This window comes from Macrobrachium rosenbergii, chromosome 10 (assembly GCF_040412425.1).
Source record: "Macrobrachium rosenbergii isolate ZJJX-2024 chromosome 10, ASM4041242v1, whole genome shotgun sequence".
Classification (NCBI taxonomy): Eukaryota; Metazoa; Arthropoda; class Malacostraca; order Decapoda; family Palaemonidae; genus Macrobrachium; species Macrobrachium rosenbergii.
The window spans coordinates 59,487,207-59,544,706 of NC_089750.1; the positions used below are offsets into that span (position 1 = coordinate 59,487,207).

At 34.3% G+C, this 57,500-nt stretch overlaps 4 protein-coding genes across 4 annotated transcripts in view; 2 read left to right on the plus strand and 2 right to left on the minus strand.

The window, feature by feature from the left end:
- Window positions 1-9,514: 9,514 nt before the first annotated feature.
- On the minus strand, window positions 9,515-17,480 carry LOC136843014 (uncharacterized). The gene is made up of 5 exons (XM_067111002.1): window positions 17,336-17,480; window positions 16,086-16,198; window positions 15,427-15,582; window positions 12,433-12,638; window positions 9,515-10,073 (listed from the first exon to the last, which is right to left on the minus strand). Exons 1-5 carry the CDS (start codon window positions 17,433-17,435, stop codon window positions 10,067-10,069), a joined length of 582 nt encoding a protein of 193 aa, XP_066967103.1. The 5' UTR covers window positions 17,436-17,480; the 3' UTR covers window positions 9,515-10,066.
- Window positions 17,481-26,152: 8,672 nt separating this feature from the next.
- Window positions 26,153-38,270, plus strand: LOC136842662 (protein Star-like). The gene is made up of 7 exons (XM_067110299.1): window positions 26,153-26,270; window positions 34,235-34,359; window positions 35,007-35,119; window positions 35,417-35,572; window positions 36,693-36,898; window positions 37,096-37,234; window positions 37,841-38,270. Exons 2-7 carry the CDS (start codon window positions 34,254-34,256, stop codon window positions 38,036-38,038), a joined length of 918 nt encoding a protein of 305 aa, XP_066966400.1. The 5' UTR covers window positions 26,153-26,270; window positions 34,235-34,253; the 3' UTR covers window positions 38,039-38,270.
- A 2,055-nt stretch (window positions 38,271-40,325) lies between these two features.
- On the plus strand, window positions 40,326-48,558 carry LOC136842346 (protein Star-like). The gene is made up of 5 exons (XM_067109603.1): window positions 40,326-40,367; window positions 44,256-44,411; window positions 45,457-45,662; window positions 46,695-46,833; window positions 48,364-48,558. The coding sequence occupies exons 1-5, from the start codon at window positions 40,326-40,328 to the stop codon at window positions 48,556-48,558; spliced, it is 738 nt and encodes a 245-aa protein (XP_066965704.1).
- A 1,118-nt stretch (window positions 48,559-49,676) lies between these two features.
- The window catches only part of LOC136843015 (uncharacterized), a 24,376-nt gene continuing 16,552 nt past the window's right edge, over window positions 49,677-57,500 (minus strand). Inside the window, exons 4-7 of the mRNA XM_067111004.1 lie at window positions 56,928-57,124; window positions 55,981-56,130; window positions 52,029-52,157; window positions 49,677-50,725 (exon numbers count right to left, since the gene is read on the minus strand). Of these exons, the coding sequence (XP_066967105.1) occupies window positions 50,693-50,725; window positions 52,029-52,157; window positions 55,981-56,130; window positions 56,928-57,124 (509 nt within the window). The 3' untranslated portion in view covers window positions 49,677-50,692. The remainder of the gene's footprint in view (window positions 50,726-52,028; window positions 52,158-55,980; window positions 56,131-56,927; window positions 57,125-57,500) is intronic.

A 57,500-nucleotide genomic window follows, 5' to 3' on the forward strand; every position in this document is an offset into this window, starting at 1 on the left:
ATTCTTTTAAAGATAGTAAGTCATATGTACACCAAGTTTAGTTGAAATTGCCCAGTGCACTCCAGATTTATGCTGGAACACACACACATACATCTATTTATATATATATATATATATATATATATATATATATATATATATATATATATATATATATATATATATATATATATATATATATATATATATATATATATATATATATATATATATATATATATATATATATATATATATATATATATGTCTGTGTGTGTTTGTTTGTGTGCATGTGCGTGTGTGAATTTACTCCCTTTGAGGGCCTCGTTGTATGTATGTATATATATGTGCATATATACATATTTATACAAAGAAAAATATTTATTATAAAGAAAATATATATATATATATATATATTATATATATATATATATATATATATATATATATATATATATATATATATATTAAGCTATAAACGTCCTTTAATATCCAATTCGCTCTACCTCGGAAATAATATATTGTCATATATGTTACCGAAGGGGAATTTTTTTAGTTGATAATAAGTACACCGTCCCCGTGGGCTCGAACCAACGAAGGACAGGAACTCAGGACTACAGGGACGATAAACCCGCAAGCGGCCACAAGAGAGTATAAGTGGATATCGGCTCCTATGTACAAATCACCCGTCGAACTCAGGTGTTTTGTATTTGGAGACGATATCCACCTACCTCTGCCATGTTGACCGTGTAATCCGTTTGTCGACGCAGCCATATATATATATATATATATATATATATATATATATATATATATATATATATATATATATATATATATATATATATATATATATATATATATATCTATATATGACTTTTATCACATCACCGTGATACATATACAATCAGTAAGCTACGTTTGTAGCTTACTGATTATATATATATATATATATATATATATATATATATATATATATATATATATATATATATATATATATATATATATATATATATATGATAATGATCCAAAAGGATTATTACATATATAAATATATATATATATATATATATATATATATATATATATATATATATATATATATATATATATATATATATAAAACAGAAGTAGTTGGCGCAAGCAGGCCACAGCATATCTCAGGACAGGGTGACAAGGAGATAGTCGGTCATCTGTAGGTGGTATTTATTTGCCGACGCGTTTCGTAACACTTTGTTACATCATCAAGGCTAAAAAAGAAAATTTACAAATTAAAATACATGGAATAAAACTAACGACTTCAAGAGAGTCTCAACATGCTATATAAATATACATTAAAACAAGACAGTTCATAAAAAGCACCTGCTAGACTAAAAGGTTGAAGACTGAATGACTAAAAGGGAAAAGGAAAGCAGCAAAGAAAACTGGCTCAAGCCAGATACAACTGAACAGAGGTGGTGTGTGAGTTCAACTTAGGAACTAGCTGTTTTATGAATAACGATTCCAAAATTAGCAGTTCGTGTGGATGACTTGTTTGGCCCAAAACAGAGAAGTCAGAATAATCAATACTTGTATTACATATATTTGAATGATTTCTGATATTAGAAAATTCTGGATTGGACAATCTGCAACCAGTACGGTGACTAACACCTTTATGTGAATCTGCTCTGACCCTCAGCAATCGTTTAGTCGATCCCACGTAATTGGTTTCCATCTCATGTTTTCTTTAAACACTGCAAGAATTTCTTAAATAAGAAACTATCTCACTCGGCTGTTATAAGTACAGTACCACGGAAGAAACTCTATGCAGCTATCCCATTCGTCCTAGACGATAAATTTAGAAGTAATCTGAAGTCTGCAATAGAAAAACATTTCAACATGTTGCAAGTCATTTTAATACCAAAAAATCCACTTACAATAGGGGCCCTTTTTAAATTTAAGGATAGAATCTGCCCAATAATGCAATCGTCAGTCGTATATAAATATACTTGCCCCAGATGTAATTTGGGGACTTACGTGGGATCGACTAAACGATTGCTGAGGGTCAGAGCAGATTCACATAAAGGTGTTAGTCACCGTACTGGTTGCAGATTGTCAATCCAGAATTTTCTAATATCAGAAATCATTCAAATATATGTAATACAAGTATTGATTATTCTGACTTCTCTGTTTTGGGCCAAACAAGTCATCCACACGAACTGCTAATTTTGGAATCGTTATTCATAAAACAGCTAGTTCCTAAGTTGAACTCACACACCACCTCTGTTCAGTTGTATCTGGCTTGAGCCAGTTTTCTTTGCTCTTTCCTTTTCCCTTTTAATCATTCAGTCTTCAACCTTTTAGTCTAGCAGGTGCTTTTTATGAACTGTCTTGTTTTAATGTATATTTATATAGCATGTTGAGACTCTCTTGAAGTCGTTAGTTTTATTCCATGTATTTTAATTTGTAAATTTTCTTTTTAGCCTTGATGATGTAACAAAGTGTTACGAAAACGCGTCGGCAAATAAATACCACCTACAGATGACCGACTATCTCCTTGTCACCCTGTCCTGAGATATATATATATATATATATATATATATATATATATATATATATATATATATATATATATATATATATATATATATATATATATATATATATATATATATATATATATATATATATATATATATATATATATATATATATATATATATATATATATTAAATTATTCAGTTGATGAAGCTGTTATGTCTAGATGTTTTCTAAGTTTTTAACTCTTTTTTTTTAACCCTTCTTCCTTGTTTGGAATACTGTTTTCCAGTGTGGTCTCCAGGAGCTGACCCTCATCTTAAACTCTTGGGTACTGTTATTTCACCACTCAAGTTTATTTTACCCATTCTTAATGGTGACTTGTGACGTAGACGTAAATTGAATTCATTTTGTAACAACAAACATTCAGTGCATTCTTCTTCAACGAATCTTGTTGGTTGTGGTCGGAAACTTGTGTAGGTCGCCGCTGCAAACAGTGTGTTGTTTTCTCGTATCAGGTTTAATGTTACTCACATCGGTAGTATTTTATCTTGCCTACAACTGAAATGTGGAATAGTTTATCCAGTGCAGTTGTGGAATCTTGTGACATCCAAATGGTTTAGCGAGGAAGAAGTTCATTCGTTCTCTGTGCTAAAGTCTCCTGAATCAGGTGCATCGGTTTTATTTTCTGTTCCTTCATATTCATTTATTTATCACGTTTTCCTATATTTGTCTCTCTGCTGGATGATTTCCCTTTCCGGCCCTGTGTTCATAAGGGTCTTCAGCTGAAGATTTAAAGAAAAAAGAAAGAAAGAAATTGACACTTTAAAACTGAGAGCATCATGAATGACTCAGCTGTGCTGGGCAGAAGGGAAAGTGTGGCTGGTGTGGTCGATGTACTTTTAGAAAGTATCAGATTTAAGGACTATATACGAATTGGCAACTTTTCCTTTTCCGTGTAACTTACAGCACGCCTTATGAACCTTTGCCTTATATAAATAATTAAATGTATCTGTCAGCAGTGGCTGGGAAAATTTACTTCTAAGCCCTATACAATTGGCTGGGAGTTTTCTTTCGATAATGGCATTTCTTTTTGTTTACGTACGAAGGAGCAGTAGAATCACACCACAAGAGTTCAACAGTTCCTAGAAATTACCCCAACCAATTGTTGCATTTCAAGAGAAACGGTATTTGTATTAAAACCAACACAATTATATCGTAGTGAGGACAACGTGATGAGTGGCTCGTTTTTCCATCCACTACGAGTGTAAGCAAAAGTTAGCGCTAGGAAGATGAAACACGAGACTGTCTCCAGTGTTCTGAAACATTGTGATTATGGTTTCGCAACGGTGTCCCAGGCGATATGAAAGCCGCAAGTGCTACCCGAATTTATTTATTGTTTTATGACCTATTGTTTCTGGTTTCCTTCCTGGCGTACAAATTTTAGTCAACAGGATCTCTTACATGATACTTTATAATGCTGTAAATAAGTTTTGTGTATTTTTGTAAATGAAACTCAGTCAAGAATAAAATAGCATCACCATTGTTGTTTTAGATTATGTCAGCTTCGTTAAGCATCTTTAGAAAACCACATGATGAAGCAAAGTAAAAACATTACGGCTATGAAAATAATACAATCACATTAAATTGATGCAAGTGAGAATTCGGCTTACGATGGCCTTTGGTCCAGGCCATATTCTGTCTCTCGGTGTTCCGATAAACTAAAATTGGAGCGGATGCAGAGTAGGGAGACAGGGGTAGGTGTGAGAAATCCAAACCTTTCCTGGAATACCATCTAACTTAGGCGCTTTGCCCAGACCTGGCCGGGGGAGCATCACCCCTCCCTAGACAACCCCCACCTCTAGTAACACTGAATATCCCTGTCTCCCTACTCTGCATACTACCCTCAAAATCTGATATTCATACCTTTGATCACAGACGAAACTTCTCTGTCAAATCATATTAGATTTTAACTCTTCCCTAAATCGAAATTTTTCAGTAAATATGCCTCAATTAATATTTTCTCATGGAAAATGTTGATGGCAGAGTAACTGGGTAAGTATACTGATATCTTTATCTTTGGAGGGAGTCTGAAACCTTTAAATAGAACACCGACCTGTACAAGGACGAGAAATATGTAGGGTAAGTCACTGACATTTGTGGTGATTGGCGTGCAAGTTTTGGAATATATAAAGTATATATATATATATATATATATATATATATATATATATATATATATATATATATATATATATATATATATATATATATATATATATATATATATATATATATATATATATATATATATATATATATATATATAACAATCAAGACACCAAGACAAGAAAAGATGCCGGTATCTCTTAAGGGATTTAGAACTCGCAATAAATCGAAATTTTTATCAATACTTCGCACGATGTGGGTGTGGAGAAATCCCAACTGCTTTTTCCTTGTGCAACCCCAAAATATTACTTCCTGCTGCTTGCCACCGCTTCAGCCATAGATCTTCTACACGTCACTGTTTTTCTTGGGCTCCCCGTGATAAATGCCGCGAGACATAGATCATAACTCTTTTCAATTTCTGGAGGACAAGATGCAATAGATTTTATTTCCTTTACACTCCTATCAATATATATGATAGTTCGGATTCCCGAGTCACGTTTGATATATTCGGCGTAACTTTTCCAGAATCCGGAGGAAAAAGACGGGAAGTTAAACGGTCGAAGATTTCCGAGAAGCACCAAAACATTTTAAGGGAACTTTGCCAAAAAATTGAGGAGAAAAAGGGAGAGAGAAAAAAACTAAAATATGTGCAAAATGGAATAAGAAGGGACGACATATTCTACTCACAGGGATCTGCCAGACTTTTAGTGATATGGGTAGCTCGTTTGTACTAGTTATTAGTTTGAATGTCTGTTAAACGTGTTACCAAACGACAGGGAAATTGTTATTCGGATTTGAACATGACACAACGGTCCCCTCGCCCGCCTCTCTCTCTCTCTCTCTCTCTCTCTCTCTCTCTCTCTCTCTCTCTCTCAGCATTTATGTCAGGTCTTGCAAGGGAATCAAACGGTATTTAACACTACTATTAGTAGCAATAATGACGGTCTTCATTATATAGTACTTCAGGGCATAGAAAAGTTACAGAAAGGCAATGTAAAACAGCACTGAAGAGAATAATGAGAAAACTAACACGTTAGCCCAAAATTAGGCAACCGTTTCATCATTGCCACCAGTTATACTCAGTTCTGTTGTCCTGTCTCTAGAACAGCGTTTCTGCACTGCATTTGGCCGTGGTCGAAGTTATAAGGACTAAAACTAATCGAAACAATTCAACTCAGTGAGAGGATCCAAAATAAATATTTCACAAACGAGCAGAGAATCAGTAAAGGAATCAGAGACAGTGAAAACAGACGGTGGATCCTTATGGCGGCACTTTCCTTGATGTTACCCCTAGCGTGTCTTCATACGGAAGGCTCTCATTATAAGGACTTTCTATCTATTTCTCAGAGAATATCATAACGACGTGGAAGGAGAAATTCAACTGGGTATATTTATCAGCGTTATGTGAACCATGATGACGTTCGTTTATCACGACAACGATTGCTGCAAGTATCCGGGATTTGGAGAAGGGTAATTTACTTCTTATCTCAAGACCGAGAAATTTGTGACGCCTCTGCTTTCTCTTGTGTTTTAATTGAAGCTTAAAACAGACATTAGTACTCTAAGGGTTCTAATGTAAATATTGAATAAAAATGGTTTTCTTTTCATTACAATTCGAACTCAAAAATAACTGAAGAGGTTTTTATAAAACTTTAAGAACTGCACTTGGATTTTGGCGTCTTATATGAGTTGATATAGGATGACTATAGAAAAAGGATGGTTACTATAATTATTCAGTTTATAGTTTCTTTTTCTGGTCAATAATCAGCCATTCTACCGTATTAGGTACTGAACAAAATCTCCCATAAAAAAAATCAAACAAAGAAATAATGTAAAGACATATTTTAGAACTTCGTGCTAATAACGAATTCACCAAAATAAATGTCGAAGTGCATAATAATTTATCAGAGAATTTTCTCAGCGGAATTAATGTTATTCACCTAGCGACAGTGGTAGCTTCTAAAAAAATATGAGGAGAGACAACAAGTGTATACCTTTTCTTTAACTTTTAAAGTTTGAATTGAACCGCACAGCGATGCATGGTAATCTCAAGATTTATTTTGTAAGGTCCCTGATCCTAAGCCACGGAGTAATTTTCTTCAAATAGAGAAGGAATTGAAAAAGTTCACAAGAAGTTTAGGCAAAGTTGGCTGATTCAGTCGCTTTATCCTGGTTAATCCACAAGAAAGAATCAAAATTTTCAACCTTGTTTTCCATTCAACTTTTCACTGCAGTTGACTAAGGTTAATAAAGGCTTCAAACTCTCTATGGTGAGGTCTTGCAGAGCAAATTTTCACCCTGACTTTTCTACTTGTTTGAGAACATGAAAAAGATGAACGAGGCGATGCCTCGGTATAAATCATTACTTTTATCATCCCATTTTCGACTAAGCATAAAAGGCTATTTTACAAATGTGACGTTGGCAATGGTGAAGGTTATTCCCCATTCACGACGTGGATGCAGATATGGCTGCAGCTGCTGGGCAGAATAAATGTTTCTTAACTTTAAGGGCATCTGCTCGTGTACTTAATGGCCACTTTATTAAAGGTAAATAAATTTGGCTGTGTATAGGCAGTAAACTAGTATAATTACCTGTTGTTACATTGCAGCTAATTCCTGCAATCGAATGGAGTTGTCCATATAGAACTATATTGAATGAATGAATTGAGAGAGAGAGAGAGAGAGAGAGAGAGAGAGAGAGAGAGAGAGAGAGAGAGAGAGAGAGAGAGAGAGAGAGAGAGAGAGAGCGGGGGGAGGGGAGGGGGTGGAGGGCGACTTCTCCCACATCTACAAGAAATTGCAACCAAGGCCTGGCGACGTATTCGAACAGAAACTTACCCCTATCGGCTTACATATATATGATGGACAAGTTTTTAGTTTGTAATGCATAGGAGCAGAGTCTATCCACCAACCGTTTCATGCACGTTTGAAAGTCAAGGTTGGGTTGGGAACGTGTAGTTATGATTTTCAGTGGTAACTAGTAGTTGCATCTATGGCCAGGTCAGTCCATGTGTTCTTATGGATACCTACTCTTTCCAGCCTAACTACATCCACACGCTATGGTCAAGTTTGAAGAATGTAGGGACAAAGTCTGGAAAACAACTATTTCTCGTATTTTTTCAAAAGTACCCATTAACGAATAAAGTAAAAAGGTATGTTTTCATTACCTTTTCAGGGATTTTCCACTAACAGAAATTGTTTCCTAACGTCCTACATTAGTACCCAGTTATTTTATCAAATAATATTCGTTTTGCGTTGATTCGTCCAACTTTGTATCCGTGTAAATGTGTTTTCGTGGTTTATGGGCATCTTCGAAGCTTATGGTTTAAAATAATCGATTTTTTTATTAATTACAGTTGCGTATAGTTTAAAGTTTAGATGAACATACCATGGACTATAATAAAGTAAAAATATCTGATAGGTTTGCAGATGATTTTATGAGCTTACTTTGTGGCTAGTTTTCCGCAGGTTCCTAAAGATTGTCAAATCAAGTGTCAGAATCTGATCGCTAACTTCGGTATTAAGATAGTCACCCTACAAAAATAATAGTTTTCTTTGGAGCTCGACATTACCAGATGATAGAAAACGGATAAAGTTGCCATTAATGGAGCATAATCTTGTTTAATTTGACGTGAGTGACTATAATTGCAAACCAAAAATTATTTACAAAAAAAATTCTATATTAGGTTCAAGGCTCACAACACTGTTTTAAAAGTATCATATAGCATTAGACGCATTAATATGCATATGTTTATGCGTAACTGAATAAATATCAGCTCTGAAACCTATGATCAATGCATACTCCATTTTTTATTTATATATAATAAGGGTAAGCTTACTTCGTTGCTTTAGACCGTTACGGAATTTAAAGAGCTATTTCCTAATGTAAAGAGGGACTTAGATAAAATCAACTTCCTTAATGTTGGTTTTGGAGTACCAAGTATTTTTTTTTTTTTTTTTGCTGTTTTCTCAAAACTATTTTGATAAGAAAAAAATTAGGCCTATATGTCAGAGATGAAATACGGGAATTCACAAAAAAAAAGTGGGGTGTGTAAGAAGCACTGATTATGTGGTGACTTATTTCTTAAATTCTGAAATACAAAACAAAATCCTTAGGTAAATAACTTGATCTTAGAGGTCGAGTATTTCTGGTGTTCTCACAATTATGTATTCAACATTAATTGAAAGTATCCAGTAAAAGTTCCAAGAAAATCCGTCAGTTACTGAAAATATACTGAGAATGTACAGAAAATCCCTTTAAATTTAACGGGAGCTGAATGTAAAGGCAATAGTTTAACAATAAAAATTATAACATTCATAGTCCTCTACGAAGCCATAGTTCATAGGTCAGGTACACCATAACTTTTAGCTTACATAACAGATTCATCTCTAGATATATAGCCTACACTAGTATGTGCGTGTTAGAGTGTGTGCGTGTGTATGTTTATTTGCATGAAACGGGATTCACAGTAACTCATGCGCAACCCCGATCAAGGGAACAGGAATATAATATGATATAATATATATATATATATATATATATATATATATATATATATATATATATATATATATATATATATATATATATATATATATATATATATATATATATATATATATATATATATATATATATATATATATATATATATATATATATATATATATATATATATATATATATATATATATATATATATATATATATATATATATATATATATATATATATATATATATATATATATATATATATATATATATATATATATATATATATATATATATATATATATATATATATATATATATATATATATATATATATATATATCTGTGTGTGTGCGTGTGTATACATCATTATACAAATTTTGGTTAGATAATTTATATCAAATAATCGATTTCGGAACGATTCCATTTTTTTTTTTTTATCTCTGTAACCTTTAGAGTTCCGATTACTTCTGATTTTCAGAAGAGAATAGAGGGATGGAAAAGAAACTCTTTTACTGTGAAATAAAAAATGTTATTTGGAGGAATCCTTTTTTCAAAGAATGTTTCCGTCATACGTAAAGAATATTTGAGTCATGCACCTTGAATAAAGAACGTAATCCTTCAAACGAGAATGAAACAAATACACACAAGACAAAAAATGATGAAATTAAATATTAATGAAAAAATTTCAAATAAATATAATGAATGACAAGTTAAATTACCAGGGTTTAACACTTGTGTTTAGGAGCTCTGGAAGTGCATACCAGGCATCGATGGAACCGTATCCTAGGAATTTGTATCCCTTTTCCTGTAGGAATTTCGTCAGGAATTTCTTGCCCTCTGGGATGTGGTTTACTTCGAAACACATGAGCCTAAACTTTATCTTATCCCATGGAATTGTCTTCAGTACCTGGAAAGAAGACAGTAACGAAATTTTTCTTCTTTATATATACTGGTATGGGTGACATCGTTTTCTCTACAATTGAGATCTCTCAAGGAAATGTAACGTAAATCATTAAAGTCAAATTTTGACCATTATCTAATTGCTACACTATCACAGAGTAATTTTGACTCGCACTGTATTTTCTCTTTTTAACTGAAATTACAGCAAGCTTAAAAATAACCCAAGAAAACTAGACCAAAGAAACATCCAGTTTACGGCAGATTTGTATTCTCACAACAGCACCTGGTTTATTAAACTCACCCGGCAAAGATTACCTGAGAGAAAACTGAATTTTCTAAACAGTTGGTGATTAAGATCTCGTGGTTCCAAAATATGTGTGTCTGCTTTATCATTTAGTTTTAAAAAGGCATAAAAAGAACAATTAACCATCAGCTGACGAATATATGTGTCTCACGCCTTAGCCCTTTGTAGGATCATTTCTGTCCAAGATAAAACGGGATCGTGGGATCTGCCCAACTAGTGGCAGGAGGTTTTGGCAAATGCTTCTAGACTCATTACTGGTAACTAACAGCAGTAAATATGGATAGGTTTGATGTAGATATTTAATTTCCATGAAACCTAGAAACCCACCTTTACTTCGAAAGACTCGATATCCAAAGACAAGAAATCAACTATTTTGACGTCCAAGGCTCGAAGAATGGAGAAAAAGGGGAGTCCTTTCACTTTGATACCCTTGTCGGCCAACTGGCCGCCAAAGGGCACATTAGCACTGAAAAATGGACACCCGGTAATTTAGGAGACGGGATAACGAATTGTGTATAAAATAGTGTTGTTCCTTTAAATTGAATGGAATGCTGTTTTTCATGATTTTGGTAGATATTCATTTGATTCATTTTTTCTTTTTACGTTCGGTAAGGCAACATTGTGTTAAAAATACACAGACCGTAAGACCAGCACTCCGAAATATATGTACAAATGAAATATTAAGTAAAATATACGTACTTAATATTTTAATTGCAGATGTGAATATGGCCTATTTACCAAACTATAGTTAAACGATGACTTTTTATCATATTGCTATACACTTAGTTTCTGGTAAATACAACGTAAGAGTGTTTCAGAATGAACGGTGCAGGATATTGTGGCATTTGAATAGGCTGCCATCACAACACAATAAAAAAAAATAAAAAAAAGAAGACTGGAAGTGACGTACGTAAAATTACCAGTAAAAAGCTGAATATAGTACAGATAAAAAAGGACAATGTGTATGTGTGTGTGTGTATGTGGGGAGTGGGGTGCGTGTTTGTCTGTGAGAGAGAGAGAGAGAGAGAGAGAGAGAGAGAGAGAGAGAGAGAGAGAGAGAGAGAGAGAGAGAGACTTTGAAAATACTTTCAAGTATAACAGTGGCACTGTACATTACTGTAAAATTATATTCCTTCTCTAGATTCATTAAGTGCTTGCATGTATGCAGCATGTATAAGCCATGGCAAAGTGAGTGAGAGAAAGAGACTTACATATTCAGCACGTATAATATATACAGTAATAACTTTGTAATGTCTTCAACCAGACAATAATGGCATTGTACACTACCGAAAGACAACAATTCCTAAGTCGTAATCACTTAGCATTCTTGTATGTACAAATAGATTGACAGAGTTTCATTAATTCATAAAACACACACACACACACACACACACACACACACATACACACATATATATATATATATATATATATATATATATATATATATATATATATATATATATATATATATATATATATATATATATATATATATATATATATATATATATATATATGTATAGAGTACACATTAATTAAATTTATTTATAACTTTAGATTCAAGAATTATTCGTAATTGAATGCCATTAATTCCTCGTATTTACGAAATGGCGCGAACTGGTAAGTTTTGTACTGAACTAATTTTTTTTACAAATATTCGTGTGCACTTGCGTGGCCTTCAGATTTGAAAGTGACAATTATAGAGTCGGAATGTTTCATACATAATGATGAGAACGTTTAGAATGCTTCAAAGCTTAATATGATAATAAGAATAAAGAATAATTAGACAAAAGATATTCAAGCATGACGTGCATGAACAGGTATTTTTATTCTTGAGAACAGCTAAAAGAGTATTGATACAAATTTTAGTTCCTTTGCATTTTGGGCAAAAAATTTGTGAAAGGAAATCATTGCATGTAGGAAAATACTACTTTATCGTTCGTCTCAAAAGAAACAAAAGCAAGAAGTATTATTTTGAAGTCTCCCCAAACAAAGGGCTGCCGATGAATTGCCGATGAGTTTTGAGGAACGAGCTTCTTCATGGATTAAATGTACTTACACGAATGACACTTCAGAAGCAAAAGTAGTCACAGCCAGAGCAGCATGGATGGAATAGGCCTTCCTATTTCTTGTCTGCAATGCCTCGAAATCCCCAGGTGTTGCTTCGACCAGTAGTCCACTCCATCCCAGTTCCCTCTCGAAGAAGATGGAGTTGCTTAGGCTCTCTCCATCGACTGCGCCAGCTTCAACAAAGAACCCGTCTCTCTGAATCAAGAACATGTACCATTAAACCTTAACTGTCTACATGAATCACTTTTCATTGCAAGATATCCAATGTTAGCATTGGTAATTCTATATGTTAGCTCCGCGCCTGTTTTTACCTTTTCAACTGGTTTTTTTCTACACTTTTAGGGGTTCTGATACTGGCGGTGCATCTGTTAGTTGTCGGCCAAATGCCGTGTTTAGTACTGGCCCGGCGAGGGCCGGGTTTGGGTACCCATACGTTAACAAGTTATTGCACCTGCCGGACGGGATACGAACCGTTCGAAACAGACGTGCATACCCATGCTCTGTCTTGTGAATATCGCGTATGGAAACCCCTTGTTGGATGGACTTCGGGGGTTAATTACAGGTTAATTAGACTCGAGCGCCAAAAAAGAAAGGTAAATTCATAATTAGCAACCAAAAAACTGTAGAAAAAGTCAAGTTATAGTGCCGTCGGCGACGAGTTGCTACCCTATAGTTCTACCTTAGTATTTTATCTGAAAATAAAAGTTTTATTCCAGAATCAGTATATCACTTAAATCAAAAGAAAACTGTTACGCATGCATTAAGCTACCATGTTAAAAGGCCATTCGGTGATATTTTAGACGGTTAAAAATTAAGCCTAGTTAAAAGTCAGTAGATTCCAACATAGGTTCTTCGACATTACATGATAATAATGTTGACTGACAATATGTTCTTAAAACCATTGGACATTCCACTTTCTGCCCATTTCAAATATTTCCTCTATAAATTCTTCCCCTTAATATAATAACACTTTTCCATTTTAACCATTTCATAATTGAAAAAGCAATACTGTTATACAATATTTTCATTCTTTTGTCTTGACCTTAACTATAAAAGACCAAACTGAAATACACCAAAGTACTACTGTGCATTTTCGGGCCGTGTCTAATTGATTGTCGTCGATAAAATCTCACCAAAGCATCGGATATGGATCGTATTTTGGAAATAGCTATTCGAAGCCACAGCCTAATTGGCAAAAATGTGCAGTGATGTCTAATGTTGATAATTAAGGCACTTATCAGAGTAAATCAAAGAAATTTAAAGGGAAACTTACCTAAATCTAGCAGGCTCGTAGATAGAGGCTAGTAATACGTCATTACTGAAGGCCCTCCCACTCATTGATACTGTGGTACGACGGACTTTACTAGACTCCTCGCCCATACACTTTGTGAATGAAGACTCAGATGTTGGTAGTAGTAACAACAGTACAGTATATGGAATTCTTATATTGTTTCACACACTCAAACACCTATCCTGCATACTCTCTCTCTCTCTCTCTCTCTCTCTCTCTCTCTCTCTCTCTCTCTCTCTCTCTCTCTCTCTCTCTCTCTCTCTCATCTTTTGAGGAGTCATGCGTCTAAGTAGAGTACAATAAGGGAATGTGCATCAAATGGGAATATTAATTGTATAATACAGTTCCATGGCGCAATTCACGTTTCCTTTAACTTGAAATATGCACCAAGTCTTACAGTGACACTGTGAAAACAACCATCGTTACCCTGAAGTTTCTGTTGCTTCGTATTGTTTCCTCAAAAGTTCCGGTTCACGTGTACCTGCTTAGTCCTGCTAAATGAATGTAACATGACGCAAGTGTTCTAACCTTAACTTCCTTAATGCGTGATCAGTCCCATAATGTTTCCACAGTGCTTGGTATAGCACACTATCCCCCCTTCGTTATTTTATTTGTGTGCCTCTGTGTCAGTTTTGTTGTTCCTATACACTTGATTCATTTACTTGGAACTGACACTAATGTTTGATGTAGGGTTGTTGAGTGGTTATCAGCGAGTGTCTATATTCCCGGTTTTTGAAGTTACTCACTCTTTCAATTTTCAGTTATTTTGATTATATATTTCATTTAATCATAACTACGTTTTAGTGCTGAATGAAATTCTTAACTCATAGTTCAAGCGCTTGGGCTATGCCCTAAATTTTATAATCCAGTAATCCATTGATTATACTGAACTTCATTGAACTTGAAGGAAATATGAAATAAAAAAAAAGCAATTATGTAAAAGTATATGCTGTTGTTTGTTTAAGATTAAGCCAGCCCTGTGTGAATCAGGGTCTTGCACTTTGAGTAGACCATAAGTGAAGAACTTTCGGTGGAAATAAAGAAAACAGAATTTCGATAATTATCGCATATCCTACTCAAGGTATTGCTTATTGTACAAGATGGCCAAATATTTGTGTTTCTACAGTCATTAACATACTACTGGGAGCCTGCTATTGCGTCTGATGTCATAATTTACGTCACAACTAGCCTCTCTCTGGGTGCTAACTAAATTTGGCCAAGTTCCGCTTTAAATTTGACTTACTCTGATAGGTGCCTTAATTATCCACATTGGACATCACTGCATATTTTTGCCAATTAGCCTGTGGCCTCAAATAGTTATTTCCAAAATACGGTCCATATCCGATTCTTTGGTAAGATTTTATCGACGAAAATCTATTAGACACGACCCTGAAATGCACTGTAGTAAACCAGTGTCCTTCAGAACCCTTACATTTTAACCCTCCGTCTTTGTACATCTTGAGACTACAGCAGTTCTACCAATTTGGTTGAATGTCAAATGCCCTGAAGTGCATTTAGACACTGGAAATGGGTATGAAAGCACGATGATAAAAGACTATATCCAAAAGGAAGAGGGATTAAACTACTTCCAAGCTCTCATAAGACGAAGGCAAACATCACATCACATTCATGGAGTAGTTCCCATAAAAAAAATCGAAATTGGGCAGCCAAAGAAAATTCATTTATAACTACCATTCCTTTGAGCATTTCATTTGCGATCTTTGACTGGCTGAGCTGAGAAAAGTGAACCCCTTTAGGGTTTGCCAGCTTGTAAGGATGAACAGATGGTGGGACCAACAGCTCACGTCGGATGTATTCGATCAGCTTGGGGTCCTCCTGGTCTGCTCCCTGTAATAAGCATTTAAAAAAATAAAGACATTCCCATTGATATAGTGAAATGGCAACATTCTTTTGTTCTGAAGAGGTTTTCGTTTTCCGAAATTTAGAAAAAATGGCAAAAATGATCATATTACTTCAGTTCTGCCGTATGCTATTTAGGATGTAAAAGTGAACTAGTACTCTCCACATAGCTAGGGGTGCGTCCACACTGCTCGTGAAACATGTAAACACATATGGGCTTCTTATTGCATACATGTCACAAACATGTTGAAAATAAGTGAACAACCGTAAGTGGAAAATGCCGGGTAATCGCCTGAAGCACTGGTCAGGACTACCTATAAGTCGTATGTGAAATACGTTACCGACGTGTGTTCATGACATGTTTTACTGTAGCGTGGACGTACCCTAAAAGAGACGTGGGCTTGGTGACAGGAGCCATCATGGAACCGGTAGGTATGGTAATAAACATAACATCAGCGAATTTTGAAATTTCATATAACTATAATAGTTACCTCGAAATCATATGGAGTTGGGGTGCAAAGGAGGGGTCTTGGGACTGCAGGTCTGGTGGGCGATATCGGTGTTGTATTGACGGACGCTAGATCTTTAATCTGACGATTCCAGTCTGTTATAGGCAGGACACGAAAACATTAATTAGACGATGTAATAATGATGGGCAAGAGCTAATTAGAGAAAGTTAACACACAATTCCAAAGCTAACTTCGTAAGTTGATGATTTGATTTATGAAAATTTAGCTATAAAGCGAAGCGCTGGGGCACTTTCAGCCATTCAGCGCATGCGAAGAGAAATGAAGGAGTTGGAGTTTTTGGACAGCAAGATGGAAGAAAGGAAGTGGGAATGGAGGTAAAGCAAAAGGCTAAAAAGTGGGTACAGCCAGCGGCCGAATGGAAACTTCATTCATCCTTTAGTAATGCCTACAGTGCACCACGGAAAGTGCACTGACGGTACTATCCCCCTACTGGATAATTGTTTATTGACAGAAAAATTATGAAAATTATCATTCTTGTAAACATTTTGTAACCCTACTGAAACTTCTATGGCCTTACGAACAAATATTGTATATTAATATATCGGAAACTGTCATCATTCATAATATATTAATTTTCACATATTATTTATCATTACTCTGTCCTCAAAAAATTCCTGCCTTCCGGACCAAGCAACAAGACATTGTACACCTGCAAGGAAAATCCAAACAAAATTGTGCAATTACCTCAATCTTCTGTTTTGTAGTTTTTAAGAATTTTGGTTACTGATATTTGCGATAACGGTGAAGATAAGTGTACACCCAAAAGTAAAATGTTAACAAAATTGTGTAAATTATCTTAATTTTTCGTTTTGTAGTTTTTGATAGTTATAATACTTGTAATTGCGATAATGCTAAAAATTAATGAAAGGAAGGAACTAAGCTCTCTAAATCCCGTTTATGGTTATCACAATATGGTTCGTAGTTCAATGTCAAGGACTAAGCTTTCGATAATATAATTAAAGACTTTTATCTAATTTCTTTTACGGATCAGTCCTTAATCAATAATGTTCCTTAACCTTTTCTGGACACAAAACAAGGAATATTCAATTTTGTTTTGGTATAGATCTGAGTTATGCACAAATAATCCTTTCAGAACACAATACAAGGAAAATTCTAATTTATTTAGGCATAAAACTGAATTATGGAAAAATATTCTAAATTCCTATTTTAAATACAACAAATATTGTGTATAATTCCAATGAAAAACTCACCTGGCCTAAATGCGCCTTTCCCCATCAGGTAAGAGAGAGCCGACACCATAACCAACATCGCCACGAACACCATTTTCTCTCGAAATGTATTTGGCCACATTTTCTCTTGGTTAGCTGCAATTTGCTGGAGTAGAGGGAAAATAAAGCGGTTAATAGCGAGTGATCATGATGATTATTAATTTTAATAATAAAAAAATGTAAAGGCTCACTACTCAAACTGGCTCCTTCCTCCAAGACAGACTTAGTATGCACTGAGGGTTTACTGCGACGTGTTTACTCTTTGCCACGTATAACAATGTCATGCCTTTATTTCTCTCTCTCTCTCTCTCTCTCTTCCGAATCAATAACCAAGAATATACCTGTCTGTTGTGAGGCTCCCATGTCCACAACTTGTGAGTGAGGGCAATAATCACAAGATTGTCCATAATTGTCGTAATTGACTCTTATCGTTAAGAGAACTACATTTTTTAACCAGTTATTTTAAACAAAATTATTACCCAAAATAAAGTATTTTACATACAACTTAGAGAAATGTGGAGTAAGAGAGTTTCCTTGCCAGTGATGACTGCCCCAAAAATGACATTTTTTGCGAGTTTTCCCTTTCTACAAAGAATCCTCTAACCATTGGTTCATTTTTTACAGTCAAGGATCGTCTCAGCCCCGTCTTCACATCCAATATTGTATATAAATACACTTGTCCGCGATGTAATCACGGAACATACTTGGGATGTACGAGGAGGTTGTTGAGGGAACGAATTGACTCTCAGGATGCAAGTTATCGTCCTCTAGCATCAGAAACCATGCTGCACAATGCAAAAGCAATATCAGAGATGAAGATTCCTCAATAGAAGGGCGGGTCTCCAACCATCACGGTCTAACTATCCTGGAGTCCATTATTATAAAGAGGACTGTTCCCTCGTTAAATACTCAGTTGTCGTCAACTCAGTTGTATGTTGCCTAGCTTTTCCTTCATGCATATTTTTTTCTTTTCTCTTATATTATTCTTTCATTTCGCTTGATGAGTCTGTGTCGTGGTTCCCTGGACCTACTGTATATCTTTTTCGGCCCTTTTTTTTTCTTTTGTTTTATGCTCATTAATATACCTATTTTTAACGCTGCATTGCCATTTTTTGTGAATTTTAAATATTTTATTTCTTTTATTTTTTAACACCGTGACTCTATCTGTAGTGCAAATTCTTTTCTTTTTTAGCCTTGAAAATGTGTCTTGGCCTGAAACCTTGGCATTAAATTTGTAAGAATGGAGGTCATCGTTTCCCTTGTCCCTTGAGAATGTATATATATATATATATATATATATATATATATATATATATATATATATATATATATATATATATATATATATATATATATATATATATATATATATATATATATATATATATATATATATATATATATATATATATATATATTATATATATAAATTTTAAATAGTGTTTATATCCTGATATTTCTGGACGCTCTTTTAAGTGAAAGGCTTGAAATTCTAAATTAAAAAAAGGCTCACACTCAGAACACGTGTGTTGAATTTTCAGTACAATATCATCTCCAGTTGCGTGCTAAAAATAAAACTGACTCACACTAGTTTATACTTCTTTCCGTCGGTTAGCCAAAAATGTTCAAAGGCCATAAAAATATAGAAGGCAATAAAAAGGATCAGATCACATAAAAGCAAATTCCATAAAGTATAAGATAACAGAATATTGTAATTTATTGTATAAAATTATTTTAAAGCTTAAATGATTTTACAATGTATACAAAATAAACAGAAACCAAATCACATAGGAACAAATGTTAAAATATATGTGTAAGTAATATAATGCAGATAGAATAAAATTATTCAAACGCTTGAAACTATAAAGAATATTTTTCGTACTACATGACGTTCGGCTGTAGCCAATTCGAACGTGTGTTTGTGCAACGACTTATTTGGGGTCTTGTTTGTGTTGAATCGGATAGGTTAGGTTAGTCCAATGACGAAGACGAAAGTTCCTATCGCCGGTGCTGTCAAGTGCAATGCTATAAGTACAACTGGAAAGTGAAGTGGCTTTGATGAAACGCTACGAAATTGGTGAGATGATTTGCAATAGCTCGTTCTCTTGGCTTGAGAAGGGAGAAGGTACCATCAATTCTTGACGATGACGCATCCGTCAGGAAGGTGCATACAGCATACATATACAACTTCTTTGTTTTTTGTTTTGTTTTTCTTTATAAATCACACATATATATATATATATATATATATATATATATATATATATATATATATATATATATATATATATATATATATATATATATATATATATATATATATATATATATATATATATATATATATATATATATATATATATATATATATATATATATATATAATTATATATTCTTCAACTCTTGACGATGAAGCATCTGTCAGGAAGGTGCATACAGCATACAATTTCTTTGTTCTTTGTTTTGTTTTCCTTTACATTCTTTATAAATCATATATATATATATATATATATATATATATATATATATATATACAGTATGTGTGTGTATGTATGTATGTACATATATACAGTATATATATATATATATATATATATATATATATATATATATATATATATATATATAGTATGTGTGTGTATGTATGTATGTACATATATACAGTATATATATATATATATATATATATATATATATATATATATATATATATATATAAATATATATATATATATATATAAATATATATATATATATATATATATATATAATATATATATATATATTTATATATATATATGTCAAGAAGGAAGTAAAATGTTTATTTAGGTATCGAACGGCTTATTGTACTGTACATATACTGACACCTTCACGAGTCTTTTAAGTAGAGGTTTGATGGGCGTCCAGGTAGTTTAGCAAAATCTTTATTCCACTTCGTATGTTTGCCGACTTAAGTTGTGGTGCGTGTCTTGAACAATTAACAACGTAGGGCGATATAGCCCTTTTACTGTTGCCTGGAGATAAAAATAGCAACAGAATACAGGGCTTTGATTCAGAAAACAGGTTGAATGTTCATTTCTCACAGGGATTTGTGAACACAAGTTCAAATTACCATAAGGAAAAATAAAACAGAGGATATGGTCCTGACCAGTTTCGTCCATTAAGCCATTTTCCACAGGACCGGTTCATTTGAGGAGAAGTTTATATAATATATTAACATAAAAAAAAACGTGCAAATCTGTAAGGAGGAGCGGAGTTTTTTTAGAGGCAGGACACCTGGTCTGGGTTAATTCGTAATGGAAATTCATGGTAATTGCATCGTTTTTTCGTCGTCTGGACCGGGCTTAACTCCACACTTTTAAATTCTGTATATTTTATATATATATTTTTTTTAATAAATGGGCTCTAAGTGTTTACGGTCTCAAGCAGATATTTATATTCTTAAGAAAAATTTCTTTTATAAAATAGAGGCGACTGTATTTCTTTTGACACCTTGTTAGAATAAATCGGTTTTCTTTATTGTCCACGCTGTTGGATATATATTGAGTATTCGCTAATAGACTTCCCTCCAGGGTTTCGAAGCATGAGTGCAGGAGAAATGGCCCGTGTGCTCCTCATAAACATAGCAAGGATCCGCATAAACATGGCAAAATGTCCCTCGTAAAGAAGCTTAACGACGCGCGCACTGCTTGCAAATTTCTCGAGTGCTGTCCTTCTTAGCAAACCTCTTCTGGCCGCGGGGAGAATTATGGCTCGCCTCTGACGTCATAAACATCAGTGGCTTCATACACTACACACACACACACACCTATGTACTGTATATATATATATATATATATATATATATATATATATATATATATATATATATATATATATATATATATATATATATATATATAGTAGGCAGGAGAAGGGCGCAGGAACACATACAGAACCAGTACATACATTTATTCGTCTACGCGTTTCTTGACCCGTGGTCACAAAATTAAAAAGGGACATTCAGCATAAATAGTTAAAAGTAAATATACACAAAACATAAAAAAACTTAAAATAGAAAATCAGTTGAACATAAACAATCGCACTTAAATACATTTACACATTAAAGAACCAATAAAAGAAAACTTAAAATGTAAACTTAAAATGAACTTAATAAAAAATTGAGCTTAATAAAAGGAACTTAAAATAAACTTAAAAAAGCAGAGCAGAAGGGCACCTCTCAGGATGAAAGAGGAAAACACACTAAAGAAAACAGCATAAAAACAGGAGGAGGAGGCGGACAAATGTAAACAAACAATCGCATCATGCTATGAATAGGGGAACAGCCGATGATTGGCAATTTAGCGCCGGTACAATTCTTTTGATGTTGAGACTCTCCAGAGAAGCAGTTCTCCAGGTTCCTTAGCTTGGCCAATTATTCTAAAGTTGTTGTATTTTATTGGCGTCTTGCAACCTCTAGCGTGGGATCTTATATTCGAAAGTTCGGGATTAGACAATCAGCAACCCGTACGATAACTCACGCCCATGTGAGAATCGGCCCTGACCTTGAGGAGACGCCGAGTCGAACCTACGTAATTCCCGGAACTACATCCGGGGCACTTGTACTCATAAATTAATACCAAAAAACCCTAAAACCATTGGTTCTTTGTTTCCCTTCAAGTATCGGCTCTGTCCCTTGATGACGTCGGGCGTCGTATATGAGTACAAGTGCCCCGGATGTAGTTCAGGGAATTACGTAGGTTCGACTCGGCGTCTCCTCAAGGTCAGGGCCGATTCTCACATGGGCGTGAGTTATCGTACGGGTTGCAGATTGTCTAATCCCGAACTTTCAAATATAAGATCCCACGCTAGAGGTTGCAAGACGCCAATAAAATACAACAACTTTAGAATAATTGGCCAAGCTAAGGAACCTGAAGAACTGCTTCTCCTGGAAAGTCTCAACATCAAAAGAATTGTACCGGCGCTAAATTGCCAATCATCGGCTGTTCCCCTATTCATAGCATGATGCGATTGTTTGTTTACATTTGTCCGCCTCCTCCTCCTGTTTTTATGCTGTTTTCTTTTAGTGTGTTTTCCTCTTTCATCCTGAGAGGTGCCCCTTCTGCTCTGCCTTTTAAGTTTATTTTTAAGTTCCTTTTTATTAAGCTCAATTTTTTATTAAGTTCATTTTAAGTTTTCTTTTATTGGTTCTTTAATGTGTAAATGTATTTAAGTGCGATTGTTTAAGTTCAACTGATTTTCTATTTTAAGTTTTTTTATGTTTCGTGTATATTTACTTTTAACTATTTATGCTGAATGTCCCTTTTAATTTATAACTGTAGATGATGTCCTGATGATGTGACCACGGGTCAAGAAACGCGTAGACGAATAAATGTAAGTACTGGTTCTGTATGTGTTCCTGCGCCCTTCTCCTGCCTACTATAGTGCCCTCCGATGTGTGGATTATATATATATATATATATATATATATATATATATATATATATATATATATATATATATATATATATATATATATATATATATATATATATATATATATATATATATATATATATATATATACATATATACATATATATACATATATACATATATACATATACATATGTTTATGCGTGTCTCTATACACATATACATATATACACATATACACAAGTGTTTATGCACAAGCAAGGATAAAAATCTGTTGCAGTACGTGTAGCCTATCACCTGCTGAATGCTAATTAGTGAAGTTGTAAATATTACAACAGATGTTTAGAAATAGTTTCCTGGACTGCTAGCAACTTATTCATACTGCCTGTTTGCTATCGGTGCTGAAATTAAATAGAGGTCGTGACTTTCCCAGGGAATCAGGCTTTTATAAAAACGCTTAATAATCATGTAGTCAATATTAGTGTTCCACTTCCCTTGAAGTTCCACCTGATACAGTGAATGATCTTCCAGGGAGTTCTGGCCCCAAAATGTCCCTGTATATTATAACTTTACATTTTGAGAGTATGGTTTAATGGATTTTCTTGGAACTTTTACGTGATATTTCCAATTACTGTTCAATACATAACTGTAAGGACACCAGAAAAACCGGACCTCTAAGATCAAGCAATTTGCGTAAGAGTTTTGTTTTGTATTTCAGAATCTAAAAAATAAATCACTACATAATCATTGTTTCATACTTTTTTTATGAATTCCAAAATCTCATCTCTGATATATATTTTTTTTATTACCAAAATAGTTTTGAGAAAACAGCAAACTAAAAAAAATGCTTGGCGCTTGTCATGGGGAGATGTTATAATGGTGAAACATTGAAAAATATCTCTTTTCCAGGACGTGACTGCTTCCCGTGTTTGCACACCAATCAGTTGCTACTGTCAACGCGTCGTGGACGATTAGCGGGTCGATGAAAACCTTTCTTTTGGAAACGACACCACATGGTATCTCATGCCATGCCTTTGTAACATGGCACAATATTCAGTCCACATTGCATCAGAAAATTTGATCCGGAATCTTCTATGGTGTGACAGGAAATGGGCGGATATTAGGAACCAATCATTGTGTAGAAAATCAAAAAACTCCTTATATGGGAATAACGATCGTCGTCATTAGCTCCGCCTATACAGGGAATATATAAGCTCCGAGAAGAGACTTCCCAAGACAGAGATATAGACAGACAGAGACGGTAATCAGAGGTCGGATAAAGCAAGATTCCGACGGGAGTATCCCCTTCAGACAACCCTTAATCTTCCCCATAAAATCTTGTCCTGCCCGAGACGAAGAGAAGCAGCCGGCCCTTCCTGCTTGTGATGAGAAGTCCCTAAGCCCTCCGTGTTCGGACGAGGTGAAGCAGCTAGCCTACATAACAGTGACGAAGAAAGTAGTCAGCCCTTCCTGCGTGTGTGGAGGAGTAGTCGCTAAGCCCTTCCTGCCTGTGACAACGTGAAGCAGTCAGTCCTTCCTGCCTATAGCGAGGTCGAGCCTTCAAGCCCGAGGTCATCGTACCAGCAACATCTCTGCTGAGTTCCCAGCTGCCCTTCTGTGACGTCTTTAAGCCCGAGGTCATCGTGCCGCCATTTAAGTATTAAGATTGCTCTACCTTCCAACCTGTTCCCCCTATCTATAACTGCTTAGATTTATTTTGCTTAGAGTTACGTTGAGTGAGAGCAAAGGGGAAACATTTCATTTTCCTTGTAAATAAGGTTGTGAATAAATGGTTGTAGTGCTGTGACATTTCTTTTTATATTCATTTACCATATTTCAGTTGCTGGTGTTGAAACACTACTGTTTAGAGTTGAAAGAACCTGGAACGACTCTTGCATCGTGACAGAACTCCAAAAATAACATTGAGAGGAAGCTGATTCTTTCTAAGTCTTCTTTACCTCAGCAAATCACTCTTTAAATTCCGTAATGGTCTAATGAAAAGTAAGTTTGCTCTTATTAAAAAAGAAAAAAAAATGGAGTATGCATTGATCATAGCTTTCAAAGTGGGTATTTATTCAATTACGTGTAAAAATATTGATACGTCGAATGCTATATGGTACTTTAAAAACAGTGTTGTAAGTCTTGTACCTAATATATAATTTTGTAATTATTTTTTTGTTCTTGCAATTATTCTCTCATATAAAATTAAACAAGACCATGCTCCAATAATTGGAACTTTATCCATTTTCTGTTATCTGGTAATGCTTAGCTCCATAGAAAACTGTTATTTTTGATGGGTAACTAACTTAATATCTCGGGTAGCGATCAAATTCTGTCACGTGATTTGACAATCATCAGGAACCTACGGCTAACTAGCCACAAAGTAAACTCATGAAACCACGACAGTACATTTACACGGATACAAAATTGAAATAATTAACGCAAAACGAATAAAGTGTGATAGAATAACTTGCTAGTGTAGGACGTTGGGAAACAATTTCTGTTCGAGGAAAATCCCTGAAAAGGTTATGAAAACGTACCTTTTTACTTCAGTCGTTAATGGTACTTTTAAAAAATACGAGAAATAGTTGTTTTACAGACTTCGTCCCAACGTTCTTCAAACTTGACCATAGCGTATGGATGTAGTTCTGTTGGGAAGAATATCCGTAAGAGTACACAAACTGGCCTGGCCGTAGATGCAATTTTCAGGTAATACTGAAAAACTTAATTACACGTTCCCAATCTAACCTTGACTTTCGAACGTGCGTGGAACGAATGATGACCAGATTCTGCCCCTAAAAACTACAAACTTGTCCACAGTATATATGTAGATCGATGGGTGCAAGTTTCCGTTCGAATACGTCGCCAGACCTTGGTTACAAGCAAGGAGGTTAGAGGAGGGAGCAAGTGGCCCCTCTCCTCTCTCTCTCTCTCTCTCTCTCTCTCTCTCTCTCTCTCTCTCTCTCTCTCTCTCTCTCTCTCTCTCTCTCTCTCTCTCTCTCTCTCTCTCTCTCTCTGAAGAATAGGTGTCTGGCAAAGTATTCCAAGTAATTCTAATTCAAATCAGATTCGTCAAAAGATCTAACAATGACTTGATAACCATTTACCACGAATATCGATACCGTCCACTCATGGCAAATGCAGTTTTTTCAGCACATTTCATCTGTAATTTCTCACTGCAAAACCGCTGTAAAAACAACTTTGGAGTTTAGGGTGGTGATCTTACAACCCTAATCTTACGACTGGATTTATGCTTCATCACTTGAAAACATAATGAAGAAAAAGACTTTGACAACATAAAGTTAAACTCAGTATCATCTACAGCATGGAGAAAAATTCTTTTAACGTGGCAGAGACGTACCTTTAGTAACAGCTGCATCAACATTCTAATGCCAGCTCAGGCCGACATGTCAAATGAATCAGTGAGTGTTTGGTATTAGAGAGGGACCGCTTCTGAGCGTCTGGTGCGTGAGCCAGGAATTCAAACTTACGTTCCAAATAGGTAAGTAATTCGATAGTAAACAAATATGTGCTTCATGGTGATGACAGCCACTAATAACCGTCCATGTGTGATTTGAGAGTAACTTAAAGCCACGATTACGGTCCAGGCTAATGATTTTCCGTAGCAAATCAAGCTTAGACTTTCCTAACAGTAATTGAAGAATAGCGAGAATGTTGTAATTACAGTTGTATTACAAGCTGGGTTTCGATTATGCTTGGACAGTGAAACGGTTTATTTGTTGCATTTTTTTTATCGACAGCAATCAATACGAACTCCTCGATCCAAAAACAAAAATGAAATTAAACTGCTGTTTTCCTATGATGAATCTACAGTATGTATCTAACTAAAAAAGACAAGAAAAGGCAAGACGGCAATCACTGCCACATTCATATTATTAACGAATTGTGGATGAAGCTCAAATGCAGAAAACCTCCACAACATTCGTCGCTTCATACAAGCCGCGATAATTCCTTACCTAGGAGGACACAATAGTTGTGGAAGGGACGATACCCTTTGCCCCGAGACTGACAATATTCTAAAGGTTTGGTAACATTGATGACATGGTCACCTTTCCATTAGTAATTAAATCTCTTCGCTTTTACCTTTTTAAACATTGATCATCTATGGAGTAACTAGATTTAAACCCATTATTTATTTCACTAGCATTTTCAGTAATTCTTACTATAGAGCTAAAAGGCCCTATGGATCCCAGTGCTTGGCTTTGTGCCTAAATCTCATATTCCATTCCATTCCACCACTATGAAGTTATTTGCTGTGGCAGTTGAGATTACCCAAACAGCGTCCCAAAACAAATAAAACCTGGAAGTGAAAAAAGAGAATTGTTTTTAACATTCTTTTAAACAAAGAAAAATACATTGAGCTACAAATCAGTGATTGTTGCTTCTTATTTCTCCAAGTATTTATTAGCGATACTGATGTTGTTCTATGGCACGAGGAACTTAGCCATAAATTTGTTCGTTTTATCTTATACTTTTTGCACATAGATAAAAGACGCAAAGACTTTTATACTGTATTCACTTCACACTGGACCGAATCAAAGCCCATATTGCTGATAACCATTCCAGAGCTGACTGGGTTTAAATAAGCAATTAACCAAAAACAATCCGTTTAGCGGAGACGTGTTACGTTCTAGCATTATCCAAGATATTCTCTATTACGTTAATTGGTAAGACCCGTGAAATTGAAATTCTGAATGACGTACCATGCTTAATAGTTTTTTTTAAACACCATTCTGTCCAAAAGCCACCTTCTCATATTTTGGTTTCACATCTATTTTGCCGCCTTGGCAATTTTGGCTACCCTCTTAACAACTTACTTTATGTCAGTTACATCCCTGAGACATTTGCATTAATTGCTGGTTTGGATAAAATTGCAGAATTACTTGTAAACAATCTTCAAGTGAGTTATCTTTAGTCCTGCCATGTACATGAAAGTGCAATGATATTTAACTAAATGTACTACCGCTTTTTTTTTTTAGATAGGGATGCGTTAAATTGATAAGTGCTATCATTAATCAAAACGTCACTCTCTTACTTGGTAAGAATACCGTATCTCATCAATGTTCAAAATATGAGGAAAAAGTAGAACTTGATTCCAAGCTACTAAAGTTCGATGTTTCCAACAGGGTAATTAACAAGTTGTAAGTGGAACTGCTTAAAAGAAAATAGCTGTATTCGTAGAAATATCTTTTCATGATCCTCATTTTGCAGGTGTTGCGTGGATGAGTTATCCTCCTCAAAAGAATATATTATTCTTTATCATTTGCACGTAAGGTCAATTCCCTTTGATATTTTACTTTAATGTGTCTCGTAGCTGTTCACCAGCCCAGTGACTTTGCAACACCGTCCCCCGCTCCCGCTTTATTGTACATGGGCACTACAGCTCAGTAACGGAAAATTGATGGTATGTTTCTCAAAATACTCAGGTAATTTATTATATATAATATATATAAATATATATATATATATATATATATATATATATATATATATATATATATATATATATATATATATATACACACACACACACACACACACACACACACACACATATATATATATATATATATATATATATATATATATATATATATATATATATATATATATATATATATATATATATATATATATATATATATATATATATATATATATATATATATATATATATATATATATATATATATATATATATATATATATAGGTAAAACCAAACACGGAAACTGATGCGTAGTGGGAGAAATTTCCATTATATATATGCTACGGTGGCAGTTCACACGAACGGCCAGGTGGTAAAAAAGAAATATTTGAGCCTGACAGGTAAAGGTGGGTTAGTCACCTAATTTGGTCACCTAATTTGCATCCGAATGAGCAAATGGTGTTTCTCCATGCAGACGAGCTCACACCTTTGCTAATGGTAAAACTACTTTCCGTCAAATCATTACTTTTTACTCATTCCTTTTGAAATAAATCAATCGTGTTTGGACATTCTTAGGTCGATATTCACATTCTCACGAAAGCTTTCTCTCATAAAACTGCATTCAGTTACATTTACTTTTTAGCGTGTTAATACAGAAAGGTCAGCACTCACTGCAGCTCTCTTGCGAGGAATGAGGTTTTTGTTGGTATTCTGTTTCTTTCAGGATAAGACACAATTCCACGTCAAATGATGGATTGGTCAAAAGACCCTCTTTACAAATAGCGTGCGGAGTAATCGATTTGGTGAAATTATGAGACATTTCTATGCAGCAGATAATACGAATCTCCCACGAAATTATAGTTTTGGAAAGATAAGGCAGCTAAAGGATATTTAAGAGAAAAATCAAACTTGGGAGCAATATAAGGGCTTAGGTACATCGAAGATGTCACTTGTGCATTTTTGGTCAACTGACAATCTGTTATTCCAAGTAATGAAAGAAACGCGAACAGTGGTCCCGGCATTGAATGAGGAACAAAGTAGATTCCGGAAATATGAATATAGCAAAGTCGACAAGTCTATTTGTGCTGTAAATATCAAATACCTTTTCATTTCAAGTGTCCTACGGAATACCATAGTATAAAATGGATGCTTTAAGAGTACAATGTTTATTACTGCACTTCACTGATCCCTTATGCTTTCCCAACGAAAAAAAAAGACATTCTCAGTCATTGTTTGATTTAATCGATAGATTATAAAAGAAACCTCTTGTAACTGATACTTAGAATGAGAGTAAAACATTCAGAACGAATTGTTTGTAAGCAAGAACCTTGAAATAAGTAAATCTTGACATCAAAGTTGAACATTCGAATTTCCATTAGAGCAAAGGCAGGAAATTAAATCCGCACCTGCCTAAAGTCACATTTTCGTACCCAGTGGTAAAGTTCATTGGCCAAATGTTGTATTTCTGCAAACTACTTGTTACATCATAAATAGCTGGCTGAGAAGAAAAAGAGCTTGAAAACTCCCACGCTCTCATTTTTGGAAGCATAGACATAAGGAAACCAAATCAACTTCAAATTTTATCGGGCAATAATGGGTTAATAGACTGATTAAGTAATGTACATAGCTCCACGACAGCTATATTTAAAGACTGCTTGATAAAACATTACAGTTTTTACTGAGTTACTGCAGACAGGCCTGACATACATATGGATGCCCGTCTTAACAGAAAGAGAAATTCATATAATATCAATACTCAAAATAAAATATTGTTTATTTAATGAAGTAAACAAGGTCTAACACAGTGTTAATAGAAGTCATTGCAAACTTATTTGACAAGCGATTCAGATTTATAACTATTTCATTTTCAAGTATCTTCTTTTCTAGTCATCTGAATCGCAAGCATTTTACTGTTACTCACTTATTTTTTCGGGCGTTTTTAGGGATTTCTGCAAATACGTGATGATTCCTATGTCATTTAATTATGCGGTATCGTACGTAATCAATAGATAAAGACTTGTCTTCCTTTACCGAAGACATAATGCTTGACAATAAACCTGACTTTAATCTTATAAACTTTACTATGAAAAATCAAAGTACTAAAGAATCCTAAACTCTACCGAAAATTATATAGAATATAGCTGTGATTAGCTAATGTGGGTTAATTTTAACGAAAAATGAAGGAAATCGATGAAATAACATTTTCCATTATAATTCTTTAGATATCATATGTGAGGTTTCTATTACCCTGGGAGGTGTGACGCAAGACAACTTACAATTAATCAACCTTTTCCTGGCTATTCTGTGAAGTACCTGGTAAAGGTATATATTCTTAATTTAAGGATATTTTCCTGACTGTATTTCTGGGAATACATTTTCCTTCAACTGGACAAATTTCCTGGAATGTACTTCCTTTCAGCTGAACCCATTTCCAGGAATATATTTTCCTTCAACAGAGCGCATTTCCAGGAACATATTTTATGTCAACTGAACGAATTTCTTTTCTCTTCAGCTGAACGTATTTCCAGGGACGTGTTTCCCGTCAACTGAAAGAATTTCCAGGAATGTATTTCCCTTAAAGTAAGAGTATTCCAAGGAACGTATTTTCCGTAAACTGAACGAATTTTCAGTTGTGTATTTCCTTTAAATGAACGTAATTCCAGAAATGCATTTTCCGTTAACTGAACTGATCTTACAGAATGTATTTCCCTTCAACTGGAAGTATTTCCAGGAATCTGTTTTCCTTCACCTGAACGAATTTCTCGGAAGTCTTGCCCTTCAAGGGAACGTATTTCCAGGAACGTACTTCCCGTCAACTGAACGAATTTCACGGAATGTATTTCCCACCAAAGTGAACGTGTTTCAAGGAATGTGTTTTCCGTCAACTGAACGAATTTCCAGTTATGTATTTTCCTGCAATTTAAAGTATTTCCATGAACGTATTTGCTGGAAGATCTTGCCTTTCAAGTGAACGTATTTCCAGGCACGTATTTCCCGTCTACTGAACGAATTTCCAGGGATGTATTTCCACCAAAGTGAACGTAATTCAAGGAACGCGTTTTCGTCAACTGAACGAATTTCCAGTTATATAAGTATTTTCCTGCAATTTAAAAGTATTTCCTTGAACGTATTTTCCGTAAACTGAACGAATTTCCCGGAAGTCTTGCCCTTCAAGTGAACGTATTTCCAGGAACGTATTTCCTGTCTAGTGAACGAATTTCCAGGAATGTATTTCCCACCAAAGTGAACGTAATTCAAGGAACGTGTTTTCCGTCAACTGAACGAATTTCCAGTTATGTATTTTCCTGCAATTTAAAGTATTTCCATGAACGTATTTTCCGTAAGCTCAACGAATTCCCTTGAATGTATTATACTTCTACTAAGCGTATTTCACAGACTGTTCAAGGGGAATAAAACATAATAATGAATGTAGGACATGCAGAAACGCACTTTGGAATAGATATATAATTTTAAAAGTCAAGTTTTTTTATCTTTTTAATGACACTACCATTACCAACTTGCATTTGTAAATATGTCAGCAACGAAGTCACAATCAAACGAATACTTCCATGTATTACGGTTGGTACTGTTCCAGCCCTGATCACAGGTATATGTGGAACGCATATAAATTAATAAAGTACAAATAGAGATGGGAATATACGTGAGCGGTATTATAAACAGTAATTACATTCCTATCCCTTGAAGAACCATCTGTCTACACGGAAACAGACTTAGCCCTCAATACAACGTCTCCTCGCTGCTGGGATTTGAAAGGTCGCTGGTGACCGGTACGGTACATGTACATGCGCTACCGGGTTCTAAGGAATGTCAGGCAGAGCAGCCGATCGAGACTACGGTCTACCCCAAAGCCAAATCAAAGTCCTTCAAAAGAAGGCATCGTGGTTACCCCGTACAAAAAAATAGGAAAAAACGCACTTTAAAAGAGGAAGAAGTTGGCACCTAAACAGAGTGTTCCGAGCGGAATGGACTTAGCACTAGCTCAGAACAAAAGACTGAACTAACCCATGTAATCAGACAACCATTAGCTCCGTTCGTTTCGTATAGTTCCCCAATTCTATTGTCTTCGTAAAGAACGACCGTTGCTCTTGAAAACCAATACGGCATGCCGTCAATTAATGATGTGGCCATAATCTTTCAAATGTATACAAATTATTATTATTATTATTAGAACCAATTGCTGTTTCAACGGCATTAAGCTACCTGCAGACGAGAAGAATATAATGAGACGAATAGAGAAGATTCTCTACCAGGTTGATGCCGTTGGAACAGCAATTGTTTTTAACAACACTGTCCTGAAAGAGTTACTCCTTCCATATATTAATTTATTATTATTATTATTATTATTATTATTATTATTATTATTATTATTATTATTATTATTATTATTTCTTCATGGGGGGTAGAGCTCTCGGCTAGCACGCTGTTGGCCCAGCGTTCAAGTCTCCGGCCGGCCAACGAAGAATTAGAGGAATTTATTTCTGGTAATAGAAATTCACTTCTCGTCATAATGTGGTTTGGATTCCACAATAAGCTGTAGGTCCCGTTGCTAGGTAACCAGTTGGTTCTTGGCCACGTAAAATAAGCCTAATCCTTTGGGCCAGCCCTAGGAGAGCTGTTAATCAGCTCAGTGGTCTGGTTAAACTAAGATATACTTAACTTACTATTATTATTCAGACGATGAACCTTATTCACATGGAGCATGCCCACAGGGGATCATTGACTTTAGATTCAAGCTTCCAAAGCATATTGTGTTCATAAGAAGAATTAACAGAAGGAAATAGGAAATACAGAAAGAAGAGATCACTTATTAAAAAAGAACAAGGATAAATTAACAAATTAATAAATAAATAGATAAAAATGTAAGTAAATAATTAATCTGCAACTTCTGATTGGTAACGTCTTGCTTGCCTGGGCTCAACTTTTCCATATAGTGTTGATCTGTGTTCAATTAATCTGTGTTAAGTTGATCTACTGGTCTCACCGATATCAGGTTCATAAGCAACAATTATTGCCTGGTATTTAATGAATAATGGCATCAGCTTGTTTCTTATTTAATAATACGTTAATTAGCTAACTCCAGAAGGTTATTAGATAAGGAAAATAAACAAGAATTAAATTTGAGGAGCTTAGTGACCTTCCTGGTATTTTCACTATGAGGGAGTTTTATTGCATTATTAATTTCTATTTTTCCTTTTGGTTATATGTGAGTCCTTTTGTGGTATGTCTCAAACACTTTGTTAATTGCGTCCCCAGCAATATAAAAGGGGTCAAATGTTGACGAATTTTCTCAAATTCTTCTTTCGAGATACCCATGCGGACATAATATCCTAAACTCTCTAAGATAACGACTGCATCCAACAATGAACTTCAATGAGACAGCATGATAACTTAGGAAGTAAATCTAAGAATAGCAAAGGTTAGATTGATATGTGCAGTAAAGGCATATTATTGCACGAGAGAATGAAGTGACAGCATAAGCATCAATCAGTCAATTGGTTAATGTAGTTTAAATGTACTGGCACTACAGTTACAATGTCGTTGCCTTCAAAAAAGTTTTATTTATTTAAGTATACGAATATGCTAAAATTTATTAGAGTTCCATCTGCACTACAATATTAGCATAAACCACTCACTCCAATGAAAATACCTGATCAATAAAATCTTGGGGAACCGATTAATATCCTGGGAAAATTACAATACTTATAACTTTAAAATGAACAGTTTCTATGCTTAATAATGCCAAAGGTTGTGATTAACTTTTCAGTGAAACTGAACATTCGATTAGTCTCCTCCCCAAGTATATCTCATCCCGGAACTGATCTGAGTCTCACAGTCAGATGAAAAAGCGACCACTCCACTATAAGTCTTATTGATGTAGCCTGATACTTGCCTTCACTGGAAAGCCCAAAAGGCCATCTCAGCTTATGTTAGAGAGAAAAACTGACTCACTGAAATACTTATCAATATATACCACGGATAACTATTCTCTTTTCCTCAGGACAAATTGGGCAAACGAAATGAAAATGAGGCCAAGTGCTTTTCAAGTATTACTAGGCTTTGCTGGGCTTTTTGCTTTGGTATCAGTTTTCTCTTACATAACGGGAAACTTCGTGATAACCCTAGGTGAGTTCAAGAATTTATCGTATTTTTCGTCTCTTAATCCTTGCAGTTTTCGTTAATTTCGAGTGCCAATGTGCAATTCAAGCCATTTTGTACGTAAACCCAATTTTTCCCTGTTTGTTATACCTAATAATTAAGCCTTTGCAAAAGAAAATATATGAAAAATCGACGATATGCCTTCTCTAAACGCAGCATTTAAACATCATTTGGAACTAATGCATATAAAATGATTATGTGACCTGTCATGTCTTGATCCTCCCTTCCATTCATTTCAGGTCGCATGGAATATTTTAATTCTTTTGTGCAATTTTGTTTCTACATCCCCTTCTTATGTGCAATAAGTTCCCTCACGGTTAATTAGATATCCCTTTTAATAGGCTATTTGATTTTTCTTCATGAGCACCAGTGCCTTTGGATCTCAGGCCTGTTGAAGTATCTGCCTCATGAATTTACGGCTGAGAGGTAGTAGACTATATTACAATAAAGAAAACCTATTACTGTTTTTTTTTAACGTCATCTAATTAAAATTCAGAATTTTGGAGACAAGAAACTGTGTAATAAATCGCGAAGGCTGCTAATTACAAGATTCCACTGAACATAATCAATGTGTCACCAATCCAATTAATGCGTTCATCTTACTCTTTCAACAGAATGGAATCATCAAAATAGAAACCTAGATACTAGGGAAGCGGCACTGAATTCTACCAATAATAATGCAGTTATTAATGCCTCCAGTTGCACTTCCACTGCATACGATTTCAAGGTAAAAATGTAAATGAGTTAATTACTAATGATATGTCTATTTTTATAACTGCTTACTCAACAACTCTTTATGAGTTATGTCTGTTTCCACTGGAACCCTGAAATACACTCAATAGAAAATCAAACTACAGAGAGTGACAAATTCTCTCTGACATCTTATTTAGCCTATACAAGAACTAAAGAGATTTGCCAGAGGTTTTCTATGTTGTGCTATGGTTAGTAAGAAGATCTCTGTATACAAAGTCACCCTGTTACATCGTTACTTTAATGGAAATGACTTTTAATTGTTTTGTTACAGGGAGCATACCAAGAGGACCCCAGACTGATCGAATACATCCGTCGTGAGTTGCTGATTCCACCATCTGTTCATTCTTACAAGCTGGCAAACCCTAAAGGGGTTCACTTCTCTCAGTTCAACCAGTCAAAAATTGTGAATGAAATGCTCAATGGAATGGTAATTGTAACTGATTGATCTTTGAATGATTATTTTCTTGTGGGGTGTGAATGGGAACTACTTCATGAACATGGTGTTTGGCTACATCTTTTCAAGTGATCCGGGAATTAGATCATGTTACCTGCCTCTGGGTGTAATATTTCGACATAATGCTTCAGTGCTCACTTCAAGCATCTAAATAAACTTTGAACATTTGATATTTAAGCGAAATGTCAGATCAGCAGCTGCTGTACCCCACAGATGTGCAAGGGAAGGAGGCGTACAATGTCAAGGTTCTAAAGGTCATTGGTTTACTAGGAACTTGGTGTGCGTTAGTTTGGTCTCTTACAGTTAGGTAAAGGTCAAGAGAGAAGAGTAAAAATATTGTGTATCAGTTTTGTCTTTTACAATTATGTAATGGTTAAGATGGAAAAGTGCAAAGTTAGGATTATGTACAGGAAATTTTTGAAATAAGTAGAAAGTAGATTTATGTCTGTTGGTTGTACGAACATAATGTTTCCATTCAACTTTATTACCTCTATTATGCCTAGGAGCCTATACGGTTTCAAGACCTGTAACTAAGCTCATGTTAGAAAGTCTGAAATGCCACCGAATGGCCTATACATGTGAACCTAATGAAAGTCTAACAGGTTTTATCATTTGCTTGATAAATTCATTCTGGCAAGAAACTTATTTTCAGATAAAATACCCACTGTACCCATCAATAGAATATGAACTATAGTGATTCTAAGCTATTGCTTTAGCAGGCGTTTAATTTCCCATCTCTAGTAGATACTCAGTATTTTACTTGTCTAGACACTATAAATTCTCGATTTTCACCTGGTAATACCAGCCTTGAGATCTGATTTATTATGGATGCCAGTGAAAAGATGTGCGAAATATGCAAGGGAAATAAGGGATTTTCATCGTTCGCCACAGGTAGAAATTTTGTTATACTAAAATGAGCATCAGATATGGTGAAGATTTAGGTATACTGTGCATAGAGCCCATTCATTGAAGAATGTATAAAAAAAAGAGGCACTAAGCCTTTTATAGCAGAATACCTCGAGATGACATATCCTGCAACCAAAACTAATTGTTGGACAAAGATAAGGTTTAATGTTTCGTATTCTTTATTCAGAAAGATGGGTTCTTTGTCGAAGTCGGTGCCGCCGATGGAGAGAGCCTGAGTAACTCCATCTTCTTCGAGAAGGAACTGGGCTGGAGAGGATTGCTAATAGAGGCAACACCTGGGTATTTCAAGGTACTGCAGACAAAAAATAGGAAGGCTTATTCCATCCATGCTGCTCTGGCCTTGTCTACTTATGCTTCTGAAGTCATATTCAAGTAAGTGCAATCAGTCCACGAAGTATCTCGCACCTCTCAAATGAGATGTTTTAAGAATGATTCGATAGTTTTACTATTAACGTGCGAATGGTGATAATTTGTGGAGCAAGATTTGTTTGAGAGACTTAAAAAGGACTCTTTTCGTTTTGGTAGTATATAGGACGTGAAGTAATGCAATATTTTCCTTTTTTTTTAAGTCCTAATTTAGGCTATGGCAGCAAGTTGGATAACCAGGGTGTCAAGGTGAAAGGAATTCCCTTTTTCTCTATTCTTCGAGCCTTAGACGTCAAAATTGTGGATTTCTTGTCGCTAGATATTGAGTCATTTGAAGTCAAGGTAGGTTTCTGGTATTACTAGACTTAAGTTATACAGTATACATAAAACTTACTCATATTTACCGCCGTCAGTTACCAGTTATTTATCTAAAACCGTTTGTTAAAATGTCGTACCAATAACTGGACCGGTCCCATGAACCAATTTTACCATGAATAGAAGTTATGTTGGTTGATGTTTTGTTATTGCATGTTTTTACCACTAAATGATAAAGCAATGATGCATATTCTGAAAGAAAACTATGAGATCTTTACCACTAACTGTTCGAAACTTCAGTTTTTCGCTTAGGCAGTCACTGTATGGTGACTTTAGTAAACCAAAGGTTATTTTGAAAGTGCAAAATAGGTGAATTTTACTTTAGTCTATAGTTCTCTGGGGTTGTTTTTAAGCTAATTGTGATATTGGTACTATTGAGAAAGAATAGTCTAAGTTGATGATCTTTGTGTTCATGTACTAATTAGAAAACTGGTTGGGAAAAGCTATCCTAATCTTTACCTTCATTATTTGCCTTTCTTTGAGAATGTTCAGTCTAAAAAAAAACGATGAGGCCTATACTGGTATTTAAAAAAAAAAAAAAAAAAAGCAATGTCTATCTTGTGTTCTTTCCAGGTACTGAAGACAATCCCATGGGATAAGATAAAGTTCAGGCTCATGTGTATCGAGGTAGCCCACATCCCAGAAGGCAAGGAGTTCCTGACGAAATTCCTACAGGAGAAGGGATATAAATTCTTAGGGTATGGTTACCTAGACATCGATGCTTGGTATGCACTGCCGGAGCTCCTAAACACAAGTGTAAAACCTTGGTAATCTCATTCTTGTCATTATTTATATTTATTTGGAATATTTTTTTCCTGATAATCTGTCTCTTGATTTTTTGTCTTGCGTAAGTATATTTCTCGCATTCTTGTTTGAAAGTTCAGTAATGCAAGTATTTCGTTTTATACTCAAGGTGTATTTATTCATGAACGATGTACATATAACGGAGACATTTCTTGAAGAAAAGATTTCCTCTAAATAAAGATTTATACCCGTTTTGAAAGAGTCTTTTTCTGTCGCTCTATTCTCGTTTGAAAACCAGAAGTAATCGAAACATTAAACGTTGCACAGAACAAGAAGAAACCTCGAAAGCCAAGATAAGATTAAATTATTAGGTATGAATGGTTGATTCATTATATATTATCCACTAATTTATACTGAGGATTTACATATATCCATATATATATATATATATATATATATATATATATATATATATATATATATATATATATATATATATATATATATATATATAAATATATATATATATATATATATATATATATATATATATATATATATACTGTATATATGTACATGTGTATGTGTGTATTTATATAGGCTATATATATGTGCGTGTATGTGTTTGGGTGTGTGAGTCTTTTTCCTTGAAACTTTGTTGCTCATGAGTTGCTTTAATTTCTTTAAAGCGACTAAACACACCCACAGACACACACACACACACACACACACAGATATATCTTAAAGCCCAGCAGAGTCATGCGTCAATGCCTGACTCGAAGTAAAGCTATTATTTAAGATCTAAGACATGGTGTACCTAGGCTAGGAATTACGGATTCGTAGGGAATTATTCTGGTGACAAATTGTACCCTGCCTATTGTGGATATTTGTTCTGAAATATTATTTTGACGCTTTGAGAGCAATGGAGCAGAAATAGGTCAAATGGAAAAGGAGCAATGACGGTATGAGGCCCCTGTGTAATATAAGGTTCTGACCTCACGGCAGAAGGGGTTTGCTTGAGACTCTTACATGATACTTTTTTAATTAATGCTTTTTAGATCATCGCAAGAGCTCCAAAATATTCCCAACCAGAGATTCAAGTACTTTGGGTGAGAGCTTTTGTTTTTTCTTTGTTTTACCATCCATTCAGGTTTTTCTTACTTAGTAGGCTATTTTACTACAGTAAATGCATCACCTAATGAAAGCAACAAGAGGAAAAAATATATATTAGACATGCCAAAAATATCGTTTGTACGAAGCTTTTTTCCAATAATTCTGCTTTATTTGAGGCACTCAAAGTGGCTATTTATTCATCTACATATGAATATATTCATACTTATGTGATTATAGAGTATTTTATGCCTTGTCATCATATTCACTCACCCATACTAAGATAAACAAGTCTCTGCTGCAATAATATAGTCTTTCATTTTCTATGATCTTAATATGACGTTCTCATAGAAAAATGCCAATTTGAGTAGGTAACGATCCCATTTTATAGGCGACTAAATCTGTCGAGTAAAAAACGGGTCAGAAAATAATTTCACGAAATTATCTACAAACCTGCCAAATATTTTTACGCTATAATAGTAAATGATATGTACATCTGAACATTAAACTGCATAATATTGATTATTCTAAACCATAAACCACGAAAACATATTTGTATGGATACAAAATTGAATGAATTAACAAAAAAATAAATAAATAAATAAATTATGATAAAATAACAGGGTACCAATGGAGGACTTTAGGACATAATTTCTGACCGAGAAATGTCCCTGGAAAGTCAAGAAAATGTATTTCTTTTCTATAGTCGTTAATGAGTACGTTTGAAATTATGCTAGAAATATAGTTCGTTCCCAACGTTATTTGACTTTCTAAATAACATATGTATACAGCTCACTGATAGAGAGTATCCGTTCGAACACGTGGACAGGCAATGGATTCTACACCCCAATAATACTTAAAAATCTTACACGTTCCCAATCTAACCTTAACTTACAAACGTGCATAAATCGGATGATGGGCAGACTGTTCCTACATATTACAAACTCGTCCATCGTATGTAAGTAGGTCACCGAGTGTAATATTTTGTTTGAACACGTCGCCCGACCTTGGCTACAACTTCTTTCCAACTGCATATTTATCATAAGTAGGACTACAAAAATCGCAGTCCTACGGAGTGACCTAGCTCGACCAGGACACACGATTGACCATAGTTAAAATTCCGGCGACAAGGTCATTAAGCGCTCGTTGCGGAACCAAACAGAAATGATAGAAATCGAGGTGGAACTAGGAAAGCTTACTAACCATGGTCAAATTAGCGACCCCTGAAGCAGCGACGGCTAGTAAGGTAAGGCCCCTTTCGGATGGTTTATAACGCGCTGAACTACTTTTATTTCATACTATTTCTAGAATGGATGCGCCGTATGACCTAGAAGCCACCCAAAAATAATTGATAGTGGAACACTATTCCATTGTCACGCTAAAGAAGGGTTCTAGCGATTCCAGACAAGGACTAGAAGCACAAATAGCGTCCAGTCTCCCCCTAAGGATACAGAGATAGAAGAGAAAGAGGGTAAATTGTAGATCACTGATCTCTCATCCTTTACATGCACTTGTGATATACTTTTATCTAAAAAAAGAAAAAATCTTAACTACATCGAGTACACAGCTGTCCAATCAGTGGATCAGCTTCGAAGCGTTGCAAGTGGGTGCACCTCTTTTCACAGATAGCTCTGATTTATGGCCGGATTGGGAACATCCGGCCAACTAAGGGGAAGAAGGTCCCCCCCCCCCAACACACACACACCACCACCCCACCCCACCCCCGACAATCTCTCTCTCTCTCTCTCTCTCTCTCTCTCTCTCTCTCTCTCTCTCTCTCTCTCTCTCTCTCTCTTTATTTCTGCGTTTTGGGCTGCAAGGACCCAGGTAATTCTGATTCTAATGGATTCTAATCAGTTTCGCCGAAACATCAAGCTGCAAACTATTTGCCATGATTATCGATACTGTCTGACGTAAACACAGCTTTTTTTTTTTTTTAGCATAGTTCACCTGCTCTGGAAAATTGCCGTAAAAGCATCCGAGGAGGTTAGAGTGCTAAACCTACAGCTGTAGTGAAGCACTTTTAATTTTCACTCTACATGTGTTTTATTTCAGCTGGGTAGAGGGCCAATGGCTGCTTTTATCTGTAGTCTCTCTCTCTCTCTCTCTCTCTCTCTCTCTCTCTCTCTCCTCTCTCTCTCTCTCTCTCTCTCTCTCTCCATTAAGTGGCATACGCAAGTGTGCCTGACAGCGAAACGTTGGGGTATGATAAATGTGTGTGGGCCCTTGCAATTACCCGATGTAACCTTCATCATATCAAAGTAAAAAATCTAAAACCACGTTCAGTTTCTCAATTCCAGTCTTTGTCATTTTCAGAATTGAACTTATAGCTTCTCAATAAAGCAGCTCATTTATAAAACTGTAAAAAATTACATGACCTGAAAATTTTGTTTGCTTGAAGAACTCTTGTAAATCGATTAGATCAATTAGGAGATTATGAATTAAGCATATCACAAGGTCATTTTATATTCTACTCATTTCGCTTTAAAGGCTGAAGAATATGGTATGAGGTGAATTTACATTCCACTCATTTCATGGGTGAAATAAATGTGCTTTAAAGGCTGAAAGATATGTAGACAAGAGATGGTTGAAATGCACTTGAAGTTTTCGCATATTTAAGAAAGGATATTTAGATAGGAATCTTTTCCATCTCGTGTCATTCGAAGACAACCTATTCATATGGGCGAATTCTAGAACCGAGCACCATACCTTTTGTCGTTTCTTCATGTGAGAGTTTGTGGTGCTACTTTGGCATGTTATCTACGTGTCATCTACTCCGAGGTGCTATTACTAAACATGGTGGAAGCTCCTTGGGACGCCGTGTTTAGTACTAGCCCCTCTGGGATCAAAGTATTATAGACACCAATTTCTATATTGTCTGATCGACAAATTGTATTAAAAAACGATATCGGCCATCTACTTTACAATTTAACTTACGGTTTTTATTATTGTACCTCGGAGTAGGTGACGCGTAGATAGCAAGCCAAAGAAGCACCGAGCTTGTTGTTTAGTTTGAATAAGCTGACGTGAAATTCATGTAACCAACAAAACAAGTGTTCTTTGGACGAATGGTCATCATGAACGACAACTGCAGAGGGAATGCGATTCGCATTGGTTGTTTGGAAGCTTATCAGTGCGCCTTACGGAGCAAGCTGCAGCGGCTCTCGTGAGATTCGGTGTTTGAGGTAAGACTTCAGTTTTTGAAAGAATTTAGGAGGGAAGAGTTTCTCTGTCTTTCCTGATGATGACAAACGCAAATACTCATCCATACCTGACTTGATATACATGTGATAGATGCTTATATGAAATATTAGAGACAAGAAAATTGCGACTTTCCTCGCATTTGTTCAAGATAAGTTGGAATGTTACATTATGCAGTTGGGAACGAAGCTTTATTACTCCTATTATCGTAAAATAGGAAATTATTTTTTTCTAATTTGCAGTTCTGTCCATCCAAATGACTTATTCCTTCACTATTTTCGGAAACGCTCGTAAATAATTCTAGCAACAACTTGGAGGACTATCCGACTCCATCGTTCTTTTCAGGATTGCTGTGACGGTTACATATAGAAATCTGAACAAATGAAAATGTATTCATTTAAAGTGCATTTAAAAGAGCCCAGATGGAGCAAAGTCCTCCTTAGACACATCCTCACCAAAACCAACCAAACCCCTTACACACACACACACACACACACACACACACAAACACACGCACACAAAAACACAAGCACACAAACATACCATGAAAAATTATAATAGTCAGTCTCTAGTTTTGCCTAAAAATTATTAACTGAATAAGTAGGTTATATTTACTGGCATTACAATTACAGTACAAGTGTAGTTAACACCAAAAGCTCCTCATACTAATTGACACAAAATCACACCAGCGCATAAAAATACCTACTTATTAAAATCATAATCCCATGGGCAAATTTAAACAAATACCAATATTCTTCATTCTAAAAACTTCAGTGCCTATAATTAAAATGTATTCTTTACTTTATTTTATGAAGAAAACCAACTTCATTTAACCCGGATATTTGACTTGATTTAAAAACAACATTTTATCCAAGCACCTCGGAAAGAGTATAGTTACCATCCTCTTTCCGGCGTTCCAAAAGCAATAGCTTTCTCAACTCGCTAAATGTCTCGCCTTCGAAGGCTGTGCATCCCCTCTGAGTTGCAAACCTCCGTGACAAGGGGAACAGAAGGTTATATCTCTGTACGTCGTTTGAGTAACCTTTCGCCTTAGAGAAATAATTAGTATCCACCACTAATAATTGCCCTTTCTCCCTCAGGACCTTGCAAAGTTTGGTAGACTAAGTGAAAATGAGACCGAGTACACTTCGAGGAATCTGCTATTTTATTGGAATTTTTTTCTTGGCTTTCACGTTCTTGTGCCTGAGAAGAAGTAACACAGGAAAATCAGGTGAATTAAAAATTTATATATTTTGCAAATCATTTATTGCATTTTAAGTAAAATTTTCTATTTACAGCATAAAATGAAAGAAAGTCTTATTCCTAAAACAATTTTTCCATGTCTGGTACAATAAAAATATATGGAATATAATAAATGTGGATGTGAGCAATGAAAGAGAATAGTAGATAATCCATAATAACAGTATCACGTCTTCCCCTCATTTTTTGGTTATCTATAATACAGATAAATAGTAATGTAGAGAAACGAAAAACCTCTTGTCCTTTATTCTTCACCAACAAACACTTAGTTTTATATCAATGTTTTATCAGAACGGAATCCTGAAGATCCAGATAATATCAAAATGGCACTGAATTTACCCGACGGTTCAGTTCCTGATTCCGTTCCTTGCAAGCCTACCCAATATGATTTTAAGGTAAATATTTACAAAAGTGTCCATACTTACTATAGTAATGTTTATCTTAATATACACTTGTTCTTCCATGACCTTTAATATTTACTGAAATATCTTACTAATTATGTTTATTGTGAATGGGGCTCACAACTACTTTCTGTGGAAAATCAGACATTTTAGTTTTCCCGAGAATGTTGGTTCTTTCTGGCATCTTATTTAGCATTAACAAGAATGGCAGTAACATGAATGAGGTTTGTATCTTCAGACGCAAAATTATTCTGTAACTTTGCATCTTACAGGGAGCAGACCAGGAGGATCCTAAGCTGCTTGAATACATCCGACGTGAATTGTTGGTTCCACCATCTGTCCATCCTTACAATCTGGCAAACCCTGGGGCAGTTCACTTTTCTCAGTTCAATCAGTCGAGAATTGCCAGTGCAATGTTCAATGGAATGGTAATTATAGATGAATTATCTCTGAATGCTTATTTAACATTGCTTGGAGTAGGGACCTTGTACGAGCGTGGTGTCTGCCTGCATGAAAAATCTTGCACTGTGTCCCTTTGCTCGTGGTGGAATGGGAATTGGTTTGTATTACCCTTCCTTGGATATACCTGTTATTATCATGTCTTGGTACCTTTATCTTCACCTAAATGTAGCTCAGGGTAATTGATATCCAATAGACTTGAAAGACTGGCTGTGCCCCACAACGGGACAAGGAAAAGAAAGAATGAACTGGTTTGTTTTAGTATATTGATTTGTTAAGACCTAATTGTATGTCAGTATGGTCTTTTGCAGTTGTGTAATGGTCAGGAAAGAAAGATGAAAATGGGCACAGCAATCTTGTCTTTTTTGCGGTAAAGTAGTGGTCAAAATATTGGTGCAAGATCTTAGGAAGGTGTACAAATGGAATGTAAGATGGCTATAAGAACATAATGTTTTCAGTCGAATTTATATTTACCATAATTCCTGGGAATCAAATGAGCTGTAACTTGCTGTCAAGTTTCAGAGCATCTGAGATTTCACCAGGTGATCTATAGATGAAAGTCTAATGAGTCTTTAAGTTACTCTGTTCACATGAATGATTGCATGTCTTCAAGGAAACCTTAGTCATCTAATAAAACATCAGTTTTATCAAAGCATAGTTGTGAGCCATTTAAATGCTTAAACATTATCTTAGCTTAATTCTGCATGACCTAATACAACCGATACACGTCTTGTATGGCAAATCACTCTGCACTCTAGGATTTTTGCCAGCGATGCTTATCTCGAATTTTACTTCAGCAATGCTTTGGTATAAGCACGAATTTTTTATTAGTACAGTTGAAAAGTATGTAAATAGGCAAATCAAATAAAGTTCCTTCGTTTAGGGGGATTCTAACGATCACATGAGGTCTATTTGGTATAGAAAATAAAAACAGATTATAACTGAATGCGTAGCACTGGCCAGACCTCTTTCTTGGATGAAGATCAGAGTCAATGTCTGATTTTCTCAAATCAGAGAGACGGGTTCTTTGTCGAAGTTGGCGCCGTCGATGGAGAGAGTCTAAGTAACTCCATGTTCTTCGAGAGGGAACTGGGATGGAGCGGACTGCTGATCGAAGCATCACCAAGCTATTTCAAAACATTGCAGAAAAAAAATAGGAAGGCCTACTCCATCCATGCCGCTCTGGCTGTGACCACCTTTGCTTCTGAAGTCACATTCAAGTAAGCAGTACAATTAATTTGAGAAAAGTCTCTTTCTAATCAAACTAGATCTTTCAAGCAAGACTGGATGCTATTGTCTGTATAGGGAAATATTTGGGACAGTTAGTGGAGCGACAATTGTTTGTTGACGAACTTCGAAATTACATCATTTTAATTCATACTTCCTATTGTCCTTAGAAATAACTTATTTGCATCTTGCTGAAATCTTTAAGTATTGCAACAGTGATCACCTAGCACAGAGACAATGCATTTTCGGTGTTGGTTTATGGTAGAGTAAAATATAGTAAAAATAATGGCAAATATATGCGGCCTGAAATGGTTAACTGGAAGAGGTCAACACAAAAAGATTAAGAAGGATAAAGAATTTTTCTTCGAAACATGTCGTAATAAACGTTTTTTTTTTTCTATTTACTGATAAATCATCTTTACTTCAATTTCTTAAGTTTCTCACAAAAAAAGTATAAATATAGTGCTAAGTCGAAACTGTCAAGCCGTAGTGTATACTATTTCAGTAAAAATCACCATCTCGGGAAAATTGGCCCTTACCCGAAATATTTATGAATTACCATGTGAATATGAACCACAAATAACTACATTACAATCCGGTAAAATTCTTTATCTGACAGTTGTTTGGTAAACACTTTACATATATGCTCTAAAATAGTACTGTATTTTATAGGAAGATCAACATAAATTTATGTGCTAAATTAGCAACATAACTTGACTCCCTTCAACCGGGACTTTCAACAAACAGGTCAGTTTCTGTTATTACAATAGCACAAGTTAAAAAAAAAACATTTTCTGCATATTTTTATGCCTAATTAATATGGGATTTATGTATTTTTGAACACTGTAGTCGAACCCTACCTAATCTAACCTAACCATGCCGCAAATGAGAATTCGATCCAACGAATACCAGCCATATAACATCATAAAAACCTCAAACGGAATTTCATTCAGTTTAATGAAAAGTATTATTTTATGCAAGATTGGTTATCTTACCACTTAGACTCCTGGATGTTTATTTTCCAGTGCTGATTTAGGCTATGGCAACAAGTTAGGTTCACATGGAGTCACAGTGAAAGGAATTCCCTTTTTCTCTATTCTTCGGGCCTTGGATGTTGAAGTAGTAGATTTCCTGTCTCTGGATATTGAATCGTTCGAAGTAAAGGTAAGTTCCTGGAGATAAGGTAACTACGTTAAACCTCCTGATATTCAGTGCAAACATATACTAGAAATTTACTTGAAATAGCCAACTACTCTGGCTTATATTTGAGGGGAGTGCCGAGTTTCGAGGAATTATCGAATTTTCGTTATTAACAGTTTTGGACTGGTTTGCGTCTAAATAAACATGTCCTGAACTATTATTGCTAAAATAAACTTTCTTGAGATTTTTACATATTTGCTCACTGCATTTACCACCATTTACCGCCCTGCGAGCGGCATTGAACGACAAATTGTCGCACAATGTCTGCATAACTTTCTAATTCTGGATAGGTGGAAGTGAGTTATCGACTGTTTTGTACTATTTTGTCTAAATAAACATATCCTGAAGCGTTAGTGCTCAAAATAAATTTTTAGATTGGTTTACTGACAATTTTGTTCATTGCTTGTATGGTACTGTGAACGATAAATTGTAAAAACTTGTAAAAAAAAAAATTGTAAAAAGACTTTTTTAAAAATACTTGTGTCACCCACTAAAATATTTCATTTTCTCTAGCGATAGGGTTTGAGAAAACGAGCTATAAGGTTAACTCGCTCAAGATGTCCTGGTCGTCTCGGGATTCGTGAAAAGTGGCACAAATATTTTCGTTTGCCGTTTCTCAAAACTTACTTTTTCAAAAATAAATTGCTATGTCTCCAAGAAGACTGAACAAACTTTGATAAAACTTTCACATATATCTTTAATTTGTCACGAGGAAAATTATTTTTGATGGCAACTTTTTTTGCATATGATTTTTGAAAAAAAATTTAAGATTTTTCAACTGCAAAAGTTATGAGGTTAGAGGTCGAATTTCTTTATTTTCTGACACAGGTATTTTCAGCATTACTTTCATAATAAGTGGTAAAAGTTTTAAGTAAATCCTCGTAATCATAAAGTAGCTCCTGTCACCTACATAATAATGGGGCTTATAACGTCGGTTCGCCCCTTGAATTGACTCCATGGGAACGTTTTTAAAAAGGTTATACATTCTCTCTGAAAAAGTGTTAAATTTAGATGTTCATCTCATATTGCTTGATATTTTGTCACCGTAAGAATTGTTCTCCTAATTGATACGACCTTGATGCATATTCTGAAAATTAAACTTATTTTCGTCATTTTTAACTACTATGATCTTTGTCAGATCATTTGATCAAATTGAGATTAGAGACTATTTTGAGAATAGTAAAATGACTTGAAGTTGGAAGTTTCTATTGAAAATAGGTCTTTTGGGTTGTTTTCTAATCAAACGGTGATGTAAGTCATGCAGGGTGTCTTCAATACCTTTAAATACTTATTTATCAAAATGTGTCAATAAAATAAAAAAAACAGGCATGTACGTTTATCCTAATGGTTAGTTTTGTTTTGCGAGAGCACCCTGCTTTGTTCTAGATAATCAAACTAGAGTTTGTTTAAATAAAAAAATGTTAATATTCAAACATCATCATAATATCATATTTATTAAAACTTGTTTTTATGTTAGTATTCTCGTCGTTCCAGGTACTAAAGACCATTCTATGGGATAAGGTAAAGTTTAGGCTTATGTATATCGAAATCAACCACATCCCAGAGGGCAAGGAGTTTTTAACGGAATTCCTACAGGAAAAAGGATACAAATTCTTAGGATACGGCCATAACGAAGTCGATGCCTGTTATTCACTGCCGGAGCTTCTGGAAACACACCTGAAACCTTAGGTGAATGGTAGTTTAGCAAATTAGATTATATATTTATTTAAGATATCGTCTGATGATACTTTATTTCTTCGTTGTTTACCCTTTTTGAGTATTTCCCTTTTATGTTTAAGTGAAGTAGTTACTGAAGAGAGTAGTTTGATACTTAAATGAAGTTTTTCGTACTATGCAGTATGGTCAGTAATACACATTATGAAAGACAAAATTATCGTATATATATATATATATATATATATATAGAGAGAGAGAGAGAGAGAGAGAGAGAGAGAGAGAGAGAGAGAGAGAGAGAGAGAGAGAGAGAGAGAGAGAGAGAGAGAGAGCTACCCTCCCGTTTAAAGAGCCGTAATAAGATCTTTAAAATGTGCCTCATCCCCCGCCTTGCCTTCCCTGGGACTCGAGCCCGGGTCTTTGCCTGGTGAGGAAACGTATCATGACCACCTGGATAAGGATCCACCAAACAGTTTTTTGACATGTTTATCTTTTAGAGAATAATTGTTCGAGGAGTTATCTCCATTTTCTATGGCTAAAAATTGCCATCATTAAATAAAGGAGGGAAATTCTGTTACTTAATTTTCCTGGGCTTTCTCTAAGAAAACAAGTTAAAAATAAGGATCAACTGATTTCCATTCACATATACTTTTGGTCAAACACCACGTCTTTTTATCGTTTCTTTCAGTTTGATTAATTAATCTCTATGAATATAATGAGCACGTGTGACGATTTTTTTCAACAATTTCTTATCTGGTAATGCTGTTACGTTATGGCGCGTCTTAAACTCACTCATGATTGCAATTAAGAGCCATGATATCTATGATATCTATGTAAAATATATCACTTTCCGTTTTCCATTAATATTAGTTTTATAAAAACTGAACATAGCCAATGCTCCCTTGTGGCACATATTTTTAAAAACTAAATCAGTAATACTGTAGAAATGTTTTTACTTGAAATTCTGAGACAACCATAATCTAGTCTGAGCAATATATCAAAGATTTATATACAAATTAATTATAAAGTCAGAAACTTATTACAGATCAAGAAATACAAGGCCCTTAAGAATTAAGTTAAAACATATTCAGCAAGGGGAGATGAAAACTCTGAAGGTGACTAAAGATCAGACAAGTGAATGGTATTTTTTAATATATTAAGGAAAGTAATATTCATACATTATACATACATTTATATATATATATATGTATGTATATTTACATATGCATTGAAAAATATATCAATAAAAAAACAAATTATCTCAATCTATGATTTTTTCATGAGAATTAGGACCATTCTAATCTCATTTTTAGCAGTCATATTTCAAAAATAAAGATTTTAATAACTGGCTCAACCTTGGAATCAATCTGGCTCTGTTTCAAAGAAAAGCTTTTAAAACACTTAATTATGGAAATGTACCGCTCAAAATTTATTGAAATTTATGTAGAACTAAAACTGGGATAGATTACTTTTACTTCAAACATCAAGGCAGAACTTAGAATTTGTCTAATGAACACAAAATCATTGCACAAGGCTTCCCTAAAGATGATAAATTCTCATATCACATCGTCCCGTCTTTGTGACGTCTCTAGTCAACAGCCTTTCACTATAGTTCAAAGCCGCTTTAATCCGTTAAATGCAATTATTTTGTTCATGTAAGAAAATATGACAAGTTTATATTATCACAGTTTATTTTACACCCGGAAACACCATCAGACTTACTTCTATCGAATCCCACCTTACTCCAGTTTTCCCACGGATAAGAAACCCTAAAGTACTCACGTTTCTTATTTTTCTATTTTCGTTTATTCAGCATTTGACGCTTGCATCTCCTTCACTTGTAAGATTAGTTACCTTCTTAAATCACTGCTCATGAATAAGTTGTAGTTATGTATATGAATATTCTAAATTCATTACTGTATCTGTCTCAAGGGATTTTTATTTAAACTCCACAAGATTACAGCACTTGGATAAGAATCCGCTGTGTCAATTTTCTTCCCCATCATCCTCTTTCTTTTTGCCATCTCTCTTTTCCTTTGAGTTTTTTCTTCGACCGTTGCCTCGCAGTTATTTGTTTCTTCTTTAGCTTTATTTCTATAAAAGGACACTTCAGTTCAAAAGTAACAAACACTGTCTGTTGTCTCCTTTCTCAAACATTACTTGCTTCTTCGAAGTGAAATTGCTGGAGAGAGAGAAAACGCAGATTAGCTAAAAAGTTGTATTGATGTGTGTGTGTATATATATATATATATATATATATATATATATATATATATATATATATATATATATATATATATATATATATATATATATATATATATATATACATATAAATATATATCATATAAATGTATATATATATATATATATATATATATATATATATATATATATATATATATATATATATATATATATATATATATATATATATATATATAGTAGGGAAAAATCGGCGGGAGCTTGACAACACAATCATAAAGATAGGAGCGAATTAAATTCTAAGAATTCATGACAGAAATTCGAAGCAAGAGTAGGTCTTTTATTTTAATATTTTGAGTATTTATTCTAACTTTTTCTTCCTGGTTTCAGAACTCATTCGAAATACTTAAAGTTTATGATAATATACATACACAAATTATATATATATATATATATATATATATATATATATATATATATGTGTGTATATATATATATATATATACATATATATCATATATATGTATGTATATATATATATATATATATATATATATATATATATATATATATATATATATATGTATATACAGTATGTGCATATATACAAATATATGTATATATATATATATATATATATATATATATATATATATATATATATATATATATATATATATATAGATATATAGATATATATATATATATATATTTATATATATGATATATATACATATATATATATATATACATATATATAAGTTTAATTTGTATATGTGTATTACCATATATATATATATATATATATATATATATATATATATATATATATATATATATATATATATATATATATATATATATATATATATATATATATATATATGTATATATATATGGTAATACACACACACATATATATATACATACATATATATATATATATATATATATATATATATATACATACATATATAGAAAGAAAGAGAGAGCGTGCGTGTGTTTGTGTGTGTTTTTTATGAACAGCTATTCCTTCTGTTTGGTTAGTGAACAGTTCCTTTAATAGAGTGAAATTAAAAGTTGATAATTATTATTATTATTATTATTATTATTATTATTATTATTATTATTATTATTATTATTCGGAAATTTAACCCTATTCATATGGAACAATCCCACATGGGCCACTGACTTGAAATTCAAGCTTCCAAAGAATATGGTATTCATTCGAAAGAAGTAACAGAAGGTAATGGAACGTTCAATCACTGGCAACAACTTACGATAGAAACGATCGTAGCGGCAAGGAGCGCGCGAGCGGGCACGTCTAGAGATCTTGGGAAAGTAATGAGGAAGCCACCGTTGTATTTAACCACATCGCCTGTGTCATTAGTGTCCCCTGCTGGTATTACCTGTAAAAACCAAGTTAGATGTCAAATTGCCAAATATAAATATATATATATATATATATATATATATATATATATATATATATATATATATATATATATATATATATATATATATATATATATATATATATATATATATACATATACATACATATATATATATATATACATACATACATACATATATATATATATATATATATATATATATATATATATATATATATATATATATATATATATATATATATATATATATATATATATATATATATATATATATATATATATATATATATATACTGTATATATATTTCCTTGGTTTGTTTGTTAAATTTACTCTGCAGGACATCTGATACTTTGTGTTTCTCTTACTGTCTCCTTTTTTTCCAAACTGATATAACCTCGACTTCAAGAGGCAGGCCTTAAGCTTCTTTATATATATATATATATATATATTTTTTTTTTTTTATATATATTTTTAATCCTGCTCCTTCCCTGCGTTCTTCTTCTCTGGGCCTGGCTAAGTAAAGTCATTTGGTTGGATCCCCATCGGTTCCTGTCATATATATATATATATATATATATATATATATATATATATATATATATATATATATATATATATATATATATATATATATGTATATATATATATATATATGTGTGTGTGTGTGTGTGTGTGTGTGTGTGTGTACTAATAGAAACTCATTCAAACTGGATGGTATCTAATGGAGTATTTATTCAGTTTGAATGAGGTCCTTTTAATAATTCTACTAATGCACAGAACAGTTGTGTGTGATAAAGTTTATATATATATATATATATATATATATATATATATATATATATATATATATATATATATATATATACATATACTATACTGTATATATATATACATACATACATATACTGTATATATACATACATACTCACAATCAAATATTTTCAAAATCAGATAGGTATGTAAACATATCACTGGAATAAATCTGAAATAACTGCAGTCTGTATAGAGCACGATACACGTACCCAGTTCAAGTAAAATATGCTAAGCTAAAATTCAACTCGTTGCGAACGAAAATTGAAGTGCGAATCTTCTGAAATTATGAAACCATGAAAGGCATCGTAAAGTTCCTCAGCTTTGGAATTCAAGAAATGGCTTGCAAAATATATGAGGTCATTAGGCACCTGGCCACGGACGTCACGAAAGTGCGAGTATACTTCAGCGCCCAAGAAGTGTTGGCGACGAATCGATGAGACCAGCACAGTAACGCCTGCGTAATTGTTCACCCACCTGTACGTACCTTTGGGAGAGCAATTTGCGTGTCCTTCGGTAATGATTTTGCCGGCAGTGGGAGTTTTCGCTTTTCTGACTTCATACAACGCTTTTTTAAAGATAAGACATATGGAATAATTCCAGTTGATAACAGATCAGTATCGAACTTTGAAGAAAAAAAAACAGATTCTAGAACAAATATATCTTAAAAATTTTGGAGGTTCAGACATATGCCATAATTCCAGTTGATAACAGATCAGTGTCGAACTTTGAATCTTGGAAGAAAACACAAATTGGAGAATAAATATATATATATATTTTTTAAACCCACATATTCGGAGCGTCATGCTCCCTCTTCAATGTTGAGACACTAAAACCCAATAATTCCAGTGACTACCAATGATAATTGTTAGCTAACGAAATGCATTGGTAAGCACAATAATGAAAACTGTGGGCATATTTGTAAAAGGAATTCCAATTATAGTGGTAAACATAACAGAATATTGTACTGATAAAATGTATTTGAACCTTCGTAAATGCGCGCTATGATAAGATGATTTATGTTTCATTCCTAAAAGTGACCTTGTCAAAAATCGTTGAAATAAATGCAGCAATCTATATGATGTCGGGAGTTGAAGTAAATATTTATTGGTCTCGGAAACTGGATTGAACCTGATTTCTTAAGTATACATCAGACAACCACAGTTCCCTCGTGTCGATCAAAGCATGGCGTCACCATACACAATATCTGGTAAAGATCAGCATACACATTTGTCATACTCTTGAAAGATATGAGGTTGACTTGTAAAGAGAATTGTGTGTATGAAATGGAAAATAAAAATATACACACATGAATATATATATATATATATATATATATATATATATATATATATATATATGTGTGTGTGTGTGTGTGTGTGTGTGTGTGTGTGTGTGTGTGTGTGTGTGTACGTATAACTGAATCACGAAAATATGGATTTTGTCTTTTTATATATATATATATATATATATATATATATATATATATATATATATATATTTTTATACAGAAACACACACATACATACATATAAATGTATGTGTGTGTGTGTGTATTATGGAGTTTTAAAGGAATTTACGTAATTTTTTTTTTTTGTAAGAAGGTGATCACCATTTATGACATGTGAAATGTCATTTCTGTTCGTGGTAATGAACAGCATTGACGTAGCTGGTAATGAATCTTTAAAAGCTGTCATAAATCAACTTTAAAAGATAAAACTAGTAGCGTGCTTGATAACGAAAGTCATTCTTATTTGTAACAGAACTAATATGACTGGTAACCCGTAAAAAAAGAAATAAACTGAGCTACACAGGTGAGTAAAACTAGTCACCTGTATCATCATAAATCATTCTCCTTTTCGAAAGAAAATCATCAGCCTGTGTAAATATCCCAGTGAATGTCGTCAGCGTATGTGATCCTCATCGTTCGTCAAGCTTACGATCACTTCTAAAAGCATAAAAAGTCATCGGCTTAATTGATGTTCGTAGCCTGAATAACTTGTAAGGACCTTTCTATTAAATGAAAATCATTAGTAAATTAATGCCCGCCTTCTCTTAAACTGACTAAGAGTTTATCTAACTTGCACACTCCATTTGTGTAATGAACATTTGTCGCCTCTTTAACTGATACTCTTCACGTCACACGAAAGTCACTCTCGTAATATACGTTAGCCGCCTCTCCAGTTTGTAAAGACTCTTCCACCTGAGACTAAAATCGCCAGCGTAATTAATATTGGTCAGACGAAAGTCATCACTGTAATTAATATTCGTCAACCCTATGATAATTCATAAAAACCATCCCCACGAGACGCGAGTTACCAGCGTAATTAATATTCGTCGACCCTTTAATTCATAAAGACCATTCCCATCGGACAAAAGTCATCGTTGTAATTAATATTCGTCGATCCTTTAATTTATAAAGACTATCCCCATGGGACGAAATTCACCAGCGTAATTAATATTTGTCTATCCTTTGATTTATAAAAACCATTCCCATGGGACAAAAAGCCACCAACGAAATTAATATTCGTCGACCCTTTACTTTATAAAGATTATTCCCAACCGGACGAAAGTCACCAGCGTAATTAACATTCTTCTACTCTTTAATTTATAAACACTATTCTCATCAAGGAGAGTTAGATCTAACCTCGTTAATTCCCATCGGACAAAAGTCACCAGCGAAATTAATAGTCGTCGACCCTTTATTTTGCAAAGACTATTCCCATCGGACATAAGTGTTACCATCGTAATTAATACTCGTCTACCCTTTAATTTGTAAAGGCTATTCCCATCAAGAAGGTTAGACCTAACCTCCTTGGTTCCCATCGAACAAAAGTCACCAACGTAATTAATATTCGTCGACCCTTTAATTTATAAAGACCATTCCCATCTGACAAAAGTCGCCAGCGTAATTAATATTTGCCGACCCTTTAATTCATACAGACCCTCCATATCACATGAAAGTCAACGAAGATCTTCCACTCCATAACACACTCTACATACCATGTAAGGGATATCCTCGCAGTTACAGCACCTGTCATCTAGATGCAAGTAACAGAGGTCATCACCAGCCGGATTTTTTAGAGTGAATTTAGAGCCTTTCCCCTCCGCTCTCCCCAGGAGAGCCTCGGAAGCCATCTTGACCGTCGTTGTCTGTAAGGAGAGTCAAGAATTTTGAATGTGCATTGAATTTGTATTCGTCTGTCAATTAAGATCAAATTTTTTAGGAAAATAACCATGGAATCACTTATTAGTTATTGTTATCTCTGACAAAAATTGCATTATGGGGTAATAAGAGAGATCTAATAGTTACGAATTTAATCTCATTTTATAATATGGATGTCACTAAAGAACGGGGATTAATCTGTATATTGTATTAAATTAAACTGACCTTTTTGCTACCTCTTATCAATATAAATGATTCAGAAAATAGAAGATCGAAATGTTTTACAACAGATTGACGTACTATATAGGGGGTTTCAGATAATACAAATTTAACAATACATGGAGTTAAATAGCTTTTGCTGTTAGATCCCAAGTCCATCTCGATATTTTCCGTCATTCTTTTTCGGCATTTTCGACGAATATTACCAAGAATGCGAACATCCATTGTACTGACAAAACAATATAGTTAATCACAAATCCACTACCGCTTACACAATGTCGGTAAAATGAAACAGAATAAAAGAAACTGAATATAACGAAAGGATCAAATTATTTTTTTAATAAAACCTCATTGGTCTTTTGAATGCAAGAAAAATAGTCTTCAGTCATTCCAATAAGAATGAGAGAGAGAGAGAGAGAGAGAGAGAGAGAGAGAGAGAGAGAGAGAGAGAGAGAGAGAGAGAGAGAGAGAGAGAATATGTGAAACTTCTGAAGAAATAAACAAAGAATGACAAAGAAACCGAAGCATGAAAAGGAAAGAGGCGGAGAAAATTCGAATCCCTCACCAGCACTGCCTCGTGGAAGCAGGAGATCTCCCTTGCCAGGTGAAAGGAAAGCGCCAGCCCAGCCGTGGGGTTGGTCATATGCCAGGTGATCCCAGGTCCCTTAGGAGATTTCCCGCAGCAGAAACAGTCCGTCTGCATCTCGATGGATGCCGTGTAAAGGACCGTGTCCATCGTGTCCGTAAGGTCGTAGCAGTTTCCTGAGGAAGGAAGGAAGGAAGGAGGGAAGTGAGGGTGTGTCCAGTATGGATATCTACCAGTAAGTGGGACGTTTCTTAATTTAGGAATGTAAATCCAGTGTGCTTTAATCCTGTTCTGTTTGTGTGAATCGTAGTCAAAGAAAATTAGAAACTATGAGGATTGCCGTAACAACAACAATAACAACAACAACAACAACAATAATAATAATAATAATAATAATAATAATAATAATAATAATAATAATAATAATAATAATAATCCAGAAAATATATGGGGCAGAGGAAAACACCATCAGCTTCCTTAAAAATGCAATGTGCAACTGGAATACAGTACTTACAAACTCTAGGACAAGACTAGCAGAGGTTAACATCAGGA

What these genes read in the sequence shown, in the direction of transcription:
- LOC136843014 (XM_067111002.1), bottom strand. Translation starts at nt 17,435, where the DNA reads ATGTGGCCAAATACATTTCGAGAGAAAATGGTGTTCGTGGCGATGTTG. An exon ending in GAAAGGCGCATTTAGGCCAG is followed by an intron (nt 16,199 to 17,335) that starts GTGAGTTTTTCA and finishes TGCCTATAACAG; the next exon opens with ACTGGAATCGTCAGATTAAA. An exon ending in CAACTCCATATGATTTCGAG is followed by an intron (nt 15,583 to 16,085) that starts GTAACTATTATA and finishes TGCTTATTACAG; the next exon opens with GGAGCAGACCAGGAGGACCC.
- LOC136842662 (XM_067110299.1), top strand. Translation starts at nt 34,254, where the DNA reads ATGAAAATGAGGCCAAGTGCTTTTCAAGTATTACTAGGCTTTGCTGGG. An exon ending in AAACTTCGTGATAACCCTAG is followed by an intron (nt 34,360 to 35,006) that starts GTGAGTTCAAGA and finishes CTCTTTCAACAG; the next exon opens with AATGGAATCATCAAAATAGA. An exon ending in CCACTGCATACGATTTCAAG is followed by an intron (nt 35,120 to 35,416) that starts GTAAAAATGTAA and finishes GTTTTGTTACAG; the next exon opens with GGAGCATACCAAGAGGACCC.
- LOC136842346 (XM_067109603.1), top strand. Translation starts at nt 40,326, where the DNA reads ATGGTCAAATTAGCGACCCCTGAAGCAGCGACGGCTAGTAAG. An exon ending in AAGCAGCGACGGCTAGTAAG is followed by an intron (nt 40,368 to 44,255) that starts GTAAGGCCCCTT and finishes TGCATCTTACAG; the next exon opens with GGAGCAGACCAGGAGGATCC. An exon ending in GCTTCTGAAGTCACATTCAA is followed by an intron (nt 45,663 to 46,694) that starts GTAAGCAGTACA and finishes TTTATTTTCCAG; the next exon opens with TGCTGATTTAGGCTATGGCA.